A 72,089-nucleotide genomic window follows, 5' to 3' on the forward strand; every position below is an offset into this window, starting at 1 on the left:
ACACTTTTACATTGCTTCATATTTGATTTTTTCCAAGAGTTACAAAAGCAAAGTTTCATTTTTACAAAATATATTTTCATGTTGAGCACATTTTGGTGCCTTTATTTACACAAATTCCATGGTCATCAGTTGGCTATCAACTCACTATCAAGGATCTCTTTGAATTTCTTTGTTGCATGATTATCCAACTTCCCTTTGCTATAGTCAATGGAACCCACTTGTCTTGATCATCGAGCATATTGTAAGTGAGTATGGACTAAATTTGGAAGCACTAGGTCTTATGGATCAGAAGACATTTTCATGACATAGGAAGAAGGTGAGTAGAAACTTTGGTGGAGTGGAGGAAAAACAAAGGGGAACTCCAAAGGGTATGGAGTGGAGGGAAGATATAAGTAAATGGACACTCGAGGATTTCAAATAAGAAGAAGTTTGGGACATCTTTCTTTCCTTGATAAGAGAAGGAGATAAAAAGCGATAGGAAAATTTTACTATTGGAAAACGGTAAATACCTTAAGAAGACTAGCAATTAATCCACTTTACTATTAGAAAATGACGATCATTTCAAAAATTTCAATAAAACTAAGTATTTGAAAAATACCAAAATATTTTCTTAAAAATATCAAAATGATTTTTGAAAAAATTATTTTGTAATGGAAACCATCTTCTCATTGGTGTGGAGAGCACTCTTTCTTTAGATACTAAAAGGCCAAAAAGTGACCTCAAACTCTTGCTAATGCCAATTTAGCCCCAAATATGCTTGTTTTTTTCCTTGCACTAGACATTGAAAGATCAACCCAAGATTGCATGTTTGTAATGTCACTATAACTATCTTTGTGTCTCATGATAGTTCTCATCATACTAATGTTCTATGGAATAATACTTTGTAAAGGGGCGGAGAAAGATGTATTGTTGCTGCATGCAAAACTTCTCACTAACTTATGTGACTTATCCAAAAGGCATCATGGATTCATAGTTAATAATCCATCATATATTGTAGCTCTATATACATGAGTCATCCATAATATAGCTCAAGTCTGGCCTTGTGATGGCAATATAGATCAAACTCCCTCCTTTTTTCATGAACATAGTAGGGTCTTCTATCTCATCCCCAACATTAGTGCTCAACTTTACATTTTGCTTCAATGGCACTGAAAGTGGCTTACATGTTATCATACCATACTTATATAGCATATCCAAGCCCATATAGCCCCAACCATATACCATGACCATATCTAATCACCTCAATACCAATGAAGTATCTCAACTTACCCAGATCCTTCATTTCAAACTTTTGTTTCAAAGGCCCTTGACATTAGCAATCCATTATTTCATCTTAATGAGCATGACGAGTATCTTCCTTTAAACAAGTGGACTCAACATCTTCAACTAACTTTATCATATAAGCATAATGATGTGTTGCATAACCCTCAAAACCAGATCTTCTTACATGGTATCTCACCCTACTAGACCTCTGTAGCACTCGATCACTCAATGGAGCCTTTATATCACAATATGCTCTTTGTACACCTAGTGTCCTAATTGAAGGAATACCAAGCTTATCATGCAAAATTTTTGAGCCACTAAAGTCTCCATCAAGAACTACATGACTAGTACATGCATTGTTACTATTTGACACTTTCTTTTACCCTTCGTCATTATCTAAAACACTAGTAGATGCACCTAAAGATATAGGGCTACTCCTTAGTCTCCCAACTAGCTATAGATCTACTACCAAATGATGTCTCTGGTCCACTAAGAGTTTGTGATTCTTGCTTGTTTGTCTACACATGATTATTATAATCATCAACATTATGCAATGCATCTCCACTAGATGCATACCAACTATTGATCTCATAAAAGATAACATCCTTGCTCACCCAAAACTCACCAATTATAGGGTTATAATAACGATATCCTTTCTCCTTACAATAGATTTTTTCAACCTTTATGCTGCAATTTCTTCCTTAGCTACCAAACACTTTCAAGCATAATACATCTGAATTTTTGCGTGTAAAACATTCTTTAGAAGTCATACCATGAACTATATCTATGAAATACTTATTCATAATATAGACAGTAGTATGAACAACCTTAGACCAATTATTATTGGACATACTCTTTTCAACCACCATCAATGCCCGTCCGACTTTTGCATATTGTTGTTTTTCCTTCCTGTAAATCCATTTTGTGAGGGTATACCTACATGTAAATTATCACTTTATCCTATCAAATCTCAAAAAATCATTGAACTCATTAGAGAGGTATTCTCTCCCTCCATTTGATCTTAAGCACTTAACTTTTAAGCCTACTTACAACAACCTTGAAAGTTTTGAAGTACTAAAACACTTCACTCTTTTTTTTCATAAAATATACCTAGAGTTTCCTAGAGCAATCACCAATGAGTGTAATAAAATACTTACTACCACTAAGAGATACATTTTGGTAGGCCCCCAAACATCTATATGTATAACATCAAGTATATTCTTGCTTACATATCTACCATGTGAAAAAAATTTCATTGCCTTCTTTCCAAACTAACATGAGTCACAAACTTTATATAATTCTACAACTTTGAAGGTAGGAAAACTTATAACCAAACATTTTGATTGCATTAATGTTAGCCTTTGTAGATTTACATGTCCAATATGTTTGTGTCATATTTCAATGTCTACAAATGCAACTTTGTATTTAGCATACATAAGCATACATAGTGAGAATTCAAGTATCCAAAGTAAATATTAGCCAACTTTGCCTCCTTTTGCAACCAACTAGCATTTAGGATTGAATTTTTCAACCAAAATAGTCCTTCCCATTAAATCTAACCTGCAACCCTTGCTTTACCATTTGATCAATAGAGAATAAATTTATTGTGATGGATGACTTAGGTAAAACATATTATAAATACTTTGTTTGACCATCACACAAGGACAAAAGAACTTTTTCAATATGTGAAATTAGATGACACAAATCATTACCCCTTTCTACATAACTTGAACTTTGTAAATCATGCATTTCTTTGAATAATTCAGCATGGCTAGTCACATGGTTAGATGCACTTGAATTAACATACCATACATCATCACATGCTCCCTTTCCTATAACAACATTCATCATATATTGCATGACTAATAAATCCTCATTTTGGTTATCTTTCTATCTTGAAATTGATTATAATTTCCTTGTTGTAAGTTGCATGCCAATGTCATCCTTCTTATCAAAACAATGGGCTACAATATGACTTCTTCCACAATAATGGCAGGCAATACCAAAACTTCTAGAACCTTTATTTTACCATCCACCTCTTCCTCCAGAGCTCCCCTCGCCTCTAGAATTACCATGGTCTCTTGAAATCTACATGTGACCAAGCTGTTGATTTAACTTATTTTGCTAGTTACCACCAGTATAACCCATACCATAGCCTCTCGAAGAGGATCCTCCACGTTCCCTTCCTAAACTTGAGCAAAATTCTTGGACACATTCATTACTTTTTCTTTCAGATGACTCACCCTACATATTGATCTCTTTAGTGACCACGAGAGAGAACAACTCATCAAAATTTGGAAATGGCTTTCGTATATACACAAAAGTAACAAAATATGATCACCCCTTCTCATTATCAAGGCCAACAAAAGTAGACGAAACCTATTCACATTGTCAAGCATTGTATCAACAATTTGGTAAGGCATAAGCAATACTCTCACCTTCAAAACATACTTGTTTACAAAAATCTTCCCTTTCTTTAAAGTATTCAACTCCCACTTGAGTTTAATTTTTTGTGCCTTTTTATTTACTAAAAATATATTCTTGAAGTTTATCCAAGTTGGATCTGAATTTTCTACAATTTTAATATGTCCCAACATAGTGCTATCAATGTTTGTAGACAACCAATACATTTCCTTTTTGTCTTTTGCATTCTATTGTTTCCATGCCTTTAATTCTTTTTAGTTGTAGGACAAAGCTTGTAGGTCTTGTGGGATAGAAAAATATTGATAAAAAATAAAAGAAAGGTTAAGGAGCATAAATTTCTATGCTATGGGGGCATGTGTAACTCTATGTACTCATGAGTTAGGGAAGATTCTTGCCAGTATGTATGTGATCCTTCTTATAAAATAAATGGGCTATTATATGATCTATTCTTCCACAATAATGGCATACAATATCAGATTTGCTAGAACCTTTTGTTTTGCCATCCACCTCTTCCTTTAGAGCTCCCCTTGCCTCTAGAATTACCATAGCCTCCCGAAGTCTGCCTGTCACCAAAATATATACTTAACATGTTTTGTTGGTTACCACTAGCATGATCTATACCACAACCTCTTGAAGAGGATTTTCCATGTCCCCTTCGTAATTTTAAGTAAAATGCTTGGACTTGTTCACCACCTTTTTTTAACGATTTACCCTAAATGTTGATCTGTTTAATGATCATGAGAGAGACCAACTCATCAAAATCAGAAAATGGCTTCTATATATATGCAAAAGTAATAAAATATTTGTAGGCCTTCTCATTATTAAGATCACCCAAAGTAGATGAACCAAAAAATTATCATCAAGCATTACATCAATATAGCTGATAATGCATTGCAATCCTTCTCACCTTCAAAACATACTTATTTACACACATCTTCTCTTTCTTCAAAGTATTCAACTCTCACTTGATTTGAATCTTCTATGCCTTTGTATTTATTGAAAACATATTCTCGAATGTTGTCCAAGCTACATGTGAAATTTTTACATTTTTGATATGTCCCATCATAGTGTTATCAATGATAGCCAAGACATTATCTTTTTGTCTTTAATGATCAATAGGTTCCAATAATGAAAGCTTATAGCTAGGAGGTTCAAAGTCTAAGAACTACATTTGGTTTTTAAAATAAGTCAACAAGACATGGACTACACCTCATTAAGGAAGAGAATAGAGCAAATGGCTATAGGAAGCATTGTGCAAGGAAAAGGCAATGAGTGCTATTATGGAAGCATCCCATCAATGTGGACAAGAAGAAGAAAGCTGTAATAGGTCACAAGAGACAAAGAAAGAAGGCAATGAGTGCTATTATGGAAGCATCCCATCAATGTGGACAAGAAGAAGAAAGCTGTAATAGGTCACAAGGGACAAAGAAAGAAGGTGTACTATATAAGTTTGGGTAGCTCTACTCACAAGTAGTGAGGAACATCATGAGTAGCACACTTGGCGTGAGGAAGAGAAGAGATACATGACAAGAAGGTGAACAAGCAGATTTACCTACATGAGCCTTATGGCCTTCCCAAGAGGATATGGGATGGCTCGAGTTCAACTGTGACACATTGATTAGTTTACTAAGTGAAGAGCCCAAAACTCCAAAAGGACTAGCACAAGCTTCGCAACGATATCAACCCATGCACTTGTTTGTAGAAACTCTTTGACCTCCTTAGGTTCAAAGGCATCGAATACTAGTACAAATGATGATGTGCAATAGTGCAACCCCCAAGGATGTTGAGACATATATCCACCACTATGCCTAGAAAATAAGGCATAAGATAGGGAACTTGATAGGAGAGAATACGAGCAGAGACATAGACATCTCTCACAGTAGAAGCAATAGTATTGCTAAACTTGATAGCTTCCTTGAGTAGAGGTGATTAAAGGATTTGTGGGTGAAGGATAACTAGACAAGAACACAAAGACCTAATAAACTTTCTAAATGCAAGCTTGAGTATTGAGTCTAGACCACGACTATTTGGCATAGGTAGTTGGCTATAGGGTCCTTAAAATGCCTTGAAGGAAGAGGCAAAGTAGTAGCCACCAGCATGTGGAATGACAATTGCTACCACTGTAATGAAACAACAAAAACAAGCCTGATGACTTGCAACAATAGGTGGATAGATTGAAGTTGGAAGAAGCTTAAGATGGCAGCACCTAGAGCGATGAAGTTGACAAGGAGATAGACGATGAAGAAGAAAAAGACACGTGGTATTATCATTAAAAAGGGGAATCAACAAAGCAAAGACTTGTTCACAACAAAGAAACTATATGAATGCCTTCATGTGATATGATATTTATATTGTGCATCACCACACTTGAGCTTGAGAGCTCAAAATAAAAAAGTGTATTTCATCCACGATATGAGGATACTCTACCCAAGCTCACCTAGAGGGGTTCTCTATCTGAGACTAAGATCTCAAAAGGACTTTATAAGTGTGTGGTGAGTGAGAATGTGCATATGTTAGATGCACTAATGGGTTTTTCATGCATTTCTTGAATGATCCAATAGCTAAAAAAGGATGAGGTGGATTCACCCGAGCAACTAGTGCTTAAAGGCACATTGTACACGCACAATGACATACATACGAATTACTACATGTGTCTAGCTATGTAAACACTCCAATATATCATTGAGGGGGAGTATTGAGAGGTATTGATTGCAGTTGTGCAATGCCACATTGGATGGGTGACAAGGCAAAGCTGACACCTTGCTTAAGAGGGGGTGTTGAGAATGTGAGCTCAATGTTTGTGTGTGTGTGTATGTGTGATAGCACCCCAAAGGTGCAAGGTGAGTGGATAAGTATTAATAGTGGAAAAGTCAAGCAGAAATTTGGGATGGACTTGGGTGAGTTGAAGTCCCATTGAAGTCCTTTCTTGGAATGGATATGATTAGATGTGTTGAAGATATATGGTTATCCCAAAGGTAGTATGGTGTGGATATGCTATCCAATTATGGTATCATAGCATGTAAGCCTCTTTCAATGCCATTGGAGCAAAATGTATCATTGAGTGCTAAGATTGGAGATGAAATATAAGACTCTACAAGAGGATAGTAGGGAATTTGATTTAAATGACCATCACAAGGCCAAACTTGAGCTATGCTATTGGACTTGTGAGAAAACTTTCATGATGCAAGGCTCCTCTTGCATCCTTCAAAGGTAACCTTCACAACTATTTCAATTAGTCTCTTGAATTTGTAAACCAACCACAAACTTGAACAATGGTAGCTCCATAAAATTTCATCTCCTTCGAAGTCATGAACCATCAGTAATAATGTGTGCACAAGATTTTTAAGGAAAGAATGGCTAAAACATATAAGGCTAAATCTAATAAAGGACATACAATGATATCTAGATATCCAAATACACCATGATCAAGAGCCCTAACCATGGCTATGATACCATGTTAACAATCACAATGTGGGGTTAATCATGGTGTGTTAGATGGATAGCACATAGATAATCATGGAGGATTTAAATAGACTAAGAAAGACATGATTACAAACTAATTGTACACTCAACAATGATAAATCATATTCCACACCTTACAATGCTACAATACAAGGTTTCTTTAATAGATATCGGTTTTCCCTTTCACTCATACAAGTAACCATCTTAGGTGGCATCCTTATCTAGACTTTTCCATATTCAATACTTATCCACTCAGCTGGTACCTGTGGGGTGTTCACACACACACACACACACACACACACACACACACACACACACACACACACACACACACACACACACACACACACACACACACACACACACACACACACACACACACACACACACACACACACACACACACACACACACACACACACACACACACACACACACACACACACACACACACACACACACACACACACACACACACACACACACACACACACACACACACACACACACACACACACACACACACACACACACACACACACACACCCCGCGAGCTTACATTCTCAATAGTAGAGGTGTCAATTGTGACTACTTTTGAAATTCACGATTTCTTTTCCTGCCTCACAAAGATTGGTTAACTTTTCAACAAGATTTTCACTTAATTTCCTTTAGATTCATAAATTAGTATGAGTTTTGAAGCAGACACTTGGCACCTAAAAACATCACTTGCTGCATGCCAGCCAGGTGCCTACATGGAAGGCCCTCTATCTCTCTCTCCACACATATGAGACATGGCACTGAAAACCTTCTTTATAGCAAACTTGTCTCACACTCAAACTAGACCAAGCTATTTCTCACAATTTAACTCTTGTTGTGTGTAAGATTTGCCATCTTTCTCTTTGCACTGTTGTTTGTATGTGTTATCCATACCTACTCTTTCTCGAAGACACAATAGCATTGTTTTCTCTTAGTGTTGGATATTTTATGCGATGGTCTATAATGCTCATAATTGCATTGTCTCATTTTATTTGCTGGGTTTTTCTGTGTGGATTTCTTGCTATAACCACCACATTAGAGTTGCTCAGGCATCTTTTAACAACATGCAGCTTTCACAATCCAAGCTAGAGAATGCAATCCATCCTTGCTTACACAACAAGTGATGCACTTTGCCTGCTTTCTGCTTTGCCCTCACAAATCCTATTTGATTCATACTTACGACCAAGTCACGTACTCTTTTTTCTTAAAATGATACAAGTTGTATTAGCTAATATGAATATTTACATCAGGAGTAACCAATAGCAACTTAGTCTTGGCCCAAGGGAAATTACATGCTCTTGCTACTAAAGAAAAAGTTCCTTAATTCAAGACATGATAACCTTGCTTTGTGCAACTTTTTCTTGACAAACTTGGTTCCATGCTCCATGACAATTAACCTCACTATCCACATATAATCTTAACATGGTTTCATGTCTGTTTCATGTTTCATGATCCACACACTACATCCCACAAACACGTATAACATCCCGCAATCACTCGATACGCATCCCACATTGACCTTGTATACTCTAACTTAGATTTACATTTAGTCTTAGACTTATGTATGATGAACTATACTCTACAAGCTTACACACATATTGAAAATAAGAGTTGCTCAATCCAAGGTAGGCACTGTGTACTACTTTGAGTAGCCTTCTTTAGTAACACATAGTACACACGCACGCACGCACGCACGCACGCACGCACGCACACACACACACACACACACACACACACACACACACACACACACACACACACACACACACACACACAGAGTATCAACTATCATGAATAATTGGAGCAAGAAAACCACATGTAATAAACAATAAAAGCAATAAAACATGAGCTTACCTTCTAGGTGGCTTGCTTGTTGTGGTTTTTGTGGCATTATTGTTGTGAGTCTAAGAAGATGGTGGATCCTAGTTGATGCAGCTCCAAACATCTATTTCACAAGGGGCGATGAGGATTTTACAAAAATTTTAAGCGTTATGTTGGCTAGATTAAAAAACAAAAAGCACATCAAGCTTTGAAATGTGCATGCGAAACATCAATTCTAGGGCTTTGGAGGTAATGCTATATATGAAGGCCAAATGTAGGCATCCTTTTATCCTTAGTGTTCTGTTTCTAGGCCAATTGGATGATCAAAATCAACCATAAGTTTTTAATGTGCCTATGATGACACCTAGAGGTGGATTGGATCTTTTGAATAGAATGAGGCTAGGAGGAAATCTAGAACAAATGTAAGTTTGTTTTGATCATGTTCATAGGGTTTTGGGATGGCCAACATTGTCCCCTCGTGTATGATCCTTGTGTGTGTGGAATATTGGAAATTTCAACTTATGAGTTTAGGGTGGAGGATAAATATACTCGGACTGAGTTTTGGAAGATGCTAAATGATGTAGTGCAAAGGCATGGATTCCCAAATCTTGAATCTAGAGGATTTATGGTTGACAAGGCTAATTCCAATTGGATAATTGCAATTTGTACACAATGCATTTGGGAATGGAAGAAAGAGAAATCCAAAGAAGAAAAGGTATTGTGCCTTTCATTGGGAGTAGAGCATGGTTCATCACATAATCTAATGTATACACCCTTCATTCTAGTAGAGTCTTGGCACTCAGGACATACATTCAAAATTGGAAGCCTTCATTAGAAACTTGACTAGCTTGGTGGGATGCAATAGCACCATGTTGGGGTGCTTGTTTATTTCCTGAGACTTGAGTATTTTTATGCTGATGAAAAACTTGTGAGACTAAAAATACATGGTAGTAGCAGTGGGTTTCAAATATGAATGAACTATTGTGGACATAGCCCTTGTAAATATGTGGATCGTGAGATATAATGCTTACCTCAAAAGCATGTGCACAATGACAAGACCGTGCATTCAAGAGCTAGGTAACCAATGTTATGCAAAGGGAGTAACAATTTCATCATGAAGAAGTTGGTGGACCTAGAAACCTCTTTGCTAGATAAAATGGCTCTAGATAGTCCATAATTGAATTGTGTCAATGTATGTGCACGTAAGAGACAACCCATTTTGGATGATCATAATGAAACATTAGAAGAGGATACTCATAGGTCGAAATTTGTGAGTGTCACACTAATTGATTGCAAACTACAACATTGGGGCTTTTGATGCTACAATGGACTTTAAGCTAACCAATTTTATGCAAAGGGAGTAACAATTTCATCATGAAGAAGTTGGTGGATCTAGAAACATATGCTAGATAAAATGGATCTAGATGCAATTGAATTGTGCCAATCTATATGCACATAGTGTACATAAGAAACAACCCATTTTGATTGATCCTAATGAAACATTAGAAGAGATAGTCATAGGCCAGAATTTGTGAGTGTCACACTAATTGATTGCAAACTACAACATTGGGGCTCTTGATGCTACAATGAACTTTAAGATTTTGCCCTAAGAAAAAAAGTACAAAAACAATGTGGGCCTTTCCTTGAATGGAAGTGGAAAGAAAACTATCTACTTTTGAAAAATCGCAGAGTATGATGAAAGATATGGTTGTCATGTTAATAAGGGTGAGAAAAGTATTGAAATTAGGGTGCATGCACTGAGCTTCTCTGACCATTGAAAGTACTATATTGAAATCAAGGTAAAATTGACAAAGACATTTTAAACAAATATAGGGATGGGTAGAACAATGAATGCAAAATTCAAATGTGAGATGATTGTGATCATTGATCTAAACACAAAGATGGGAAGATTGTGAAGTAAAGATCAAAATTGACCAAGGAGAAGTTGCACAAAAATATAGGGAAGGGTAGAACATTGGATTCATAAATCCAAACTGAGAAGATTATGGCATCCAATGAGTCTCACATATTTTGTGTTAACACATAAAGATCAATTACAAATGGTTAACACATAAAGATCAATGTTGTTGTGTCACTCCAAAAGAGGTCAAAAATAGATTTACAATTTTTCTTTTTGGCCTTTTTGATGGGCCTTGTTTGAATTTTGGTCATCGCTTAAAAATTGTTGCTCAATGTCTGGAAAACTTCCTTTTTAAGTCTTTCATTAACTCTTTGACATTTGGATATCTCAAATCAAAATTTTCTTGTGATTGAAGGATCCTCAAAATGTCCTTTTATTCATGATCTCTTTTAAAAGCTTGATTCTCTCCTTGTTCTCTTGGATATTAATGCACTATATATTAAAGACATATCTCTTTGCAAGATTTAGTCTTCTTTTTTTTACCCATTTACATAAGTTTGTTATATTTATGTAAGTTTATACTTGTGTGTGTATGTACTTTTGTTAGTTGAAGATGTATTGTTAAACATTTTAGTGGAATAGAATCAACCAGTTGTGATAATATCACAAAGAAGAACAATGAGTGTAAAAAAGAGAATGGCATAAGAAATGAACATGGAGGAACAAACTAATGTGTTTTGGTACAAATATACAAAAGCAAAGTTTCATTTTTACAAAATATATTTTCATGTTGAGCACATTTTGGTACCTTTATTTGCACAAATTTTGTGGTTATCATTCCTCCCGCACCTAAGTGTGAAGTATCCCCGCCACCGCAAACAAATTTGGAGAAGAACCACAATCAACTCTTGAACAAAAGTCTTCGATTGCTTCTTTGATCTTTGTCTTCTTGATTGCCTTTAGAAGGGAAAAGAGAAAAATAACACATAAAAGAAAGATGCAAAACTAGGACGTTGAGCCTAGGTCATGAGCATACCAAAGAAAACCTCAATTAAGACACAATAGATAGGGCTCTTAACCAACTTGCACACAATAGCAACTTCACATTTTGGACAAAAAGCAAAAACAACCACATCATGAAGCTCATTAAAAAAAAAAAACCCAATGAAGATATCATCATGAAGCATTCCCTCACAAGAGATATGGAAATGAGGTACTCCACCCTATAATTTTGAAAGGGAAAGAGAGGTAGGTTCAAAAAGAAAAGACAAATTGAACTGAATCCTAGTGTGTTTTGAAAGGCAGTCTTGGCAAAGAAGGGCATTTTGAGGTAATCATTGTATATGAATGGTTATTATAGGGATTAAAGTGTTTAAATCTTGGTTTTTCCATTTTGAAAGTTTAAGGATTCAAAATTATGTGAACTAGAAGATGTGAAAAGAGAGAGGATAAGATCGAATAACTGTTCATGTTGTGTGGATGAGATAAAGAAAGAAAATGATGAAGCTTGCCACCACCAGACTGATGCCTTATGGACAATGGAGAGCAAGGCAAGGGTGAGGACGCTCATTGTTGTGATTGTCATACTGCCAATGTAGAATAGGTATAGGAGTGTTGTGAGGTTTTTGCAAGTGGTGGTTTGCTACAGATGGTAGGTGGATGACGGATTGGCGGGCAAGGATGGGGGTTAGATGATGATTATGGTGAGAAGATGGTAAAGTTCAAGAGGCATGGAGATTAAGAGGAGGCCAATAGCATTCCCCAGAGTATAGGCGGATAGGGAAATGGCACAGAGTAGCCACCATATTACATGGAAGATGGAGGATCTACGCTAAGGAGCTGGCTGGTAGCGAAGAAGGGTGTTGTCTTTGGAGGAGAGGTGGCACAAAGAGGAGACAAAGAGGTTGAGGGGACAAATGCAAGGTGATGTTAGATGATGGGGAAAGTTGTAGATGGTGTACTAGTGCATGTAGAGTTCATGCTTTGAGGGTAGACATGGCATCAAACACAGCAGGATCAGAAGGGAATAAAGAGAAACTATGATACGGGGGACTGGTTTTTGATGATGAGGAAATGAAGGATGTGGAGGGGATTGCTAAAAAAGCATGGGCTACGGCATCATCTTCTTCCATTAAAGCTCTTCTCTTACTCTTACATCTTCCTCTTTCTTGATACCATCTTGCATTTTGAAGAGCTTAAAGTCTTATGAAACCATTGAACCATTATAACTAAGGCTATGAGCAGGTTTGTCATGAAATCTTCCTTTGAGAATGTAGCTCTTGTTATCAAAGCTCTTCACTCAAAATGTGCCTTCTTGGAGATTTCATAGCCACCTCTTTCCTAGCCAATGCACCAAATGAAGAGCACCATGCCACGGCACATCAAGAAGCTCGAACCGGCCAAGAGAGACTGCAAATATGCTTACTGGACATGAAACCCTACAAGAAAACACTCCTTCTCACCAAGAACCATCTCTCAAAACACATAAGAGAGAACAAGGCACACAAAAGATTTGTCCTTATCACCATCCTCACTCTCACTCTCTCCTTCCATGGAAGAGATAAAGCAAGAAAGCACAAGAGAGAAAGACCAAGAGTTGTGCCAAATGAGAGGAGGAAATGAAGTGTGAAAGAAGAAGATAAAGGAAGAGAGAGGTTGTAACCACCTCAACCTCCCACCTCCCCAAATCACCTGACAAGCGTCTTCATTTTCCTTTCTTGAATTGAAATATTAAAATTGCATACGTTTTGCTAAGGTCTAAAGAACGTTTATTTTTGGAATGGGAGAAAAGGTGTTTGACCATCCCTTTTTCTTTCACATCTCAAATTGTGATCATTTAGACCCACACTTTTACATTGCTTCATATTTGATTTTTTCCAAGAGTTACAAAAGCAAAGTTTCATTTTTACAAAAGATGTTTTCATGTTGAGCACATTTTAGTGCCTTTATTTACACAAATTCCATGGTTATCAGTTGGCTATCAACTCGCTATCAATGATCTCTTTGAATTTCTTTGCTGCATAATTATCCAACTTCCCTTTGCTATAGTTAATGGAACCCACTTGTCTTGATCATCGAGTATATTGTAAGTGAGTATGGATTGAATTTGGAAGCACTAGGTCTTATGGATCATAAGACATTTTCATGACATAGGAAGACAGTGAGTAGAAATTTTGGTGGAGTGGAGGAAAAACAAAGGGGAACTCCAAAGGGTATGGAGTGGAGGGAAGATATAAGTAAATGGACACTCGAGGATTTCAAATAAGAAGAATTTTGGGATATCTTTCTTTCCTTGATAAGAGAAGGAGATCAAAAGCGATAGGAAAAGTTTACTATTGGAAAATGGTAAATACCTTAAGAAGACTAGCAATTAATCCACTTTACTATTAGAAAATGATGATCATTTCAAAAATTTCAATTAAACTAAGTATTTGAAAAATACCGAAATAATTTTTTAAAAATATCAAAATGATTTTTGAAAAAAATGTTCCCTAATGGAAACCATCTTCTCATTGGTGTGGAGAGCACTCTCTCTTTAGATACTAAAAGGCCAAAAAGTGACCTCAAACTCTTGCTAATGCCAATTTAGCCCCAAATATGCTTGTTTTTTTCCTTGCACTAGACATTGAAAGATCAACCCAAGATTGCATGTTTGTAATGTCACCATAACTATCTTTGTGTCTCATGATAGTTCTCATCATACTAATGTTCAATGGAATAATAATTTGTAAAGGGGTGAAGAAATATGTGTTGTTGCTACATGCAAAACTTCTCACTAACTTATGTGACTTATCCAAAAGGCAACATGGATTCATAGTTAATAATCCATCATATAGTGTAGTTCTATATACATGAGTCATCCATAGTATAGCTCAAGTTTGGCCTTGTGATGGCAATATAGATCAAAATACCTCCTTTTTTCATGAACATAGTAGGGCCTTTTATCTCATCCCCAACATTAGTGCTCAACTTTACATTTTGCTTCAATGGCACTGAAAGTGGCTTACATGTTATCATACCATACTTATATAGTATATCCAAGCCCATATAGCCCCAACCATATACCATGAACATATCTAATCACCTCAATACCAAGAAAGTATCTCAACTTACCCAGATCCTTCATTTTAAACTTTTGTTTCAAAGGCCCTTGACATTAGCAATCCATTATTTCATCTTAATGAGCATGACGAATATCTTCCTCAAAACAAGTGGACTCAACATCTTCAACTACCTTTATCATATAAGCATAATGATGTGTTGCATAACCCTCAAAACTAGATATTCTTATGTGGTATCTCACCCTACTAGACCTCTGTAGCACTGGATCACTCAATGGAGCCTTTATATTACAATATGCTCTTTGTACACCTAGTGTCCTAATTGAAGGAATACCAAGCTTATAATCCAAATTTTTTGACCCACTAAAGTCTCCATCAAGAACTACATGACTAGTACATGCATTGTTACTATTTGACACTTTCTTCCACCCTTCGTCATTATCTATAACACTAGTAGATGCACCTAAAGATATGGGGCTACTCCTTAGTTTCCCAACTAGCTATAGATCTACTACCAAATGATGTCTCTGGTCCACTAAGAGTTTGTGATTCTTGCTAGTTTGTCTACACATGATTATTATAATAATCAACATTATGCAATGCATCTCCACTAGATGCATACCAACTATTGATCTCATAAAAGATAACATCCTCTTTCACCCAAAACTCACCAATTATAGGGTTATAATAATGATATCCTTTCTCCTTAAAATAGATTTTTTCAACCTTTATGTTGCAATTTCTTCCTTAGCTACCAAACACTTTCAAGCATAATATATCAAAATTTTTGCTTGTAAAACATTCTTTAGAAGTCATACCATGAACTATATCTATGAAAGACTTATTCATAATATAGACAGTAGTATGAACAACCTTAGACCAATTATTATTGGACATACTCTTTTCAACCACCATCAATGCCCGTCCGACTTTTGCATACGTTTGTTTTTCCTTTTTGTAAATCCATATTGTGTGGGTATACCTACATGTAAATTATCACTTTATCCTATCAAATCTCAAAAAATCATTGAACTCATTAGAGAGGTATTCTCTCCCTCCATTTGATCTCAAGCACTTAACTTTTAAGCCTACTTACCACAACCTTGAAAGTTTTGAAGTACTAAAATACTTCACTCTTTTTTTTCATAAAATATACCCAGAGTTTCCTAGAGCAATCACCAAAGAGTGTAATAAAATACTTACTACCCCTAAGCGATACATTTTGGTAGGCCCCCAAACATCTATATGTATAACATCAAGTATATTCTTGCTTACATATCTACCATGTGAAAACAATTTTCTTGCCTTCTTTCCAAACTAACATGAGTCACAAACTTTATATAATTCTACAATTTTGAAGGTAGGAAAACTTGTAACCAAACCTTTTGATTGCATTAATATTAGCCTTTGTAGATTTACATGTCCAATATGTTTGTGCCATATTTCAATGTCTACAGATGCAACTTTGTGTTTAGCATACATAAGCATACATAGTGAGAATTCAAGTATCCAAAGTAAATATTAGCCAACTTTGCCTCCTTTTGCAACCAACTTGCATTTAGGACCGAATTCTTCAACCAAAATAGTCATTCCCATTAAATCTAACTTGCAACCCTTGCTTTACCATTTGATCAATAGAGAATAAATTTATTGTGATAGATGACTTAGGTAAAACATATTATAAATACTTTGTTTGACCATCACACAAGGACAAAAAAACTTTTTCAATATGTGAAATTAGATGACACAAATCATTACCCCTTTCTACATAACTTGAACTTTGTAAATCATGCATTTCTTTGAATAATTCAGCATGGCTGATCATATGGTTAGATGCATTTGAATTAACATACCATACATCATCACATGCTCCCTTTCCTATAACAACATTCATCATATATTGCATGACTAATAAATCCTCATTTTGGTTATCTTTCTATCTTGAACTTGATTATAATTTCCTTGTTGTAAGTTGCATGCGAATGCCATCTTTCTTATCAAAACAATGGGCTACAATATGACTTCTTCCACAATAATGGCAGACAATACCAAAATTGCTAGAACCTTTATTTTACCATCCGAACTCCCCTTGCCTCTAGAATTACCATGGTCTCTTGAAATCTACATGTGACCAAGCTGTTGATTTAACTTATTTTTCTAGTTACCACCAGTATAACCCATACCATAGCCTCTCGAAGAAGATCCTTCACGTTCCCTTCCTAAACTTAAGCAAAATTCTTGGACACATTCATTACTTTTTCTTTCAGATGACTCACCCTACATGTTGATCACTTTAGTGATCATGAGAGAGACCAACTCATCAAAATTTGGAAATGGCTTTTGTATATATACCACCCCTTCTCATTATCAAGGCCAACAAAAGTAGACGAAACCAATTCACATTGTCAAGCATTGTATCAACAGTTTGTTAAGGCATAAGCAATACTCTCACCTTCAAAACATACTTGTTTACAAATATCTTCCCTTTCTTTAAAGTATTCAACTCTCACTTGAGTTTAATTTTTTGTGCCTTTTTATTTACTAAAAATATTCTTGAAGTTTATCCAAGTTGGATGTGAATTTCCTACAATTTTAATATGTCCCAACATAGTGCTATCAATGTCTGTAGACAACCAATACATTTCCTTTTTGTCTTTTGCATTCTATTGTTTCCATGCCTTTAATTCTTTTCAGTTGTAGGATAGAGCTTGTAGGTCTTGTGGGATAGAAAAATATTGATAAAAAATAAAAGAAAGGTTAAGGAGCATAAATTTCTATGCTATGAGCATGTGTAACTCTATGTACTCATGAGTTAGGGAAGATTCTTGCTAATGATCAATAGGTTCCAATAATGAAAGCTTTTAGCTAGGAGGTTCAAAGTCTAAGAACTACATTTGGTTTTTAAAATAAGTCAACGAGACATGGACTGCACCTCATTAAGGAAGAGAATAGAGCAAGTGGCTATAGGAAGCATTGTGCAAGGAAAAGGCAATGAGTGCTATTATGGAAGCATCCCATCAATGTGGACAAGAAGAAGAAAGCTGTAGTAGGTCATAAGGGACAAAGAAAGAAGGTGTACTATATAAGTTTGGGTAGCTCTACTCACAAGTAGTGAGCAACATCATGAGTAGCACACTTGGCGTGAGGAAGAGAAGAGATACATGACAAGAAGGTGAACAAGCAGATTTACCTACATGAGCCTTATGGCCTTCCCAAGAGGATATAGGATGGCTCGAGTTCAACTGTGACACATTGATTAGTTAACTGAGTGAAGAGCCCAAAACTTAAAAGGACTAGCACAAGCTTGGCAAGGATATCAACCCATGCACTTGTTTGTAGCAACTCTTTGACCTCCTTAGGTTAAAAGGCATCGAATACTAGTACAAATGATGACATGCAATAGTGCGACCCCCAAGGATGTTGAGACATATATCCACCACTATGCCTAGAAAATAAGGCATAAGATAGGGAGCTTGATAGGAGAGAATACGAGCAAAGACATAAACATATCTCACAATAGAAGCAATAGTATTGCTGAACTTGATAGCTTCCTTGAGTAGAGATGATTAAAGGATTTGTGGGTGAAGGATAACTAGACAAGCACACATTGACCTAATAGACTTTCTAAATGCAAGCTTGAGTATTGAATCTAGACCACAACTATTTGGCACAGGTAGTTGGTTATAGGGTCCTTAAAATGCCTTGAAGGAAGAGGCAAAGTAGTAGCCACCAGCATGTGGAATGACAATTGCTACCACTGTAATGAAAGAACAAAAACAAGCTTGATGACTTTCAACAATAGGTGGATAGATTGAAGTTGGAAGAAGCTTAAGATGGCAGCACCTAGAGCGATGAAGTTGACAAGGAGATAGACGATGAAGAAGAAAAAGACACGTTGTTATGCGAGCGGTGATCGAGAGCAAGCCTCACTCACAACCCGATAACGAGGCGTTAAGGAGTGCCGGTTGGGGTAATTGAGTTTGTCGAATGCACAACACAACTTGAAAATTTTTAAATATTCAACAATACACCACGAACCACACACGAAAACAAGATAACACACAATGCCTCTTGAAGCTCAAAACAACTAAAAACCCAAATGTGGGTAGAGCATCACACAACCACAACACAACGAAAATACTAACAATTCGAAAATAAACCAAGTGATATATATTTTCGTACCTTAACAACCTTGAGCCGATGCTCGGCGCTTTGACACCCAAAAGCTTCAACTTCCAAATTGGCATGATAAGAGCTCACTCTAGCATGCGACCCTCCACTCTCCTCTCTCACAAAATACAATTGTAATCAAGGGGGAAGGCCCTTAACTCTCCATTCTCATCTCCTTATATAGTTTTCTATCCACACTCACACACATTAGGCTTTTTGCTTTCAGCTTTTGGCTTTTGCTTTTCTACTACTTTTCATTATTTTCATTTTTTCTGCTTTATGCTTGTTTGCAACTTGTTTGGATCATAACTTCGTCATTTGAACTCCGAATATAGTTGTTCGAGCACTCAAAACAATCGGAATGCATTTGGTCGACAAGCCCGCTCGGGCAGAATTACCAAAATCTATCAAAAATGGGAAAAAATACTGATTTTCGTAAATCGCATCATTTTTCTCTATCTTTTATCTTGGACGACTTATTCCTTTCCTTGGTACATACTTTCAGCACACATGTCCACTTTTTCTTTAAGAAATACTCGCTGATGATGTAAAATGTACGACATTTTTCTTTAATCCTTGAGTCTTCAAAATATTCTCTGGATATGAACCTATTTTTTATGCAGTGTGCCCTAGTCGGAATATGGTTTTTTGAAATAAACTCCGTGCCCAATCATTCATGATTTGAAAAAATATGCAATGTTGGATCCATGATATGCAACCAATCAATCCATGCTCACACAAAAATAATGTACGCATTTGAAGAATTGTGCCTAGCCTATCTAGATGTGATCGTGCGTCATGCAAAATGCAAACAAAAGTTCCTTGATTATTTAAATCTTTATCCTCACCTCTCAACTCTCTTCAAAAAATATAACATACTCCGCTCCTCCCACCCAATTCTCACAATCACTCAAGAAATGATGGTCCTCAAGATGTTGACCAGATATGAACAACCCATCTCACAATTGACGGCATCCTTCACGACCCTCTAACTCACCCAACCTCCTTACACACTCAACCAGAGGTTCCTAACTTTGTGATGAGCATTTCAAATATCGTGCGTACAAGAAATGTGCGTGCTTAATGACAGGTGCTCTCTCATGGGTGTGTGTATCTAAAATTTACTGCATATAGCTGCAATGGACCTCATGCCATGCTAGGACTCAATGATGGTGCAAAACGTGCATAATCCCAAACCATGGCATGGAAGTATTTGATAAGAATAGGAGATGACCCCCAAGTGCAGTGCATCAACAAGTGCAACGTGAAGTGCTCGTGAACCCATTATCCCCGTGATGTGCAAAAGTCTCGACAAGAAAACATACCTTGCTCCTCAATGTTCGGTAGCTATTGACAAACACAAGAAATCCAACTACGAAACAACAAAACAAATTGTCACGCAAACAACTAAGCTAGCAAAAATCAAACCTAACTACAATTTGACTAGGGCTTTTCAGTTTAAAAAAAAATGCTTGACAACGTGGTATTATCATTAAAAAGGGGAATCAACAAAGCAAAGACTTGTTCACAACAAAGAAACTATATGAATGCCTTCATGTGATATGATATTTATATTGTGCATCACCATACTTGAGCTTGAGAGCTCAAAATAAAAAAGTGTATTTCATCCACGGTATGAGGATACTCTACCTAAGCTCACCTAGAGGGGTTCTCTATCTGAGACTAAGATCTCAAAAGGACTTTATAAGTACGTGGTGAGTGAGAATGTGCATATGTTAGATGCACTAATGGGTTTGTCATGCCTTTTTTGAATGATGCAATAGCTAAAAAAGGATGGGGTGGATTCACCCGAGCAACTGGTGCTTAAAGGCACATTGTACATGCACAATGACATACATACGAATGACTACATGTGTCTAGCTATGTAAACACTCCAATATATCATTGAGGGGGAGTATTGAGAGGTATTGATTGCAGTTGTGCAATGCCACATTGGATGGGTGACAAGGCAAAGCAGACACCTTGCTTAAGAGGGGGTGTTGAGAATGTAAGCTCAATGTTTGTGGGTGTGTGTATGTGTGATACCACCCCAAAGGTGCAAGGTGAGTGGGTAAGTATTGATAGTGGAAAAGTCAAGTAGAAGTTTGGGATGGACTTGGGTGAGTTGAAGTCCCATTGAAGTCCTTTCTTGGAATGGATATGATTAGATGTGTTGAAGGTATATGGTTATCCCAAAGGTAGTATGGTGTGGATATGCTATCCAATTATGGTATGATAGCATGTAAGCCTCTTTCAATGCCATTGGAGCAAAATGTATCATTGAGTGCTAAGATTGGAGATGAGATAGAAGACTCTACAAGAGGATAGTAGGGAATTTGATTTAAATGACCATCACAAGGCCAAACTTGAGCTATGCTATTGGACTTGTGAGAAAACTTTCATGATGCAAGGCTCCTCTTGCATCCTTCAAAGGTAACCTTCACAACTATTTCGATTAGTCTTTTGAATTTGTAAACCAACCACAAACTTGAACAATGGTAGCTCCATAAAATTTCATCTCCTTCGAAGTCATGAACCATCAGTAATAATGTGTGCACAAGATTTTTAAGGAAAGAAAGGCTAAAACATATAAGGCTAAATCTAATAGAGGACATACAATGATATCTAGATATCCAAATACACCATGATCAAGAGCCCTAACCATGGCTATGATACCATGTTAACAATCACAATGTGGGGTTAATCATGGTGTGTTAGATGGATAGCACATAGATAATCAAGGGGGATTTAAATAGACTAAGAAAGACATGATTACAAACTAATTGTACACTCAACAATGATAAATCATATTCCACACCTTACAATGCTACAATACAAGGCTTCTTTAATAGATAGCGGTTTTCCCTTTCACTCATACAAGTAACCATCTTAGGTGGAATCCTTGTCTAGACTTTTCCATATTCAATACTTATCCACTCACCTGGTACCTATGGGGTGTTCACACACACACACACACACACACACACACACACACACACACACACACACACACACACACACACACACACACACACACACACACACACACACACACACACACACACACACACACACACACACACACACACACACACACACACACACACACACACACACACACACACACACACACACACACACACACACACACACACACACACACACACACACCGAGCTTACATTCTCAATAGTAGAGGTGTCAATTGTGACTACTTTTGAAATTCACGATTTCTCTTTCTCTTCTCTCAAGATTTCACATAGTTTTCATGGAGGAAATTAGTAAAGATCTTCTTCTCCCTGCCAAGCCCTAGCCCACAAAGATTGGTTAACTTTTCAACAAGATTTTCACTTAATTTCCTTTAGATTCATAAATTAGTATGAGTTTTGAAGCAGGCACTTGGCACCCAAAAACATCGCTAAAAATTATGGTCCAATTTTTGGATTGATTCCTAGCTATAGTGGACAACAAGAAACTCTAAATCATCTATGGAATAGTCATTCTAATCTTTAACAATAGTAGCGACCATTTCAAGAAACAGTATGAGCACTTCTTCTCTCTTTCAAGCTCTTGAAACCCTAGCTATGGTGACCATGGAAGCTTGGTTTTGCATGCTTTGAATCTCCATTGATTTTCTTGAGAAAAACACTACATTTTTGCTCAAGAATTCATCTTCAACAAGAATTCTTTATATTTGTTGAAGAAATTGAAAACATTGGAGCAAAATTGTCAAGATTGCAATAATGGATTATTCTATGGAATGAAGAATCGGAAAAAATGGTCATAATGATTCAATCTCTTATCTCTGATGCTTGGAGATTTGTTGAAGGCTATTAAGGAGTGAAGATTGCTTATCTTTCAAGCTCCAATGGCTATATTGAGAAGGATTATGAATAATTTCAAGCATTTAAGTCTTTATCAACTTTTTGAAAGAGGTATTCATTTTCAATTATTAATCTCTCCCCCTCATTCTATTGCTAAGCTTCATCCACTTACTTAGATGGATTAAAGAATTGGATTTCCCATCAAATTTCACTACAATTCATTGTTAGAATGAATATTTTGTCCAAAACAAAGAATTATAAGCCTCGTATTTACATAGTTCAATTGCATTTGAGCTTGAATCATAATCAAAAGGGCTTAATCAAGAGTGAATTCATGTTTGCAAAATTTCTTTCTAACCCTAAACCCATTCTTGGTTTCAATATTGATAAATTCTATGAAAGAGAGTAAGTATATTGCATGATTAGTGAATCATTGATCGAGGAATACTCTTTAACTTGATTCTTTTCTTCATTTGATTGATCTTTTCATTCTAATTGCAATTTTGCACTCTCAAGAAATGATGACTAGAAGATATACTTTGCCATTTTATATTTGGAGGATTGTTCCCATACATGGTGGCGGTACATCAAAAGGGAAATTAGCTTATAGAGAAAGCTAGGAAAGCTTGAACCACATAAAGAATATAGCAAAACATTTCATAAAGAGAGATTATTTTTATAAAATTATATTTTAAATATATTATTTATATTAAATAAAATATTTTAAAAATAAAAACTAATTATTCATCTAAAATTATCACTAAAGAAGCTTAAATTTATAATTTAAAAATAAACTAATGATTTTAATAATACATAATATCATGTACATACTTATTATTATACATTATGTCTACTATATAGATTCACATAAAGATTATTTATACAATAATTTGCTTAGCACATCACAAAGAACATTAGTATCCTTCCATCTATCTACCATGCATAATGTGATCAGTGTCACACATGCGCATTTGTGCAACAAGTCACAAGTCATACAGCAAATAGATGAAATTCACAATAAAATAAAATGAATATTATTTCTATAGTGAATTTTGATAAAATACCGTGATTATCATAATGCCATAATAGGGAGAGATTCTTGGCATTGCCAAGAGAGAGTTCCACAAGGAAATCATTGATATAATCAAGAGAAAGCAACAGTTTGCTAGGAAACCAATAAATGCTATAAGATTATCAGGATAAAGTAACCATTTGTTGGGGAGTTGACATATGCTATGATGTAGGGTAAAGAAGAGCCAAGATTATACGGTATTCATGTAGTCCATGATAATGATGCAACTATTGTAATAGAATTTACTAATGTTAAAAATATCAACTTATGATGAAAAACCACTTGTTATGGCTGAAAAAGTAGTGGTTTGCAACAATACATCAAAGGGAGTGTGAGAGATGCACTATAGTGATAAAGAGGCTCTACTTATGATACCTAGGAGTCATTATACACATGATCATTAGGCTCATGCAACTACAAAGATAATTGTCAAGGTTGCAAAACTTGAAACTCATTGTATTGCTCTTATTGACCATGGTTCAAAAATCAATATCATGGTTAGAAATTTGTATGAGAACAACATATTGTTGGTGGATGTAGATCATGAATGGAGGATCTTGGCTACCAACAATTGAGATTTGTATGTATATATAGCTTGCACGAATGTCAAGCTTACTATTGGAGATGTCCAAGTTTAGTATTACTTTTTTCTTTAAGATTCCTCTTTCCATCCTATTTTCCTTGGACAATCGTACATCATTCTTGTATATATGAGTACAAGCTTTAGATAATGAAATAAGGCATGGATGTATCAAGAGTCAAGATGGTAAATGGGATGCAAATTCTTTTATTGTTTTTGTTAATCATACTAGGAACTGAGACACAATGAGGAATTATCCATTGTTAGAAAATGTAAAAGAATTTAGAGAGTTGGGTTTCCGTGAGTGCCATTGCAAAGCAGAACTATGATGGTGCTAGATATGGAAAAAATTTTCACCTCATATAGCAAGCTCATGCACTTTTTCTACAGGATCTGTTGGATCTTCAACATGAAGTTCCATATGCTTTTGGAGGGTTGAGACTATAAATAAAGATAAAAAGCAATCTATTTTTTATTATAAAAAAGATATGAAAGGACATGGATTATTGAAAGTTGGTGAATGCATATTTGACATGTATGATGGATTATCTTATATGAGCATATTAGTTGAAATTACAACTATGTTGAAATCTGAGTGAAAATATGAAGATAGTATGATAAATGTATGTTCTTTGAACATGTACCAAGCGATAGCAAATTTTGTGATGTAGGAAGGTCTCTATGCTCAGATGGCAAGGCTGAAGCTAAGGTTGATATGAAGTCTCAGACTATGGATAAAAAAGTAAAATGAGTTACATAGACATTGCCTCTAAATAGTAAGGAGATGATTGAGTTGGGTTCTTGTTAGCCAAATTTGAGATATCCAAAGAAAATTGGTCACAAATTTACTAGGATTCTCTCAAAGAGTAAAAAATTAGATGTGATGAGTTCCTTTCACTTGTTGAGGAGCAATGTTTTGAGGAGATGCTATCTAGGCATGGCATTGCTTAGCATTTCAACCACATGAGATTGGTTGTGTGGATCCAAGTATTATTGCACCTATGGTTATTTTAACTATTCCACACATACCATGGAACTTGCAACCACTTTAGCTTTACCATAGGCTCATTTGTAGAAGTTGATTGATCTCTTCAATGAAAAGTTTAAGATGAAGATCTAGAGCATTCCTAAGCTCCTTACAAAAATAGGTGGTTGATAGTGCCCACTTCTTAATTTTGATACATGCTCTACAATTGAATTCTTGTATTCATGATGCAAACTATAGAAATCCATCTTTAGATACATCTCCTAATTTTTTGCATTTGCACCAAAAACTTTATTTAACTCCTTCCATGCTTCCTTTGTTGTTTCTTTAATGTTGATGTGGTGGATAAGGCTTGGAGATAGATGTGAACAAATTAAAGCAAGTACGTGTTCATCCTTTTCTACCCATTCTTCAATCATTTGTGATGTTGCACTATCTCAGATTATCATCTATAAATTTTTATATGCATGAGTAGAAAAGAGGTATTGTTGGGTTATTTCCCATGGTAGTGTCTAACTCTAATTACAATACAAGATTTCCAAAAGGCTAGATGCGTAAAGTACATGAGTTAATAAACCATCTTCATATGAATGTAATTTACATAGGTTAGGCCAGTTTGGGACAACAAAAAATATAAACCATACTAAAAATAAACTAGTTTGAATGAGTGCAGTGTGAACATGGGATTTTGCTAACTTGTTCAATTGGAAAGATGTGAATGAGGCTCAAGAATAACTAATTTACAATTGGCTAAGTGTGAAAGGAACCTTTTTTAGGCCAATGTTTTTAAGACAGATTAATAGAATTAAAAAAAAAAGGAGATAATGTCATGAAGTAGGCCATTGCTGAATAGCAATGAATCGTGCTAGGCCTTGTACGTATTGTGGATTTTACAATTTGGTGCCATACGTCCTCAAGGATTAGATGATGCAGTTTTGAGGGCTTTAAGCACTATGACTGGTCTCCCTTTTCTCTTATCCTCTCCTTCTCTCTGCCTCTCACATTGAAGCAAACACTAAGCTTGTCTTTAAGCTACCCATGTGCTTTTGATGGAATTAGGCCCCTTCTAAAGCTTAGCTTGAGCTTAAGCAAGCCTCTTGCTTATTGACAAGCTATCCCCTTGTGCCCAAGCCACTTGCTTGCAGGTAATAATAGCCACCTTATTTGAACCAAACAATATAATGGATAAATAAATAAGATTTATCTTACACCTATCATAAATGATAGCCCTTTCAATTGCTTAAGAGCTCCATGTTCCTTTGCAAGTCTTCAATCTCCAAGCTTTGAGCCTCTCGAACAATAGCAACACCACTAATGGGACTCCTGAGCCTTGAATCATGACTTTGAAAACTCACACAACCCATAGAGTATCTAGGAAGGCGGCTCTAATACCAACTAAAAGAAAAAGAGATTCATGGAAGCTCATAGACAAAGTAGGCCATAAGTTTGAGAAGCTAAGAAAATCACACACTTCATTGCATGTAGCTTGCCTCTTTAAATAGGCTCATTAGTACATTGGATACATTGCATTGGGTCTAGTTTGACTTACTAGCTTAGATCCTTATTCCAACTCGTCATCGTCATCTCTTCACACTCTAAATACTAGTTCATATTACATTTGCATATAAAGAACGCACCACCCATACATATGTTCAAACAAATGTTTCAACATCTTTGGATCAACATCATCTTGTAGCTCCTTTAAAAAAGATATGTTACTTCAAGGATTTATATTAAATGTTAAAGATAAATGTTAAATTAATGCAAAAATGATAAAAAATAACAATTGTTCAAAAGAGTCATTACAAGAGTCAAAAAGTGTGAAGAAATACTAACAACGTTTTAGGATGCCTAAAAGCATCAAATTTACAAGCTAGTAAAATAGTAACACTCATAAATAATAACCACTTTTTAAAAAAATTCATGGCCAATAACTAAACATAGCAAGCATGGATGAGAGTGAGGCCTAGAACAATGACAAAGCAAATTTTCAAGATACTTAAGGCATTGATGTCTCTTAAAATTATATCTTGTGTTATACTCACAACATGTGCAAATTAGTCATTTCTAAGCATCATACTCACTATTGTGCAAACTATAAGAACATATTGGTAAAAACTAAAAATCTAACACACATGTATGTACAAAAAAAATTCATTTCTAAGCCTTGCACTCACTACTGTGCAAACTATAAGAACATGTGGGTAAAACTAAAAATCTAACACACACACACACACACACACACACACACACACACACACACACACACACACACACACACACACACACACACACACACACACACACACACACACACACACACACACACACACACACACACACACACACACACACACACACACACACACACACACACACACACACACACACACACACACACACACACACACACACACACACACACACACACACACACACACACACACACACACACACACACACACACACACACACACACACACACACACACACACACACACACACACACACACACACACACACACACACACACACACACACACAAAATGCACAAGCTAACTAAAATAACTCTATGCATGTATTTCAATATCTTGCAGGTAAGCCGTAAAAGGCCTAATCAAGCATTGAAGAGAAGAACCAAAGGGTTAAGGGTGCCTATCGAAAAGGAAACCCTATGTATGTGATGTGTGAAAATGAATAGAGAGATGATTCTTATGTGCACACACTATTGAGAATCTCTTCTTTTCTATATTTTCTATCTTCTTGCTTGCTTCACCATAGCTTGAGGATGAGGAAAGGAGAATCGAAGAGAGTGAAAAACTCAAGAAAGAGAAGCTACTCAACATTCTTGCTCTTCTTATATTATCCATCTTGCTATTTGATAAGGTGAGAGCATGAGAGTGAGGGATCTAGTGAGGAAGAGAGTGAAAGATATTGAGAGTTAGGGACCCATTAAGAGAAACTCCATTCTCCATCCTCTCTCCTTTCCTATTCTCCTCTTGTAAATGGAGCATGAATAATAGACAGATTGAAGTAGGGAGTGACAACAGATGGAGAGGAGCTACATTGAATTGTGATGCTTATCAAAATCGTGTAGGATTATGGAGTACAATAATGCTCACTATGCTAGTTCTTGAATTGTTCGACTATTTTTTCATTGGATTAAGAGAAAAGAACTATAAGTTTGGAGCAAAGATTATGAACTAGCTAGATGAGATATAGCTCGAGCAAGAGAGAGAGAAAATATATGAAAGGATGTGTCCATCAAAGTTTCCTTATTGAGATTCTAGTAGGTCAAACATTTTGCTATCATTATTAGGACATGGATGAAATCCACTCTCTTGAGCTATTCTTAAACTTATACTAGTGTATTGAGTAGAGGGTCTCATTGAAAAGTCACAGAGCAACGGAATAGAAGGCGTCATGGAGAATCACATACAATTAGAATAGGATAATGCTTTCAAATAAGTCAAGGAGTTGTTAGATAAGCATGTCACACACACACACACGTGCGCGCGCACGCACACACACACACACACACACACACACACACACAAGAGATAGTTGATACTCATTTTGAAGTACCTCCAAGGATGTGCGCCAATATGGCATATGCATCAAACTGTGGTGCAAAGAATGAGTTGAGTTAATAGTAGATTAGATTATTCATTTTCTCAAAGAATTGGAAACATTTATAAATGGAATTATCTACAATCTTGTATAAGCAATGGCTATACATTCTATTTAATAGCTACTTACATAGATTGGTTGTGCGCATCACATACTCCCTTGAGAGCATCCACAAAAGAATTGATTTTTTTTTCATCTCATTTCATTGTGGAAATTCCATTATAGTAATCGAAAGAGCATAGAAAAGTTTTTAAGTTGTATTTGTTTCTTCCATGATTTCAAGAAATAAAGTTGTCAATAGGCTTGGCTTATACACACCCAGTTGGACATCCTTGAGCAATTCATTCAAGGCCTTTATACTCCTATTGGCATATGGTGGCCTCTCATTAGCTCATGCTTTCTTCTAGAGAGTGGGGCATACTCCTTGGGTGGCTTTGTTTATCGACAAAATTAATCAACAATGGTACTCTTCCTATTACCCTTAGATCCATTTCATTCTTCTTTAGCCTTCCACTACATCCCAGATTTAACAAAGGATGTTAGTACTCATTAGTGTCATGTACTATCTCTTATCTTCATGTAAATTAGATAAGGATATTTAAACCTCTGACAATGTAATGATCTTGCATTTCATTTTTTTGAGTAGCATGTTCTTCCTTGTCCTAGACTCCTAAGCATGTGGTAAGGTGGACATTGTATTGGGTATATGCATCATTTTAGTGCATTTTATATTGAACTTTGGGGCAGTATTTATTGGTTTGACTTGCATGCAAGTTTTATTATTATCCCCTATTTATTGTTGTCATCCAACTCCATTAGTCCATCAATTAGTGAAGCTTCTATGCCAGCCCTCCTCCTCATCATCTTCATCTCTTGTCTCTATCTAGCACCCATACTAATGCTCCAAGATACATGTTAGGTTGCAATCATGGATCATTCAATCTTTTGTCAATTTTGTTTCTTTGTTCTATTTCTTTTCTTGTCTCTAATCACTCACACTCACTTTCCTTTCTACTATGTACTCTCATAGTACTATCATCCCATCCAATGAAGGCTCAACATGTTAGCCTACCTTATTTTGTCAATCTGCCCTATCAAATGATTTCCAATTCCCCAAGGTGAAGACTGTAAATTTTTCCCAACTATAGAAGGGCCATGTCAATATTTTTACGCATTAAATGTAGTGGACTAGCATCAATATGCTAGTTTTTGAGTTTTTTGGCTATATATAGCAGACACAATCAATGGGTAAATCATTCACGTTTTTGTCTTCCAAGTTCTCCATCAGGTGGCTATAGTCTTCATCTCTGTCATTATGGACAACAGGCTACACACTCTCTATCTCCATCCCTATCAAAGGTATTGCCATCATTATTCAACCTAATCTGGTGCCTTCATTGATGCCTTGGGAGGCATGTAGAGAAGACTAATAAGTCCTTATTGTATTCAACCTTCTTTTTTTAGTGCAAATAAATTTTCTATTCCTACTTTCTCATTTTCTCTCATTTTCTTTCTATGTTTGTGAAACTCTTCCATTGCATACTCACACATGCTATCATCGCCTACATGAGAACACGAAGTTTCCATCCAAAGAGGAGACCATATTGTTGACGAAAACTCAAATTTCAGCCTTAAAGCATGACAAGTGTTGGTAGAAGTATCCCCATTTGAAGCCTAAGGAGGGGTCTGAGGATTCAAAGGCTACTCCAATTACCATTGAGCCCACCATCTTTGCACATGTGTTCAAGGAGGAAAATCTTGGCTCATGGACACTGGAACTTCTCACATGACCTATCAATAGGATTAGCTTCAACATACGAGATCGAGAGAGGGATCCATCACTATTAGTGACAATTCTTCCGTACCTGTTTGTGGAGTGGGGACCATTTCCCTATTACTAGATTGAGAACATTCTTCAACCAAAGTTCGTTATGTACCAAATCTAGGTTTTAACCTATTGTTTGTTCATGATATTACATAGCTAGGTACCCATATTGTGTTCACACAAGATATAGTGACTATGGAGGATGCTTCTATAGGAGCAGTTCTTTGGACAAGTACCCAGGAGGGTGGGCTTTATACATTCATAGCCCTTGCTATGAGGATTTTCCATGAGCTAGGACTACTTTGGCATGCAAAATATGGGTACCTCAACTTTAATGCTTATTAGACAAGCTTCTTCGAACAAGATAGTTGAGATACTTCACAATTTTCTTCCCATTCACACTTTTTACCCTAGCTACTCGAGAGGCAAGTAGCATATGCAACCCCATCCATGGCTTGCCACTCGTAGGGCTTAGGGCTTTTGCATAACTAGAATTGGTCCACACTGACCTATATAGTCTCATGGGCACAACTTCCCTTGGGAAGGCCAAGTATTTGATGCTTGTCATTGACAACTTCAACCATTATGTGTGGCCTTATTTTTTTTAGTACAAGAGCAAGACATACTCTAACTTTTGCAATTGGAAGGTGTTTGTAGAGACACAAATATCTTTCAAAGTTCGAGGTGTTCAATCAAACCACAATAGTGAGTTTTTTTCAAATCTTTTTAAGTTTTCAAGGGGTAATGGTATTTAGATAGAGTTCTCCCATCTAAACACACCATCCAAGAATGGTGTGGTGGAGCATACCAATCATACCATATTGGAGATGGCATGATTGATGCTTGAACATAGGGGTTTTCCTCACTCCCTCTAGGTGAGGTGATGGCTATTGCAATTCACATCCAGAACTAGTCTCCTATCTTTGCATTACAGGATATTACTCCCTATCAGGATTTCGTTGGAAAGAAGCCTTCCATTTCCCACTTTCTTATATTTGGATGGGATATGTTCGCCCATGTGGAGAACAAGAAAAGAGGGAGCAAACTTGAATCCAAGTCAAATAAGCTTATCTTTGTGGGCTATAGTAGGACCACTAAGAGCTATTGACTCTACAACACGATGAAATGAAAGATTGAGGTTAGCAAGGGAATAATCTTTGATGAGGCTTCAACATGTGATAATCCTATTGATGGTTCTTCTATAGGTGGTTCTCCCCTCCCCTTCCTTCCAAGTTACCTATTCATCACTTCTTCTTCAGTTGTGACTCCTCCCCCTCCTCGTCCCTCTCCACCTACTTCCCTTCCTCCTTTGACGGCTCCTTCTTCTTCTACTACTTCGTCTTCGAGTATTTTTACTCCATCCCCATCACCTCAAGTATCTTCTAGGGGTATTGAGCTACGAAAAGGGGAGCCTTCCTCTTCAAATGAGGGAGCCTTCACCTAGTGAGGGGGAGTCCCTATCCCAGACAAGTGCTTTATAGGTATCAAAGGCTACTTGGTCTCCTTTGCAGTAGCATGAGCCTAACACGATTTCACAATGGTATCAACAACTTATGTAAGGCTCGAGTATTTCATATTTTCCTACTACTTCTATCGGCCCACGTAGATTAGCCAGATTATATGCCCATCAAGGTAGTCCATTGTGTGTGAACTATACCCTTATGTCACAGATTCTTCAAAATCATGAGTCTAGTACGATTGATGAACCTCTTGCACAAGATATTTGGCATTATGCTATGCGAGAGAAACTTGATTCTATCGAGTGCAACCACACTAGGAAGTTGGTTTTGCATCCAAGAAAGTGAAAGATGATTGGTGTGAAGTGGGTCTATAAGACCAAGTACCTTGCAAATGTATCCTTGGACAAGCATAAGCAATGGCTTGCTAATGAATTTTCCTAGAGAGAAGGATTGGATTACTTAGAGACGTTTGCACCCATGGCTTGAATGTCTTCTATTCAAGCTATCTCGGCTCTTACAACTCATCATGACTCATTTTCTAGACAGACATAAAGTTTACCTTTCTAAATGGTGTCTTAGAGGAGGAGATTTATGCCATTGTCTCCTCATTTTCTTGTGTAGGGTAAAAGGATAAGTGGCACTTTACAAGCACACATGGTTACACACATTAATTGATTGGTTTGTAGTTAATACATACTTAAATTTTTTCATTTTTCTCGAGTACTATGACAATGGTTGATACGTAATCTCATGGATGAATTCTACCTTCTACAACATTTCTAACTCTTTTTAAACATGACGTACAGAGTGAGGAGTGAGGATTCATGGGATAAGGTCATTATTTGATTAGCTTAGTGTCCATATAAAGCACTTAGGCATAATTAATTCATATGTATCAAAATACACTTTCTGAAAATATTCATTTCACATAACTCTATCCAATAATATGATCACCACAACAAAAATCACATCATTATCCTTGCATCTACTACTAAGCATAATGCAACCAGTGTCACATGTGTACATTCGTGCAACAAGTCATACATCATGCAACAAATAGGAAAAATCCACAATACATATATACAATTTTGATCTTTTGTATAACAAACAACCCTTTTGATCTTCTATATGAGTTAGTCACTCCCTTCAAAAGGATTATCATGTTTTATATCTCTATTTAAGTTATAATATATTTCTACCTTCCTGACAACATTGATATCACATCTTATTTAGAAATGGTCTAATTTGTATTCTTGCTTATGATGTTGTGTTTGGTTCTATCATTGTCACCCACAATTGCAGTCGTAATCATGTGAGGCTGCCGTTCTATTGAGGTTATATCGATGTCATTCTCAAATGAGTACATTTGTCTTAGGACTACAAGCATGTGTAGAGAATGTGAGGATTCTAGACGAACTACTTGATGTTGTATGTGGTGTTGAGGTTGTAGTAGAAAAGGATTTTACCCTTTGATTTTTGTATTGTGTTGCTATATTGTAAATGGGTTGCCTTGATGCTCTCCCTTGTAACAAACCATGATGGAAAAGAAGCATAGTGTCATGTGACTATAAGTCTAAAGAATCTACATAGAAGGTTTATTTACACTAGTATTTCATTAGTATGCATATGGAACACTAATCACCTGTCTTCATGAGATGTTTAGTCACTTTGGTAACATATTAGGGAGTCTTTGTAGGATTTTCTAGGAATAGAATCGGACTTTGAAATAGATTGAATACCCAAGTTTTAGATCTAATGACTTAATGAGAACTTTGGATAAATCTAAATACGTAAAATGACTCATCTTAAGTGGTAGAAGTCTTTCAAGTTGAAAAATATTGAAAAGTTGACGAGTTAACAAAAAAGTAGCATTTATGACATTCTAGGAGGATTTTTGTACATTTACCCATGTTACCCTATTGATCAAGTTTGTTCACTTTGTTTTGAGAGTCATGAACTTTGGTTGCTGCTTGTCTTTCTTAGAAGGCTTTAGTTTCTTGTTCTTTGAGCATTCCTTTTCAATTTGAGTGGCACAATGTGAATGGAAACTTACTCCTTCTTTTGAAGTTGATGGCTCGTTAGCTATTATAAATCTCTCCTTGGATTTGGCAACATCATCAAGTAGTTGTGCTTTAGTTATAGTGAGTGAAGTTTCCTTTTTCTGATAGGTAAAGTTTGGCTTTTTGGTTTTTGTCTTAGTTGGCTCAATTTCTCTCGTGGTTTTTGTCTTAGACCTAGAGCTTCATTTGGGTCTTCTCCTACATTTCCTTGCATTGGGTGAGATCTTGGCATTGGTTGATAGAGGTGGTGACATAAGGAGTTTGGGTAACCAAATCCATTGGTTTCTTACATAATATCATTGAGCACATATTAACACTTTGGGTACCCATTGTGGCATTATGCTAACTCTTGGATAACATTTGTAGTGGTTTCCCGAATATCATTGCCTCTTTTTTTGTGGTCTTTTCTTGGTAGTATTACGAGCTGCATTGGAGCTGTTAGATACTTGGATTTTCTCATTAGGACTTTCGGACTTTGCAACGATGGGTATTTTCTTTTAGTCTTGTGCTTTTAGTAGTTCTCTAAGAACTTCATGACTTTCTCTTTTAAGTGTCATTCTCACTCAAAATTAGGTTGCCTGAGAGTGCATGTGAGAAGCAAGCTTTTAGAGTGAGCTTTTTTTGGCAACTTGGAGTTTTATTTCACATAGTCCACTTAGTCCTCTTTTTCTTTTGGGCATATATCAAGCACCAATGCTACTCATTCATTGCCACCACTACCTCCACCACCACCACCACTAGCATTGCTGCGACTACCATGGCATCTTACTCTCCCCTTCCCCTCATTAGAACCACAACCAATTCTCCTCTCTCTCTCTCTCTCTCTCTCTCTCTCTCTCTCTCTCTCTCTCCTCATATGTCGGGGACCAATAACTGACATCTCACTCCCCTAAAAAACATTACCACAACTAGCACTACCACTACACCACCACATCTTACTCTCCTCCTCCTCATCAGAATCACAACCGATTCTCCTCTCTCTCGCTCTCTCTCTCTCATATCTTGAAGACCCACAACATGCATCTCCCTCTCCTCTTCTCCCTCAATAACACCCTCGCTCTATCTCTATCTCTGTCTCTCTTCTCTTTTTTACCCCCAACTCTCTCATCACACACATATACACAAATATTATCACAATGTTATTAGTTGAATTACACACTCTCACAAGTTCTCTCTCCATAATTGCTCTACATCACTACATTAAGCTTATGTGTTTATTTTTTATAATATTATCACAATGTTAGTAGTTGAATTACACATACACAAGTGACATCATACTTTGTATACATTCACATTTCTCTCTCTCAATTATTTGCATATATGTTATAATTACATCATGATGTATTAGTACTTCAATTGTGTGCACATGAGCAAAACCGGATACACTTACACATTCCTCTCTCTCTATATATATATATATATGTGTGTGTGTGTGTGTGTGTGTGTGTGTGTGCATATTATGTTGGGGATCCATGACATGCACTTCCCTATAATAACCTCTTTCACTCACTCACTCACTCACTCACTCACTCATTGCCTTTTTTACCCCCAACTCTATCATTTATCATCTCTCTCTCTCTCTCTCTCTCTCTCTCTCTCTCTCTCTCTCTCTCTCTCTCTCTCTCTCTCTCTCTCTCTCTCTCTCTAACAATGCATTAGTAGTTCTCTCGCCTTAACTTATTTACATTACTAGATTAAGCTTATGTGATTATCTTTGATAATATTATCACAATGTTAATAGTTCAATTATGCATACATATGAGATATCACACTACATATACATTCACATCCCCTGGCTCTCGTTATTTGCATGTATTTTATAATTACATCTTGATGTGTTAGTATTTTAATTATGTACACATGAGCAAACTACAAACATATCCACTTATATGCTTGCATATTGATTTCTCTCTTCCTCATTTGATTAGACTTACACATGGATTGAAGTTATGCATTCGTTTACAATAGACCCTTGCAAGCAATTACTTTAGAATCTTTGTAAAATTTAGCTCCACATCGCTTTATTACTTGTAGTTGTTATTCCTTTTAGGAATTCATCATTTTAAATTCCAAACTTTAATAATAAAATATTTTAATATAGTGATATATTTCACATTCTATTGCATGAACTTACTATAAAAACTATAAAAAAATACTAAATCCATCGATGCATTTGTAAGTTAGTGAACTACTATGTGCAAAGAAAATGAACATATTTATTGAAAATATTAAATATCAATCCAGTTGTCCATTGCTGGAGGGTGAAATGGGTGTTCTCTAACAAATTCCTAGACTACCCCGTAAAAACCTACTAGCTCAGAGTCAAACATAGAAGCATGTATTCTAAGAGGATAGAATTGAATAGATTTTTCTCAATCAAATAAGAAAGCATGTGTTTGAAGAGGATGGTATCTATGGGATTTTCTTGAAATGTAAATGGATATGTAAATGACTTAGGTGGGTTACATTACATCTTCTTTATGCTATCATCCACAAATAGTATCATTGTAGAGCTAAAGTATGACCAATCAATATCATCAAATCATTTTAGAAATTGTGGCTTCATCGCAACTCCTCATCGAAGAATGAGTTACAAGAACAAGTGCACTAGAGGTATCACTTTTCTACGATCAGCCATATTCTCTTTAGAAAAAGACATAAAAGTGTGACATATTCTCAAGAATACATGTGGAATTACTTACTAGGAATCTAGATCCTTATGTCTTTTTCACCTTTTTTTCTTCGAGTATTTTTGGTATAATGAATTACTATTGGAGGGGAATTCACCTTTAGGTGGTCAAGAAAGATAGAAGATCTCTAGTACACCTCCTCATTCCATTGTTGCTCAATTGAATGATCCTTATATATGAGCTATACCTCCTTCAAGTGCACCTAATCTATGCATTTCCTGGCAAAGTTTGCAACATCCCCTTCTCCAATTGCCCACACATGAACCTATCATTCATAGTTTTATTACATATAGAGAATGCATCGACAAGATACCATTACAAATATACTTCTATAAAAGGATACCAAGTTATGCTTGTAGAGAAGTCTCCATGCTGTTAACTTGCATGACTTTTGAGACTCAATATCATCATCTGGTTTGAAATATTCTTTATCTCCTATGTGAACTAGAAGAAAAAATCTTTATCCACTTGAATGTTTAGTAGTTTCCTCATTGATTTGTCAAGATTGTGGGAGAGAAGGAAGGAGTCTCACTTGTAGCTTTCTTGCTTGCACAATGGGGGAATACACACAAGGGTGGAGGCTGAAAACAGTTTTCCTCTTCTTAGTTGTGGAAGCCAAAAGAACTCAAGTACAAAGAAAATAGAAGAACCTTAGATATGGGTCTCAAAACCAAACTCAACTAACTAAGGTGGCATACTAACTGAGCCACGAACTAGAGTAGATAAGGATAGCTATCATGTAGCTATTATTCAGGGGCGGTGTACCAACCGCATCTGCAACTTACAAGTCGGTGACATAAATACACAACGGTCACCCTGGCGTATCACGAGTGTAGCTCGATATCTCAACACTCCCCCTCGAGCTCAATCCCAATTCCTGCATACCAAGCAGGTCTCTGAACTTGCGCAGCTTCTCTGTGCCCAATGCCTTCGTGAATATGTCAGCTACCTGATCCTCTGTGCTGACATAAACTAGATCAATAAGACCTAGTAAAACCCTCTCTCGCACATAGTGATAATGCACCTCAATGTGCTTTGTTCTAGCATGATAGACTGGGTTATTTGCCAAGTGTATACTACTCATGTTGTCACAATAAATGACAACTGGCCCATCTGTAGACTGATGCATATCATAAAGTAGCTTATGCAACCAAGCTACCTCACATGCAGCCATTGCTGCACCCCTGTACTCAGCCTCTGTGCTCGACAAGGCAACTGTAGGCTGTTTCTTGCTGCTCCAAGTGACTGCAGCACTCCCAAAAGAGAACACATATCCACTGGTAGAATGTCTATCAGAAATACTACCAGCCCAATCAGCATCAGTGTATCCATGCAACTGTATCTGAACCCCAATCTCATAAAATAGTCCATACTGCAATGTGGACTTCACATACTTGAGTATGCGTCTAGCCGCATCCAAATGTGGTTTCCTTGGAGCCTGCATAAACTGACTTACCAATCCAACAACATAGCTCAAATCTGGCCTGGTAATAGTCATATAAATCAAACTTCCTACTATGCGTATGTACATAGTAGGGTCTTCTAGAAGCTCACCTGCATCTGTGCTCAGCTTCACATTCTGCTCCAAAGGAACTGAAATAGGCTTACAGCCTGTCATCCCATATTTGGACAGCATGTCCAATCCATACTGCCTCTGCAAGAGCTGTATTCCACTTGGTGATCTAATCACCTCAATGCCCAAGAAATAACGCAGCTCTCCCAAATCCTTCATCTCAAACTTTTGCTTCAATAGCATTTTCACATGAAGGATATCTTCATCACTGTCACCTGTCATAATCAAATCATCAACATAAATGACAAGTAGCATAATACCTTTCTCTGTTTTTCTCACATAAAGTGAGAAATCTGCCTTGGAAATCTGAAAGCCAATAGTGACAAGATACTGTCCTATCTTGTTAGATCATGCTCTAGGTGCTTGTTTCAAGCCATACAAGGCTTTCTTCAACCTGCAAACAAACTCAGGATGAATAGCATGCACATAACCTGGTGGCTGCTCCATATAGACCTCTTCTTGCAAATCACCATGCAAGAAGGCATTCTTTACATCCATCTGATGTAAAGACCATCCCTTTGATGCAGCCATAGCAATGACTGCTCTTACGGTTGCCATCCTTGCAACCGGACTGAATGTTTCTTCATAGTCAATGCCATATGTTTGTGCATACCCCTTGACTACTAATCTTGCCTTGTATCTGTTCACAGAACCATCTGCATTGTGCTTCACCTTATAAACCCACTTACAGCCAATTGCATTTTTACCTTTAGGCAAAGGTACCAATTCCCATGTAGCATTTGCTTCCAAGGCATCCATTTCTTCATCCATGGCTTTCTCCCATTTTTCTTTTCTCATGGCTTGCTCAAAAGAAGTGGGTTCTGGTTCCTGTATCACTTTGACCATATATGCATAGTGAATGGCTGTAAATCCATCATATTTCAGCCTATCCACAGGATATCTAGCTCTCGTAGACCTGCGCAAAGTAGGTTCACTCCCAGGTGCTCTCAAAACATCCCTGGTCTTCCTTACTCCAGGTGTAACAATAGAAGGATTACCCAACTCATCATCAATGCTCTGCTATGAGCCACTGGATTCACCATCCACATAAGAGTGACCTGCATTCACATCAAACATGGGCTGATCAACCTTCTCTTTTCCTTTTCGTGATACCTGCATACCACTATCTGCATTGCTTTGAGAAGATTCTCCTGATCTCAATCTGCTTGTCCATGGCAAAGAATGTGAACCACTGCTAGAGGACGCTCCAAGTCCACTAATATTTTGTGACAGCTGCTGTGAATTCTGTGCAGCATTACCATTTTGTGCATCTACATTATCAATCACATTTATTGGTTTATACCAGCTACTCATCTCATAAAAAACAACATCTCTGCTCACTGTAAACTTACGAGTAGAAGGGTTATAGCATCTATACCCTTTTTGCTGCAGAGAGTAACCAATAAAGATGCACTTCTCAGCTTTTGGATCCAACTTGGATCTCAGCTCATCTGGCACATGTACATAGGCAATGCAACCAAAAATTTTCAAATGAGAAATATTTGGTTTCCTACCAGTATACCTCTCCTCTGGAGTCATTCCATGTATTGCTGCAGTGGGAGTCCTGTTCATTATGTAGACTGCTGTAGCAACTGCTTCAGCCTAATAAAAATCTGGCAAGTCTTTTTCATTGAGCATGGCACGAGATACCTCTCCAATATACCTGTTTTTCCTTTCTGCAATTCCATTTTGTTGTGGGGTATAACTGCATGAATATTGCTGCTTTATGCCATGCTCCTGCAAGAACTTTGCAAACTCATTTGAGAGGTACTCTCCCCCTCCATCTGACCTTAGGCATTTTATTTGCAGACCTGTTTCTTTTTCAGCCATAGCTTTAAGGGTTTTGAAATGCCCAAAAACTTCACTTTTTTTTTTCATAAAATACACCCAAACTTTTCTGCTATAGTCATCAATAAAAGTGACAAAATAATGACAGCCTCCAAGAGATGCAGCTTTAGTAGTCCACACATCAGAGTGGATTAGTTCCAATGGCTTCTCACTCTCTTGAACATGTCTAGGAAATGGTTTCCTTGCCTGTTTTCCAAACTGACAGGCTTCACATACCTTATGCATTTCTGCAACCTTGAATTTTGGCAATCCTGCAACAATATTTTGGGCCTGCATTGATTTAAGTCGCTGTACATTAACATGACCAATGCGTTTATGCCAGATATCAATATCTGCAACTACATCGGTCCCATGTGCAAACATTGTTGCACTCAATTCAGACATGTCTGCATCCAATGTAAACATTCTGCCCTTCTTCTTTCCTTTTGCTATCAAGTGACCTTTATTTTTCATATCCTCAACAAAGCATCCATGAGGATTAAATCTGACCTGCAAGCCCTGCTCAACCATTTGACCGACAGAAACCAGATTCTTGGTGATATTCGGGACATGAAATACATCGGACATGTATTTCTTTTTCCCATCCTGCATAGACAAGGGAATTTTTCCAATCTGCACAATAGGATGTGCAGTATCATCACCAGTCTCCACAAATCCTGGTTTTTCCATTTTCCTTGCATCCTCCATCCATTCTGCATGACCTGTCATGTGGTTTGATGCACCTGAGTCAACATACCATACATTATTGCTTTCTTCTGCACTTGTCACAGAATTGTTCATGTGCTGCACCATGAACAAATGCTCATTTCTGTCATCACCCTGTCTGCTAGAAGATGCATAATTCCCTTGTTGCAGTTTTCCATTCATGATGTCATTCTGCTTTTTATAGCAGTCTTTAGCCATATGACCCATTTTACCACAGTAGTAGCATTCAACATTACTGTTTGCATTTTGACCTCTTTGCCATCCACCACGACCTCTTTGGCTCCCCCTGCCTCTAGAGTTACCACGTCCTCCTCCATAGGACTGGTTTTCTTGAGTTTGCTGCATATTCTGATTTCTACCATGGCCTCCAAATCGGCCTCCTCTACTTCTGCCTCTACCTCTTCCAGCATTTGAGTAGAAGACAGCTTCTTTTGAAGTTCCTCCTGAAGAAAATGCACCACCATTTCTCTGTTCCTCAGAAATTAGAAGAGCAATCAACTCCTCAAAATCAGGAAATCTTTCACGAACTGAAATGGATGTCCGAAACTGTGCATAATCCTTTCCTAGACCATTCATGGTCACAGAAACTAAATCATCATCTTCCACTGGTGATCCAATGGAAGCAAGTGCATCTGCAATCTTCTTCACCTTCATGTGGTAGTCGTTGATGCTCATATTTTCTCTTTGCACATTGTGCAACTCTTGCTTGAGCTGCATTTTCCTGGCTTGCGTATTTGTGCTATACATTTTTGACAAAGTATCCCATGCCTCCTTTGGCGTACTTGCATCCTGAATATGCACAATTATAGAGTCTGAAATGCTGATAGACAGCCAATACATAACTTTCCTGGCTCTCTCATGCCATGCTTTAAATGCCTGCATTTGCTGTTGATTGGGAACATCAGGAAGAACTGGTTCTTCTTCATTTCCTGCAACAAATTTCCAATATCCTTTTCCCATAAGGAAATTCGTCATTCTAAACTTCCATGCTTGGAAGTTGTTCTTGTCAAGCTTTTCAGTGACAATCTGTGAAAGAGAATCAGATGCCATTACAGAAGACTGCAAAAAATTCTGTCACTGCAAAAACCATAGCTTCACCCTCACAAGGGAAAATCTGCAAAACTGGCGAAAGTGGTATATGACCACACAGTCACTTCCTAGTGACGATTTTGCATCAACAGGCAACAGGGATGATTCTGTAACTCCCAATGTCTCTGCGCACAAGCATACAATGTAATTTTTACAGTAACTATTCACCGACCTGTAGAACAGTGGCTGCACAGCATAAAACTGGGCCTTTTCCTGAGTGCGTGCAGAAAACTTCCGCCTCCAAAACAGGCCCCGAAATGGCCTCAAATAAAAAAAACAAGGTCGCCAAGGGCTAAAGCCCTCCCCCGCAACATATACTGCCCTCTTACTTCACCGCGAAGGGCGTCTCAACCTGAGACAATGCACTCCTGCACTTTCCGGCTGTGCTACCTGCAGAGATCTGCTCCCAAAACAGAAAATGAAAGCAACACTGCTCCTCTTACCAGAACACCGCGAGCTTGGCTTGCTTTCTTGAGCTCCTTACCACGAACCTGGCTCTGATACCATGTCAAGATTGTGGGAGAGAAGGAAGGAGTCTCACTTGTAGCTTTCTTGCTTGCACAATGGGGGAATACACACAAGGGTGGAGGCTGAAAACAGTTTTCCTATTCTTAGTTGTGGAAGCCAAAAGAACTCAAGTACAAAGAAAATAGAAGAACCCTAGATATGGGTCTCAAAACCAAACTCAACTAACTAAGGTGGCATACTAACTGAGCCACGAACTAGAGTAGATAAGGATAGCTATCATGTAGCTATTATTCAGGGGCGGTGTACCAACCGCATCTGCACTGACAAGTCGGTGACATAAATACACAACGGTCACCCTGGCGTATCACGAGTGTAGCTCGATATCTCAACATGATTGATTGATTGAGAGAGAGAGAAAGAAAGTTATATTAATGTCTTCTAAAGACCAAAACTGGCCTATGAGACAAACTGTGATACAACTGATGAGGTCCAGCTATCCAAAATAAAAGTGCTGAATGAAAAGCTAAAAACTGAAAACTGAAAATACGGTGCTGAGAGAGAGAGAGAGAGAGAGAGAGAGAGAGAGAGAGAGAGAGAGAGAGAGAGAGAGAGAGAGAGAGAGAGAGAGAGAGAGAGAGAGATTTGAATTACAACTCCCCTCCAACATCTCTCTAAGGGGACATGAAATTCTTTGTTGCCAAACAAGGCTAGTTGTCAACATCTTCTCAGTGAAAAAAATTCACAAGTTACCTCCATCTCTCTGAGGGGGACTTATGATTTTTTTTTTTTTGAGAAGGGATTGTTGAAAGCTCCATGCTTAGTGAAAAAAAAATAGGACTTGTGAAATTTTTTATGCTGAGAAGGGATTGCCAACAACCCCATGTTGTTTGGCAAATTTTTTTTACAAGTCCCCTCAAAGAAATAATGGAGGAGATTGGTGAAAAAAAAAAATCTCAAGAAGGGGTTGCAAGCAACCCTCTTCTCAAAAAGTTGCTAGCAACCCCCTTCTTGACAAAAAAAAGTCAAAGCAAGTCTCTCTCTCTCTCTCTCTCTCTCTCTCTCTCTCTCTCTCTCGTTTATCTTGCCTTCTCATTCATCTCTGTCTCTCCCCCTCTCTTTATATTTCTATTTAGTAAATAACTAAAAATAATTAGTAATTAAATTATTAAATAAGCAATAAATTAAGCAGTGCATGTGTGTATGCGTCTCTCTCTCTCTCTCTCTCCATGTGTATGTGTATGTATGTATATGTATTTGTGCATGGTCCTTATCTTCATTTCTCACTATGTGTATCGCTTACAACTCTCTCTCTCTCTCTCTCTCTCTCTCTCTCTCTCTCTCTCTCTCTCTCTAGAGTCATTAGGATTTAATAGAGTCAGTAGAGAAAGAGAGAAGAGAGAGAGATATATGTATATAAAAATAATTTTTTATGAGAGAGAAGAGGAGAGGGAAGCTTTAAAATAATGTTTGATGAGAGAGAGGAGATAAAAAATAATTACTAGCTAGGAAGATCAAATTATGTGTATATTTGTGATATGTTTTAATATGAGACATAGTAGATTGAGACTTTTTGAATGAACTATATTGAAATGTTTGGACCTTATGAACAAAAAATAGTCCTCTCTTTTAGGATACTTTTTTCTCCTAATATAGAAAACTAATAATTAACATAATGTATAATGGCTATTATTGTCTTTTATATTATGCATTTGGAAAAATAAAGACTTATCAAAGATTTTAAAAAGTTTTATAATATTGAAATTATAATCAAAATGTGACTTTTTAGTCTAACTGTACTTGGGCCAAAAACTTTAAAATAGAGAAATTTGATCGAGAGAGAGAGAGAGAGAGAGAGAGAGAGAGAGTATGTGTGTGTGTGTGTGTGTGCATTTTGATAAAGGTCCAAAGTTATTAATGTAAGAGAAGCCCAAAGGTAGTATTGTAGTATTATAAGAGAGAGTTGTATAATTGTTTACACACATACACAAACACACACATAGTGTGTGTGTATATGTGTGTGTGTGTGTGTGTGTGTGTGTGTGTGTGTGTGTGTGTGTTGATAAGGATTCAAAGCTATTAATGTGTAGAAAAGACCCAAATGTAGTATTGTAAGAGAAAGTTAAAATAAAATTTTAAGGCCACACACAAACAGAGAGTGTTTTGATAAAGGTCCAAAGCTATTATACAAGAGAAGTCCAAACGTAGTATTGTGGTATTATAGGAGAGGGTTGCTAGAAATTTTTAAAGCCTAGAGAGAGAGAGAGAGAGAGAGAGAGAGAGAGTGTGTGTGTGTGTGTGTGTGTGTGTATGTATGTTTTGATAAAAATTCAAAGCTATTAATATGTAAGAAATTCCTAAAGATAATATTGTAGTAGAGAGAGAGAGAGAGAGAGAGAGAGAGAGAGAGAGAGAGGCTAATAATGTAGGAGAGGGTCTAAGGTAGTATTATAGGGGAGAGTGCTAGACATTTTTAAAGCCAAAGAAGTGGGCGCTAGGCCCACTTCTTTGGCTTCAAAAATGTCTAGCACTCTCCCCTATAATACTACAATACTACTTTTAGGCCTCTCCTATATTAATTTGAAAAAGGTACTTCTCTATCTAAAGTACTTTTTACATTTCTTTCTCTTCTCTCTCATTAATGATTTTTAAAAATACACATATTTCTTGTCTCTCATCAATAATTGTATTTATCTCCTCTCTCTCTCTCTCATCCAAAAGTTAATTTTATCTATCTCTCTCCTACCTCTCTTCTCCATTGAGTCCTAATACCCTTCCAATTGAAATTCTTTTATCTAGAATATATTTTTGATTTTAAAGACTAGGCAACCATTGATGAATTACTTAGTCAAGTTGGATTAGAGTTTGTATGAGCAGTAATTTTTAAAGCTATGTCTTTAGTTTTCTCATATACACTAGACAAATCTACCTTGATTTGTCTCTCTATGTGTAAGCTATGTCTTTAGTTTTCTCATATACACTAGACAAATCTACCTTGATTTGTCTCTCTATGTGTATGTGCGTATGCATGTATGTTTGTGTGTATGTGTCTCATTAAGAACTTGTTTCTATATCTCTCTCTTGTTTAGAAACTATTATCACTAAAAAAACTCTCTTTTTCTCCCTCTCTCTTATTAATATATGTGTATATATGTGTGTGTGTGTGTGTGTATTGAAAGTCTTAGCATGTGCACACACACATGTACACACATATGATGAGTTCAAAGAAGTATAACTATAATTTATAGCCTATGAATATTAATATTACAACAACATGATGTCAAGTTAGCAAAGACACTCACAATGAGAGATCAAGATAATGGTCCCTGCATTAAGCATATTGATTGAGCATTGATTTTATACTTATTTTCACCAATCAATATCCCTTCTTGCCACCACAACAAATAATCCACCAATGTGTAAGCTTTAATAATGAGTTTTTATTTTTTAACCAATGTTTAATGAGGTTGTTAAAGCCATGTATGAAGAAAAATGTTTAGTGAGTATTTGGAATGGATGCAAATGTAGACATGTTTATATACCAACCCATGCTTACCAAAGAGATCTTACATCTCATATTTGGAAAGAGAAGAACTTTCCCAACATCACCCATAGTGTGACCAACAAAGCAAACACTTTGCTCATGCTTAGAGAAAATACATTTTATTTTATTGAGAAAATACATACATACCTCACTTGGTTAGCTATGATAAAATTTATAATAATCTTTTACTATTATTGTCTGTTAGTGTGTGGAACAAGATTACACTTGCCAAAGGTCAATGTAATACAGATCTAGAATCAGATTGCTTGTAGAAAAAAAAATTAAAAAAAATAAAAATAAATAAATAAATAAATAAATAAATAAATAAATAAATAAATAAATATATAGAGAGAAAGAGAACTATTTACAAGTAAAGAGTGAACTATTTGTTGCAACACATGTCATAACCCAATGTAGAATAACTTCTATCAAACCTAGAGTACTCACACGAATACTTTTGTATTACGAGAGAGAGAGAACTATTTACAAGTAAAGAGTGAACTATTTGTTGCAACACATGTCACAACCCAATGTAGAATAAGTTCTATCAAACCTAGAGTACTCACACGAATACTTTTGTATTAGGAGAGAGAGAGAGAGAGAGAGAGAGAGAGAGAGAGAGAGAGAGAGAGAGAGAGAGAGCTATATATTAGTATAGAGAGAACTATTCATTACAACACCTATCATAATCCAATGTAATACAAGTTTTATCAATTTGGAGTGCTTATACAAATGTTCCCATATTGCAAACATGAGAGAGAGAGAGAGAGAGAGAGAGAGAGAGAGAGAGAGAGAGAGAGAGAGATTGTACATTGTGTGAGAGGAGAGAAAGAGAGAATGAACTACTTACATGCACAAAGAGAGAGAGAGAGAGAGAGAGAGAGAGAGAGAGAGAGAGAGAGAGAGAGTGTGTGTGTGTGTGAGTGAGTGAGTGAGTGAGTGAGTGTGTGTGTGCGTGTGTGTGTGTGAGTGAGTGAGTGAGTGAGTGAGTGAGAGTGAGTCTGTATGTGTGTGTGTGTGAAGGTGGTGGTGAAGGCAATGATGTTTGTGGTAGTGGTAGAGCTAGCGGCATCAACGGCGAGGGCAGGGCAATGGTGGAAGTGGAAGTGGAGGTGGGTATATCTACGACTTGAATAAGTGAACTAGGTGGAATGAGAATAGAGGGGTTGCCAAAATAAAACTCGATGAAAAAACTCACTTTTTGCCCTTCCTCGATTGCTTAGACTTTTGCACATTGACAAGTTTTCTTTTGCAAAAAATCATGATTATTTTGACACTAGGTAGAGTCAAGTATATTTGATGTGCTCTATAGTCCACCTTGTACTCTGTGGCATGCTTGAAAGGTATTCTAAGTAGAATTTCCTTTCTAATGTCCTCTCTATTGGGAAGCACATAGAACATAGTTAGCAAACTCTTAATCTCAAGGGTCATAAAAGTTTTTCATTTGCCTAATAAGAGTATGGTGATCCTCTATAAGGATTGATTGTAGCATCAGTAGACACAAGCTCGGGTTGTCCTATGCAAGTCCAAGCATCATAGGTGAGGATATTGTAGTTAGATCCTTTGTCAATGAGAGCTTTAGTGATGTGCTCTCAATTTGTAATTAATGTGACCCTAAGGTAGTTAGGTGGGATTAGCTCATCATCTTTTAGGTCAATGATGGTGATAGTCTTAGCCATGTGGAGATAGAAGGCCTAGCATGCATGCAAGAATTGCTATTGGTAGGTACCTTGTGTTTAGGACAATTGTGATGCATATGAGTGGATTTGCATTCAATGCATAGAGGGTCGTTTGCAACGGATCATGGCCTAATTGATAGCAATTTTGTGACAAGTTTTAGGCTGAAAAAGCATGGGAGGGGTGACTTGTGGGGTAAGTTGTGAGATGATTCAGTGGCATCGTATTATGACCCTAAATCGACCACATACATTTTGCATTTTGCATTGTAGTTAGGTTGTCTTTTTGTGGAGTTGGAGAAGTTTGGAATTTCTAAACATGTGTATCATGTTATGCCTCTACAGAGACATAACAGAAACACATGACACACTGGTCTGCCAGAACAGTCCTATTGCTGCAAGAAACTTCTTGAACGAATTCATAGCCATTAAACACACATAATAATTAGGAGAAATACATAGACATGAGATACATATCATATTCATTAGCATAGAATTATTGTCTTGAAAGATACCACACATGTTTACACCACCGCAATCATTCCCAATCAAATAACTTGAAGTAGACTGCACCAATATCCAGGAAACAAGCATATATTATCAGAATTAGACATCAACCAACAAGAATTTGGTGCTGTCTTGACATACCCACGTTTTTGCACTATACAGGGTTTCAAAAGACACAACTGCCTGACGTTTTTTACATGTGCCTTGACTTTCAGGTGAAACATCATATGAAAGATAAAGGCTACTTTACATATGCTGAACCTTCAAGCCTACATGCATACAAATACTAAGATATAAAATATCAAATATATGGTGGAATGCAAGCCCTAACACCTGGCATAGCCCGATGGATAACTAGGACAGAGTCATGACTCGAACCCACAAGCATGCAACTAATGACACAAAATATAAACAAGTGACTATGATGAAGACTAACTTAAAGAACACAATTATACCTTGCTAGAGGCCTTGCACCTCTTAACAATCCACATTGAGCTACCATGAGTAGAGCCCCTCTAGGATACTCATAGTCCTCTTGTGCAGTTGCATAATTGGTCTTAAGTGTCAAGATATGTTAGGGAATGAGCATAATAAATTAGTTCAAGACTCAAGAATAGGTTATCCTAAAAATAAACTCAATAGGAAACCTGAAAATCAGCATTCTACAAATTCTAAGCAGATGGATAACTTTGATATGCAAGAAGATGAAGGACATAAGGTTATTCTTCAAGTTGAGCAGAGATATGAGCACACTATGAGAGGATCTATAGGAGTAGTTGAAGATGAAGTTCGGAAGGTTAACCTAAATGAGCAGGAAGAAGGCAAGCCTATTACAATGAGTATTTATGAGAAGGATTTTTTTCTTCAAGAAAACTTATCCATAGTGCCACTATTTGGAATGGATGTGGATATCATGATTCAGACGTATTAGGAGTAGCCCAACATGGCTAAAAATGAAGTTCCTACACAGCAAATTGCTCTTTCTACAATTTATGATGATTCAGGACAACATCCTCAAGACTTTTTGGTTAAGCAAGAGTTGTTTGAATTTCAGGGAAGTTTAGGGACTAAATTGGATAAATTGTTTCAGAATTTTGGATCTATACAACTTTATCCTGAGCAGCAAGCAAAATCTCCAGATCAAGATATGGAAGCATCTCAGTCTATAGTGAACAATGTAGATGTGAATGATCAGGATAATGATCAGGTTGTTGATATCTTAGTTCAGTCTGATATTTTTCAAGTTTTTGAGTATTCTAATCGGTTTGGAGATGAGGTTGAAGTGAGTAGAGTCATGCAAGTACCTACAGTAGTTGATATCTATGCAGTTGATGCTATAGAAGGAATGGTTGATATGGGTCATATTAATCGGTTTTTGAGCATGGCTACGAGGATATTGGATGAGTTAGATGTCAGTTTTCAAAGTATATTGTGGTTTTTGCCATCAGGAAGTGTGCTCAAATCCTTTACCTACAAGATTGTTTTTCAGGTTTGCTAAAATTTTTAGGTTTACAGCAGATTTCAGCAACTCAAGATTGTTTAGGTTTGGTGGTAATGGCAGAATTTCAATATGGATTGCAGATACCTGAATCCCTGCAACCTGAATTTTTGCAACTTGAGTTCCTACACCAGCAACCTGATTTCCTACAGCAAGAAATGGTATGCCAGTAGCCTAAAAAGCAGGAAATGTAGCAAGAAGTATTGCAGCACGCTGGAAAACAACAAGTACAGCAACAACCTGAAGATCAACTTTTTCAGAAACTTGAAAATTGACTTGAGAGTCAAGAGATATATGATATATCAGTTAGGATTGATCCAAAGTGATATTGTTCAGATGATATGGTGTACATTGAAGCTTTGAATGAGTATGATGAAGATGTAGTTCTATTTTGTTTTCTTTTACAGGTTTTCTTGGATTATCTTGCATATTTCTTTGGAGATGCAATTTCATGTTTGAGATTTACGTGGTGTGGTATATTTCCATATATTTCTTATGATGTAGATGCTGGAGTGTCATTGACATGTTTCTTGATTATTGTTTCTACTCTTCACCATTGGAGTAGTGATTTACTGATTCAATCATGGTTCCATATCAGACTGCTTCTGATCTTCAGACAACACTGTTGTCCTAACAGGTTTTTGACTGCAGAATGAACATGAACACTTTGCTATTCCAAAACTGCATTTCCTTCAATTATGGGAAAACACTGATTCTCCTGAATGATGCCCTCATCATCTATCTCCAAGATAGGGACTAGATAAAGATTTTCTTGAATGCATAATTCTTCCTCATCGTGTTCCAATTCATCAATCATATTAACTGTTTGTGCATACAGATCCTCAAGAATAACATCTTGACTCGGAATACGGTAATAAGCCAATTGAGTATGCAAGTTAGCAATTTCGTTATCTTTCAGCAAAACAACTTTCTCAAGAGCATCAATAACCTCTGAACAATGAGAAACTTGCAAATCCATTGCATTCTTGGCATGAGAAACCTCTTGTTGAAGCAATGCTTTCTCTTCTTGAAGCTGATTAATGACAGATAATGCTTCAACTACTTCAATTTCAACTGCATTCCTCTCCTTTTCCAACTCAGAAGAAAGCCATTGAATCATCTCATTTGAAGATTGATTCATAAAGCATAACTCATGCAAATCTTCATGAAAACCACATGAATGGACTGATTTTTGCAATTCCTGACTTTCAACCTACTGTTGTAAACCTGGACATTACTGAAAATTGTTCATTTGCTGCCCGGAAACTTGCTGTCCTGAAAACTGATCATAAATGTAATTAACTTGAGAGTTTACAACAATAGTAACTTGCTGAATTTCTTCAAGCTAAATAGTGATATAACCTAGAATAGTATTCAACATGTTGTAAATATATGTATCCTGCAAAAATACATCCTGAAATAATGGATTCTGTACTATAGGTAGTGGCATTTCAAGTACTTGTAAAGCCTCTTCAGTGAAATCTTACTCCTTGGCTGCATAATCTTCCTCAAAACTAGTAAGAGAACCAAGAAAATCATCCACAATAGCATCCTCATTGAGAAAAACATTAGCCTCATGCTTGTCATCCATGACAACATCATCTTCTTGAATATGCAACAGATCTTCTTGATTAGTAGACTGATCACCAAACTGATCAAGTTCCTTGATGAGAACTTCATCACTTCTTTCTTCTTCAGGAAAGCTAATTTGAGATTGATTATGGCAGCATGCTAAAGACCAAAATATGGAAAATACCTTCAAGTTGTCAGTGCAAAGTGTGCGATGCTCCACTCTCCCATTGGTAAGCTCTTGTGTTGGGTTTGGGGCACTGGAGGATCCATGGCTGCTTTGGCTCTTGTCCTCTCTGACTCCCTTAGCCTCAATCTTTGGCAAATCCATAGGTAAAGGATAGCAATCATCATCATCACTTGAACTTGAATCTTGATCCAAATCCAAAACATCATAATACTACTCCTTGAGCTTCTCAACTACTTTAAGTAATCTTTGAACCTGCTTCAAATTTGAGTAAGACTTCACCTTTTGGCCTTCATGGACATAATGCCATTCATAAGCATAATCAAGTACAGTCTCAAAAGAAGTCGGCTTTTCCCATGCTCTATCCAATCTAGAATTGGAACCCTTATTTGTTGCTGAAGAGAACTTATCGCGGATACCATTGAGCTACTGACATAGATCAAACATGTAGAAATATTTGTAGGACTTCCCGCTTTCACAAGATTCATGGACATATGGACAGCATTTGGAACTATGCCATGCTCAAAGCAAACTTTGCATCTCTTTTCCTTCTTCTTGGATTTACCCATAATGAAGCATATTTTAAAGTTTTAAAAAGAATCCGCTTTGCTGTGATCCAACATCCTTCTACAATGATGGAGTAATAGGTCTTCAGCCTATAATACTCAGGGTACTTTTGCAATTCTAGCAGTTCAAGCTGCTTGAAATACTCCTTTATAGGTACTGCTTGAAAATTCCTGAAAACTCCTTTATTGACCAGACTTCTCAAGTTTATCAAGTTATCTCCAATATTTGTTGCAATTCAGGTTATGCCTATCATTTTTATAGCCCTCTCTCACTGTTGCACTTTAGGTTATACCTCAAACTCCTGCAATTCAAGTAATCAGGCTGAAAATTCTGGCAATTTAAGTGATTGCCTGAAATTCTTGCAATTCAAGTAATTGCCTGAAACTTCTGCAGTTCAGGTTACTGCTTGAAACTCCTTGCAATTCTGGTTATACCAAAAAATTCAAGACATCTTGAGATTTCTCCATTCTTGCACTCACAAGTCTGAGTCTGAGGACTCTTGAAATATCCATAATATAGCATACTACTCTTTGAATAAAAGAACAACCATAAACTACATATAATTTTGAGGAATGCCATTTATACTTACAGTAGACATCATAATTGGCTATAGCCATGCACTCTCATGAATATTATAGCCCATTTAGGTACAAAGCATAATTGTCCATAACAATATGCTGTCCTAAAAATTGTAGATTAGTATTTCCTATCTTTGAACTTCATAACCTTCTTTCTCTATGAATATATCGTCATGACATCTTGATATGATGACTCCATCTTGAAACTCCCAAAATAATCACAGATCTAAAATTTTAGCCTGAATTGAAAACAAGATCTTCAAGAAGAAAGATAAAACGTGAATAATTTTCCTCGAATCCACAGCATTGAGAACTTTTCAAGAGATTGAATTCTTCAAGAACAAGAACTTCAAGATATCCTCCTTTAAACAATTTGACTACAGGATATTTCTTATGCAGGGATATCCTAGTACCTGCAACTTGTAGAAGTGCAGAAAAATGGCTGAAAATGCAAAAACGCCTTGAATTCTTGAAAGATCTTGAAACTTTCGTTATGAAAAAATTGGTTCCAGGCCTGATGCCTAAATCATGAGAATTTTGCCCATGAAACTAGTAGGATTGCCAAAGTGTTATGCCTCCACAGAGACATAATAGAAACACAGGATACACCGGTTTGCCAAAACAGTCCTATTGCTATAGGAAACTTGAACAAATTCACAACCATTAAACACACATAATATTCAAGAGAAATATATAGACATGAGATATATATCATATTCATCAGCGCGGAATTGCTGTCTTGAAAGATACCACACAGATTTACACCATCACAGCCATTCCCAATCAAATAACTTGAAGTAGACTGCACCAATATCCAGGAAACAAGCATATATTATCATAATCAGATATCAACGACAAGAATCTGGTGTTGTCTTGACATATCCACGTTTTTGTTGTTGGAGGTAAAGGTGCCTCCGCCTAGCCGCCCGTGTATTACTACATTGACAGTCACCACCACTACACATTGCAAGTGGCGGGTGCTCATCACCGTCACTTTATTCTTTATTCTTTTAGTGACAGTTTGAATAAAGGAAGGCCCGATCACACATTGTGACTGTTGGAGTTCCCATTTCTTGTCTCTCTCTTTCTTGCTCTTGCTCTCCCGCCATAGCTCTCGAGTGCAAGCTTCAATCCTTCTCACCTTTTAACTGGTATCAGATCTCGGCTTCCTGACTCTTGAGCTTGGCTTGTGGCATTCTCAGCTTCCCATCGACTCCCCACTCGCATTGGGTCTCCTTCCCCGCAGCCATAGCTCATTCTCTTGAGCTCTCGTCACTCCCCGGCTTCCCGAGCTTCTTCCCGGCCTATTCAGGCACCATCAGGGCATTGACATTGAGGTATTGCTTCATTATTTCAAAGATTTATCTCAGTCCACAGGTCTAGGTAAATAGGGTTTTCACAAGTTGTGGGCAGCCATATCTCACATCTCTTGGAGCTTCCTTCACTTGGATCTTGCTTCCAGCCTATCAAAGCTTGCTAAGGCTTGGTGTAGGCCTTCTTTGGCCCCCATTTGTGTCCCCTTTGGGCCCCATTGTTGACACGTGGGACAGCAGACCCCCCCAGCTAGCTCACGTTTTTTTTGCACCTGTTTCAACATCTGACCCAAAAATCACTCTTTTTGTCATATCTTGGGCATTCGAAACCCGATTCAGGCAAGGTAAGAGTCTAAGTTGGGGTTTTGGCATGCTCCGGGCGTGATGGTGATATCGGATTTGCCAAATTCTAATGACAGAATATTTTGCAATAGATTTTAGGTATGAGACATCATGTATTTGTATACCTATGGCTTATGTGATGCTTCTACTGATGTCTATTGATATCGGATCACTTGTGGATGTTATGTCTCTTATGTGAGATGCATTTGGAGTTGATTTAGCTCAGCCATTGACTATTTTGAACAATCCCAGATCTACCAAAAATGGGGCAGCCACCTGTTACTTCAATTTTATGCTTACAGATCTTGGCATTTGATACCCGATTATGCCCGATTGGTGCTTATACATACGGGAATGTATACCTATGGTTTGCCTATGGATTTGAGCTTGGATTGAGCACTGATTTGCTCAGTTTATAGAGGTTATATGCTGCTGCTGGAAACTTCAGGGCTAAAGCTATTTATGCTACAGTTTGGTTATGCCTATTGGTCACGGGGTGCTCTCGGCTACTCGATATGATGTCGTGATGTATTTGGCCTATGCCACATGTCTTGTTTGTGCTCTAGAATGATTTTGAGCTGAGGTTAGAGCTCGATTTGGGTTTGACTGTCACTTCTTTGCAGCTAGCATTTCATCTATGACATGGTTTATGCCTAGGCTACCCAATACGGGTTATGATGTCTTGGTGAATGCTTTATGCTTTGGCTGTGGATGACAGTTGTTTGAGCTCGTCTCGACATTCATTTGAATATTCCCTTGAGCAATTGGACATTGACTTGGATTTTTCCGTTACAACTTGGCTTTTTCCATTACGACCTTGGATGCTATTGAGGCATTGTCTTGGTTACTTGTCTTTGGTACTCTGACTTGGTTTGATTGAGCTCTTGAGCTCGTTTATCCGCCTTTTGTGCCAGTGGGAGCATCTTGTATGCTTGACCGACATTGAGCGGGAGGTTTATGCTATTTGAGCATTTTGCACATACTTGAGACTTTGGGATCTCTTACACTTACATGTTGCATGGTTCATGCACTGATATCTTGGAATTGCTTTTGACCTGAGCTTGGGCTTTGCTTCAGTATACACCTACTGGTGTCAGGTCTTGCTAGTGTTATGTATACTTTGCCCTATTGTCCAGGAGGTATGTCTACTCACTAATGGATGCTTTGGTGACATGTTTGGGTGTTTGCTTAGGGTCTTGATGACTGTTTGGTGCTGATTTATGCCCGTTTATGGCTGGTCATGTCTTGGCTATTATTTATTGACTTGGTGCATTGATTTGGTTAGCAATTGCCTCTCATAGTACCTTGCTGTCATTTATTACAGCAAGCATATAACTCCAGACTGACATGGATTTTTTATGCTGAAATATTCTGAAATTATGTACTTTCACTAGTACTTGGTGGGCAGCAGATTTGGTTACATTTTTCTCGCCATTTTCTCTCGATTTTGGTGATTTTTTGGTCATTTTCAGTAAACAAGCAGTTTTGAACTGTCTACAGTCTTCCAGCTTGCATTATGGCAAGTTCGTCCACTGATCATGCTATTTTCAACATCACTAAGCTTGATGGTACGAATTACTCTTATTGGAAGAGCCATATTTGGCAGGTGTTGGTGCAGAAATCGCTGAACAAACCATTGAGGTTGAGCAGGCATTCCCCTGCAATTATGCCAGATGAGGAATAGCTTGAGCTTGATGAGTTATGCAAGTCCACTATTGTATTATCTCTCACAAAACAGGTTCATTACAATGTATTTGAGGAAGAACAGAGTGCATAGCAGTTGTGGGATAAAATCAAGAATCTCTATGACAAGAAAAGTCCAGCGAGTCAGATGTATTGGCTGAAGCAGCTTATGGATCTGCGCATGAAGGAGAACGTGACTATGTCTGCTCACTTGAGCCAGTTACATGCTATACTCAAGAACTTGACTTCATAGGACATTACTTTTACAGAGGATGTCACTTCTCTTTTATTTCTTGGTAATCTTAATGAGTCATGGGATGTATTCCGCACTGCATTATGTGCCTCTACTGCTACCTTGAAATTATCTGATGTTGAGAGTGCTCTTCTGCAAGAAGAGGTTAATCGTAAGAATTTGGATGCCTCTCGTGTGTCGCATGCTATGACAGTTAGAGGCAGGAATGATGGGTATGAAAAGCATGGCAATGGCAGTGGCCATGGATGGGATTCTCAGAAATCTTGGTCCAAGTCTCGTGGGAAGTCACGTAGCAAATCCCGTGGTAGGAATGCAGATGTTACTTATCACCATTGTGGGAAAAAGAGCCATATTAGGCTACAATGCCATGAACTGCGCAATGAAAGGCGCAAAGATAAGAGGAAAGAAAAAGTGCAAGATAAGTCTTCTGATCGTAGCAGCATAGTGCCTGCAAAGTCCAATGTTAAAATTAAAGAGATCAATGTTATGCAGCTTAAGGATGTTGATGATGATGATTATATCCTTGCAGCTTCTTCTAGTGCTTCGCAGATGACAGAGATACACTCTATGTATGCACAGTGTTGGCTTTTGGACTCAGGTGTGTCCTTTCATGTGACACCTTGCCGAGAGTGGTTTCATTCATATCGTACTGTTTCGGGTTTTGTGTGCCAGGGTGATGATAGCTCTCTTGATATTGTGGGCATTGGTGATGTTAGACTGCAATTTCCTTCTGATAGTAGTTTTGTTATGTAGGATGTACATCATGTACCTGCTTTGACACGCAGTCTCATGTCAGCTGGACAGCTTGATGATGCAAGTTATCATCTATCTTTTGGAGACTCTGCATGGAAGATCACTCATGGTAGACTTGTGATTGCGAGAGGTGCCAAGGCTGGCAGCCTCTACCCTTGATTGTATTTGCTTCTTCCCTTGATCATGTTCTGTCTGTGGGTTCTATCCCACATGTATCTCTTTGGCATGCCCGTTTGGGCCATATGTCTTTGAAGGGAATGAAAATGCTTTCTGGTTTGCAGTACTTACCGCCCCTTGATTATGCATGTTTTGATTCATGTGAGCATTGCCTTTATGGTAGGCAGACTAGGTCTACACATAAGAAGTCTAGTAGGCCACGCATGAGTGAGCCCTTGGCATTGGTACATTTGGATGTCTATGGGCCAATGCCTTGTCAGTCTATGGGTGGTGCAAAGTATTTTGTTACGTTCATAGATGATTTTTCACGAAAAGTTTGGGCTTATCCCATTAAGCTAAAATCCGATGTCTTGGCTGTGTTTCAGAGATGGCTTGCATTGGTTGAGAACTAGTCTGGATATAGGCTAAAATGCCTAAGAACAGATAATGGGGGGTGAGTATGCCTCATGTGCTTTTGAGCAGTTATGTGATGAGAGGGGTATTAAGCGTCAATTGACCGCCCCCTACACCCCCTAGAATGGTTTGGTTGAGCGGATGAATAGAACCATTCAGGAGCGTGTACGTAGTATACTTAGCCATGCAAGCCTATCACAGAGCTTTTGGGCTTAGGCAGTTAGTACAGCTGTGCATATCATAAACAGATCACCTTCTAGTGGTTTGGATTTCTAGGTTGTAGAGGAGGTATGTCCTGGAAAACCTCCCTCTTATGCGCATCTCCGTGTCTTTAGATGTGAGGCATTTTGCCATGTGCCCAGGGACAAGAGAAGTAAGCTGGATCCTAAGAGTGTCAAATGCATTTTCCTTGGTTATGGGGATGCAAGCGAGATGAGAGTCATCCGCAATCATGATGTAATCTTCCATGAAGACAAGATGCATAGGCAACCTGAGAGAGTTGTTGAGATCCGTGGGGTCATATTTCAGGAGGAGTCTAGAGCTCCCGCACAGCCAGTTGGACAGCCTACAGCTGCAACAGAAGCTCATGGTCAGGGTGTTGGATAGGCAGCTGGGCAGGCAGCAGAGCTTGCTGTGAGATGATCTACTAGAGACAGACGTCCACCTGATAGATTTCAGCCCTCGATGCATTATGTCTTAGTTATAGATGTAGGAGAGCCTTTCACTTATGATGAGGCTATGCGCAGGGGTGATAGTCACTCCTGGGAGAGGGCTATGTAGTCTGAGATAGACTCCTTGCATAAGAATGAGACTTGGGATTTGGTTTCCTTGCCTAAGGGCAAGAAGGCTTTGCCATGCAAGTGGGTGTACAAGGTGAAAAGTACCCCTGGACACCCCAAGCTGGCATACAAGGCTAGATTGGTAGCAAAGGGTCTTAAGCAGGAGCATGGTGTGGACTTTGATGAGGTCTTTTCTGGTGTGGTTGAGATGACCACTCTGCGCTTAGTCTTGGCTTTGATTGCTCAGCTTGACTTGGATTTATACCAGATGGATGTCAAGACGGCTTTCTTACATGGGGACTTGCATGATGAGATTTATATGGAGCAACCTAAGGGCTTTGCAAAACCTGGCAGGGAGCACCTAATGTGCAAATTGAAGAAAAGTCTTTATGGCTTGAAGCAGGCACCTAGGGAGTGGTATCATAAGTTTGATGCCTTTATGCAGTCACAGGGCTATAGCAGGAGTGCTATGGATTCGTGTCTTTACACGAAGAAAGCCCGTGATGGCTCTTTATTGATTTTGGTACTCTATGTGGATGATATGCTGATAGCAGGGAAAGCTCATGATGAGCTAGATGTTCTTAAGGCTCAGCTCAAGAAGAGCTTTGAGATGAAAGATTTGGGACAAGGCGCTCACATACTTGGTATGTGCATTAGACGCGACAGGCATCAGGGAATCCTCTACTTTTCACAGAGGGAGTACATTCATAAAGTCCTTGAGCGCTTCTGCATGCATGACGTAAAGCCTATTGGCTGTCCATTGCCTTCTTATGTGAAGGTATCACAGGTTGATTGTCTGCAAACAGATGAGCAGAGGGCCAAGATGGCCAAGATTCCCTATGCATCCATAGTGGGCAGTCCTATGTATGCCATGATTGCCACTCGTCCAGATATTTCCTTTGCAATTGGTGTTGTGGCACACTATATGGCTACACCCGGCAAGAAGCATTGGGATGCCATGAAGGGTATCATGAGGTACCGGAAGGGCACTGCAGATATGTGCATATACGATAGCAGCCAAGCTACAGGAGTCGTGGGGTACACTGACTCTGATTATACAGGACATGCAAATAGTAGGAAGTCCACTTCCGACTACGTATTCAACTATGTTGGAGGTGCTGTTTCTTGGATGTCCAGGGTGTAGAAATGCACGGCCCTTTCTACTACAGAGGTCGAGTATGTTGTAGCCATTGAGGCTTGCAAGGAGATCATTTGGTTGGGTCGTTTGGTTGCTAACCTTGGTATTGATGCTACCCCTACACTGCATTCGGATTCTATGAGTGCTATTCAATTAGCCAAGAATCTGGTCTTCCATGTGAAGATGAAACACATTGAGGTGAGTTATCACTTCATACGTGGGGTCATTGAGGACAAGTCTGTAGATCTTGTCAAGATCTCGACTAACTCGAATCCTACAGATCTACTCACAAAAAGCCTCTCTACAGAGCGCTTTGCCTTCCTCAAGAGGTTGATGGGCGTGGGATGAGATGACGTCTTTCCTCATCCTGTTGTACATGTGTACAGGTTGTACTATCTTTTTTCTTTTTCTTTTCACTCCTCACTAGGGCAGATTCGCCTTTAAGTGGGAGGTTGTTGGGGGTAAAGGCGCCTCTGCCTAGCCGCCCGTGTATTACTACATTGACAACTGCCATTGCACACTACAAGTGGCGGGCGCTCGTCACTGTCACTTTATTCTTTATTCTTTTAGTGACAGTTTGAATAAAGGAAGTCCTGATCACACATTGTGATTGTTGGAGTTCCCATTTCTTGTCTCTCTCTTTCTTGCTCTTGCTCTCCTACCATAGCTCTCGAGTGCAAGCTTCGATCCTTCTCACCTTTCATTTGCACTATGCAGGGTTTCAAAAGACACAAATACATGACGTTTACTTGTATGGGGTGTGGCTTTATATGGCATGAGCAAGATTTAATCTGTACACTTCATCATGGCATGTTCGTAACAATTCTCAGCCCCCTCACAAATGAGTCCTTGATGCCTTGAGGCCTATTCCACGGTGTACTCCATGAGACCATGGTAGATTTCGTGAGGTTTTTATTCCACGGTGGATTTCGTGAGGTTTTGCAATGGATTCTGTAAAACTATATTTATTTTTCGGGGCTCATACACAAAGTGGATTCCTTGTGTGAGAAGTTGATGGGGATGCTTGTCCATTTCGGGCGGTAGATTAATTTAAAATGCATGTGGGCGATTCTGTAAAATACATATTAAATTAATGGACATTTATGATTTTAGAGTGTACTCATATTAAATTAAGGTTAGGATAGAGTTCCAATCTATTTATTTATTTTGTAGCTAAAGATTACTAGGTATTCACTTTTGTCGATTTAATTTTATTATTTTCTAACAATTGTGAATGCTTCAGTTGATGTGTAAAGCAGGCAGCAGTGGCATGTATTCAGATTACCTAGAAGAAATGATCATTTTTTATGGATTCACGCCTTATCATTAAAGGTGTGGCACTAATATTTATTTAGGTGTGCTTATTCATTAAAGCGCTTGACAAACATTTATTATTTTGTATGTGCATAGGTATGATTGGACATTGTGTTTGAGCACAGCCCGAAATACTAAGGTATAAAATATCAAATATATGGTGGAATCTGAGCCCTAACATTTCCTTTCCAAGTTTCGGTCATCTAAAGAGCACTCAATTTGCTCTCTTTCCATGATATCTATTGGTCAGTTTGTACTATGGTCATTTAGCTTTATGAATTTTGGGGTCATTGTGGAGAGGTCTAATTTCATAGTGTTTCGAGAAGAATTCACGATTGCTAGGAAATTGTTCAATACTTTTTGCTAGCATAGGGGTTTCTATTCTTGATGGGGAGAAAAATAGAAGAAGAAAGTTGGAAGTCCTAGGTTTTGGTCATATGTTGACTATTATAAGCAAATATTGCACCTTTTCTTGATTCCAATTACATGTAAGTACATATTGTGTAAGTAGGCTTTCCTTATTTGCAAACACTTATGAATACTTAAATTTTTTTTCAACACTTTAAATAAGATAACTATAAGTAAAAAATGATGTCAATGATTGTAGTACCTTTGGCTTTTCTTGGCTCTTGAGCTTTCAATCTCTCAGGCTCCTTGTATTTTGGCATCTACTTTCCTCGGATCCTTGTATTCATGCTTCTAGTTTAGGGTACATGCCTTAAAATTCCACCTACACAACAAACTCTATATGTGCAATGGTGCTATGTAACCTATATGCCCTAGACCTATATGTGTGCGGATGTGGGGTACAAGGTGAATGTGTAGGTACATGGATCCTAGGATGGACATGTGGGTTAGCATGTGTGTGTGTCTAGCTATAATTTCTTGAGTGTGCTGACCAAGTTATACATCTATGTGTGATGATAGTGCATTAAGGAGTTGCTGACATGTGCAAGAATGTGTGCCTATATATGACATATGCGAAAGGAGAAGGTGGTGCATTAATGCACAAGGCATATGCAATGGACTAGTGTGCTACTCTAGTGTATGTTTTCCTTGGACATTGCATACTCGTGTTGTGTACCTACACACTAAGGTAATACCTTAAGTAGTTGCATGGGTGAACTGAAAGATATTTTAGGGTTGGGGACATGTGCCCTAGAAGTTAAATGCAAGTTACTTGTGATGGTCGTGGGGTATAATGGGTGAATGGTAGTGTATGCGCTAGGTGTGAGTACATGGATAGTGCAATAAGTGCACTAATTATGTGTTCATCATCTCTATGCAACATGAGATACATGTAACTACAAGAGCTTGTGCACATAGAGTGCAAATGCATGATGCATTGCATGGTAGGTTTAACCCAATAGTGGAATAGGTGTATGTGAGTGCAACACTTATGTGCACAAAGATATGGTTGTATATGTATGTGTGCCTATGATGGAAGAGAACTTAAGATAGTGCAACACGCATGCCCTTAATTTATGTGCACCCTAGGTGCACTAAGCAATTAGGTTTTCTATGAAAGTGCATGTATCGGCAATGGTATAATGCACTCTAAGGGGAAAATGTGTGCTAACTTAAGGTGCAAGGGTAAGGTGTTTAGTATGTGGGTGCACTATGTGCCCTAAGATGTGCCTAAATGTCAATGAACTTGTGTCTATCCTATGTGTACTAATGTGGATGTGCTTAAGTGTGTACATGGTTAGTTATGAACACACATGTGCACCATCAAGGGGATGTTGGTGCATGTAAGTGTAGTATTCATGGTGCTGTCGTGCACGTGTGTGCTCATGAGCTCCTAAAGTGTACTGAACTAATGCACCAATGTATGTGAGTGTGAACAACCATGCAAGCATAGTGTATTCTAATGCATTCATGAGGGCGCTAGTGTGTCCTAATGTGCAGTGTGCCTCAATAGGTATATTTAATGAGGTGTAAATGTTCATGTGCAAGGTATAATGCATAAGGTGCACTTAGGTGGGCCTATAGTGCACAAGCATACTATGTGAGTGCATGTGAATGGGTCCTATGTGCAAGGAGGTATACTAGCGTGTAGTGTGCAAGTGCACTTGAATGCACACAAGTATCCTTGTGTCTGTATGAATATGCCTAAGGGTAGAGTGAGTGAACTAAGTCTAGTGTGCTTGGTTAGGGCTTAGACACACATGTGATGAGAGAGTACGAGGATTTTTTAGCAGTAATATGATGTAAAGGCACTTGTGTGTGTAACTAGGGTGAAATGGTGGGTGTAGGGGTGTTGTGTGTGTGCATACATGTGCACGTGTGCATGAGGCCGATGTGCAATGATGTGTGGGTGCATGTGTACGTGCAGTGTGTGCTATACACATGTGCATGTAAACTTCCTTATGTGTGGAGTTGTTGGCTTTGCAATGGTCCACTTGCATGTGTATGCATAGGTCTATGTGTGTGGATGTGTGCATGCACATATATATGCATGCATGCGTGCATGAATGTGTACACATGCATGTGTTTTTATGGATGTGTGCATGTGCAATGGTCCACATACATGTGTATGCATGGGTCTATGCTGTCAAGATTGTGGGAGAGAAGGAAGGAGTCTCACTTGTAGCTTTCTTGCTTGCACAATGGGGGATTACACACAGAGGTGGAGGCTGAAAATAGTTTTCCTCTTCTTAGTTGTGTAAGCCAAAAAGAACTCAAGTACATAGAAATAGAAGAACCCTATATATGGGTCTCAAACCAAACTCAACTAACTAAGGTGGCATACTAACTGAGCCACGAACTAGAGTAGATTAGGATAGCTGTCATCTAGCTATTATTCATGGGCGGTGTACCAACCATATCTGCAACTGACAAGTCGGTGACATAAATGCACAACGGTCACCCTGGCATATCACGAGTGGAGCTCGATATCTCAACACTCCCCCTCGAGCTCAATCCCAATTCCTGCACATCAAGCAAGTCTCTGAACTTGCGCAACTTCTCTGCGCCCAATGCCTTCGTGAATATGTCATCTACCTGATCCTCTGTGCTGACATAAACTAGATCAATAAGACCTAGTAAAACCCTCTCCCGCACATAGTGATAATGCACCTCAATGTGCTTTGTTCTAGCATGATAGACTGGGTTATTTGCCAAGTGTATACTACTCATGTTGTCACAATAAATGACAACTGGCCCATCTGTAGGCTGATGCATATCATAAAGTAGCTTATGCAACCAAGCTACCTCACATGCAGCCATTGTTGCGCCCTTATACTTAGCCTCTGTGCTCGACAAGGCAACTGTAGGCTGTTTCTTGCTGCTCCAAGTGACTGCAGCACTCCCAAAAGAGAACACATATCCACTTGTAGATCGTCTATCAGAAATACTACTAGCCCAATCAGCATCAGTGTATCCATGCAACTGTATCTGAACCCCAGTCTCATAAAATAGTCCATACTGCAATGTGGACTTCACATATTTGAGTATGCGTCTAGCCGCATCCAAATGTGGTTTCCTTGGAGCCTGCATAAATTGACTTACCAATCCAACAGCATAGCTCAAATCTGGCCTGGTAATAGTCATATAAATCAAACTTCCTACTATGCGTCTGTACATAGTAGGGTCTTCCAAAAGCTCACCTGCATCTGCGCTCAGCTTCACATTCTGCTCTAAAGGAACTGAAATAGGCTTACAGCCTGTCATCCCATATTTGGATAGCATGTCCAATCCATACTGCCTCTACAAGAGCCATATCCCACTTGGTGATCTAATCACCTCAATGCCCAAGAAATAACGCAGCTCTCCCAAATCCTTCATCTCAAACTTTTGCTTCAATAGCATTTTCACATGAAGGATATCTTCATCACTATCACATGTGATAATCAAATCATCAACATAAATGACAAGCAGCATAATACATTTCTCTATTTTTCTCACATAAAGTGAGAAATCTGCCTTGGAAATCTGAAAGCCAATAGTGACAAGATATTGTCCTATCTTGTCATACCATGCTCTAGGTGCTTGCTTCAAGCCATACAAGGCTTTCTTCAACCTGCAAACAAACTGAGGATGAATAGCATAAACATAACCTCGTGGCTGCTCCATATAGACCTCTTCTTGCAAATCACTATGCAAGAAGGCATTCTTTACATCCATCTGATGTAAAGACCATCCCTTTGATGCAGCCATAGCAATGACTGCTCTGACGGTTGCCATCCTTGCAACCGGACTGAATGTTTCTTCATAGTCAATGCCATATGTTTGTGCATACCCCTTGACTACTAATCTTGCCTTGTATCTATTCACAGAACCATCTGCGTTGTGCTCCACCTTGTAAACCCACTTACAGCCAATTGCATTCTTATCTTTAGGCAAAGGTACCAACTCCCATGTAGCATTTGCTTCCAAGGCATCCATTTCTTCATCCATGGCTTTCTCCCATTTTTCTTTTCCCATGGCTTTCTCAAAAGAAGTGGGTTCTGGTTCCTATATCACTTTGACTATATATGCATAGTGAATGGCTGTAAATCCATTATATTTCAACCTATCCACAGGATACCTAGCTCTGGTAGACCTACGCAAAGTAGGCTCACTTCCAGGTACTCTCAAAACATCCCTGGTCTTCCTTACTCCAGGTGTAACAATAGAAGGAATACCCAACTCATCATCAATGCTCTGTTCTGAGCCACTGGATTCACCATCCACATAAGAGTGACCTGCATTCACATCAAACATGGGCTGATCTACCTTCTCTTTTCCTTTTCGTGATACCTGCGTACCACTATCTGCATTGCTTTGAGAAGATTCTGCTGATCTCAATCTGCCTGTCCATGGCAAAGAATGTGAACCACTGCTAGAGGACACTCCGGGTCCACTAATATCTTGTGACTGCTGCTGTGAATTCTGTGCAGTATTACCATTTTGTGCATCTACATTATTAATCACATTTACTGGTTTATACCAGCTACTCATCTCATCAAAAACAACATCTCTGCTCACTGTAAACTTACGAGTAGAAGGGTTATAACATCTATACCCTTTCTGCTCTGCAGAGAGTAACCAATAAAGATACACTTCTCAGCTTTTGGATCTAACTTGGATCTCAACTCATCTGGCACATGAACATAGGCAATGCAACCAAAATTTTTCAAATGAGAAATATCTGGTTTCCTACCAGTATACCTCTCCTTTGGAGTCATCCCATGTATTGCTGCAGTGGGAGTCCTGTTCATTATGTAAACTGCTATAGCAACTGCTTCAGCCCAATAAAAATCTGGCAAGTCTTTTTCATTGAGCATAGCACGAGATGCCTCTCCAATATGCCTGTTTTTCCTTTCTGCAATTCCATTTTGTTTTGGGATATGACTGCATGAATATTGCTGCTTTATGCCATGCTCCTGCAGGAACCTTGCAAACTCATTTGAGAGGTACTCTTCTCCTCCATTTGACCTTAGGCATTTTATTTGCAAGCTTGTTTCTTTTTCAACCATAGCTTTAAGAGTTTTGAAATGCCCAAACACTTCACTTTTCTTTTTCATAAAATACACCCAAAATTTTCTGCTATAGTCATCAATAAAAGTGACAAAATAATGACAGCCTCCAAGAGATGCAGCTTTAGTAGTCTACACATTAGAGTGGATTAATTCCAATGGCTTCTTACTCTCTTGAACATGTCTAGGAAATGGTTTCCTTGCCTGTTTTCCAAACTGACAGGCTTCACATACTTTATGCATTTCTGCAACCTTGAATTTAGGCAACCCTGCAACAATATTTTGGTCCTGCATTGATTTAAGTCACTGTACATTAACATGACCAATGCGTTTATGCCAGATATCAATATCTGCAACTACACCGGTCCCATGTGCAAACATTTCTACACTCAATTCAGGCATGTCTGCATCCAACGTAAACATTCTGCCCTTCTTCTTTCCTTTTGCTATCAAGCGACCTTTATTTTTCATATCCTCAACAAAGCATCCATGAGGATTAAATCTGACCTGCAAGCCTTGCTCAACCATTTGACCAACAGAAACCAGATTCTTTGTGATATTCAGGACATGAAATACATCTGATAGGTATTTCTTTTTCCCATCCTGCATAGACAAATGAATTTTTCCAATCTACACAATAGGATGTGCAGTATCATCACCAGTCTCCACAAATCCTGGTTTTTCCATTTTCCTTGCATCCTGCATCCATTCTGCATGACCTGTCATGTGGTTTGATGCACTTGAGTCAACATACCATACTTCGTTGCTTTCTTCTACACTTGTCACATAATTGTTCATGTACTGCACCATAAACAAATGCTCATTTTTTTCATCACCTTGTCTACTAGAAGATGCATAATTCCCTTGTTGCAAATTTCCATTCATGATGTCATTCTACTTTTTATAGCAGTCTTTAGCCATATGACCCATTTTACCACAGTAGTAGCATTCAACATTGCTGTTTGCATTTTGGCCTCTTTGCCATCCACCACGACCTCTTTAGCTCCCCCTGCCTCTAGAGTTACCACGTCCTCCTCCATAGGACTGGCTTTCTTGAGTTTGCTGCATATTCTGATTTCTACCACGGCCTCCAGATTGGCCTCCTCTACCTCTGCCTCTGCCTCTTCCAGCATTTGAGTAGAAGATAACTTCTTTTGAAGTTCCTCCTGAAGAAGATGCACCACCATTTCTCTGCTCCTCAGAAATTAGAAGAGCAATCAACTCCTCAAAATCAGGAAATCTTTCACGGGCGGAAATAGATGTTCGGAACTGTGCATAATCTTTTCCTAGACCATTCAAGGTCACAGAAACTAAATCATCATCTTCCACTAGCGACCCAATGGAAGCAAGTGCATCTGCAATCTTCTTCACCTTCATGTGGTAGTCATTGATGCTCATACTTTCTCTTTGCACATTGTGCAACTCTTGCTTGAGCTACATTTTCCTGGCTTGCGTATTTGTGCTATACATTTTTGACAAAGTATCCCATGCCTCCTTTGGCGTACTTGTATCTTGAATATGCACAATCATAGAGTCTGAAATGCTGATAGACAGCCAGTACATAACTTTCCTGGCTCTCTCATACCATGCTTTAAATGCCTGCATTTGCTGTTGATTGGGAACATCAGGAAGAACTGGTTCTTCTTCATTTCCTGCAACAAATTCCCAATATCCTTTTCCCATAAGGAAATTCGTCATTCTAAACTTCCATGCTTGTTCTTGTCAAGCTTTTCAGTGACAATCTGTGAAAGAGAATCAGATGCCATTATAGAACACTGCAAAAAATTCTGTCACTGCAAAGAACACAGCTTCAGCCTCACAAGGGCAAATCTGCAAAACTGGCGAAAGTGGTATTTGACCACACAGTCACTTCCTAGTGACGATTTTGCATCAATAGGCAACAAGGACGATTTTGTAACTCCCAATGTCTCTGCGCACAGGCATACGATGCAATTTCTATAGTAACTTTTCACCGACCTGTAGAACAATGGTCGCACAGCATAAAACTGGGCCTTTTCCTGAGTGCGTGCAGAAAACTTCCGCCTCCAAAACAGGCCCCGAAATGGCCTCAAATCAAAAAAATAGAGCAACCAAGGGCTAAAGGCCTCTCCCGCAGCATATACTGTCCTCCTGCTACACTGCGAAGGGCGTCTCAATCTGAGACAATGCACTCTTGCACTTTCCGGCTGTGCTATCTACAGAGACTTGCTCCCAAAACAGAAAAATGAAAGCAACACTGGTCCTCTTACCAGAATACCGCGAACTTGGCTTGCTTTCTTGAGCTCCTTACCACGAACAAGGCTCTGATACCATGTCAAGATTGTGGGAGAGAAGGAAGGAGTCTCACTTGTAGCTTTCTTGCTTGCACAATGGGGGAATACACACAGAGGTGGAGGCTGAAAACAGTTTTCCTCTTCTTAGTTGTGTAAGCCAAAAAGAACTCAAGTACATAGAAATAGAAGAACCCTATATATGGGTCTCAAACCAAATTCAACTAACTAAGGTAGCATACTAACTAAGCCACGAACTAGAGTAGATAAGGATAGCTGTCATCTAGCTATTATTCATGGGCGGTTTACCAACCACATCTGCAACTAACAAGTCGGTGACATAAATGCACAACAGTTACCCTGGCATATCACGAGTGGAGCTCCATATCTCAACATATGCATGTAGATGTGTGTGTGTAGTTAGGGTGCAAGTCTACGTGTGTGTGTGTGGTTAGAAGTGTCTTTGTGTGTGTTTAATATGAGGTATGTGTGAAAAATGTGAGGTGTTGGTGTATATGTGCATGTGATTGGCACATGGAATGTGTGTGTGTGTAGTGTGTAGTCACCTTAAGTGTATGGGTGTGTGTGGAACATTTATGGGTGTGCAAATGGTTTATGAGGGGGTGTGTGACATGTGTATACCTAGAGCATGGGGAGAGGTACATGTGCACTAGTTCATAGTGGAGGAGAGGGACACGGTGTTCAGTGCAAGGCAACGGCGGCTATGGGTGGTGGCCAAGCCTCTAGAGGCATTGTGGCAGTACCATATATGACCACAGGTGGTGGCCTACTAGAAGCATTGGTGCGGTTGTTGGAGGTGGAGCTTGCAGTGATAAGCAGCCTATGGGCAAGGCTAGAGCCCTTAGAGGTAGGGTGCATGGACACAAGTGCAATAGAGCTTGTGGGGTGGCTGACTTGGGCAGAGGAGGAGCCTTTGGAGGCAACGTGATTGGAGCTAGCAGCAACATGCATGGTGGCATTGATAGGGGCTAGGTAGTGGGGTTGGCTCGCTAGCCTATGGGCAAGTGGTAGCATGCACCAGTGCAGGGCTTGCGGGTGAGAAGGGGAGGTAGAAGAGATGGCCAAGGAGAGGGGTACAAGAAAGGAGGTAGTGGAGATGGAGGACATGGGGGGACCATAACCACTCGGAGGAGGGTGGGTACATGGCATAAATAAGCTAGAGGAGAAGGGGGCATAGGCACAAAGGAGATAAAAGAGAGGTGGGGAGAACCCAAAAAGCTAGGGTTTCCCCAAACTTTTCTTCTTCCCTCCCTTCTTCTTCTTCATCTTCTTCCTCTCTTTTTTCCTTGTTTTCCTTCTTTTTTTCTTATCCCTCCTCTCTTTTTCTTCTTCTCCTTCTTCTCTTCTTATTTTCTTCTGCTTCTTCTTTTTCCTTCTTTCTTTTTTCTTTCTTCTTCTTCTTCCTCTTTTTTTCTTCTTTTTTTTCTTCTCCTTCTTCTCTTCTTCTCTTCTTCTTCTTTTTCTTCTTCTCCTTCTTCTCTTCTTCTTCTTCTTCTTCTTCTTCTTCTTTTTCCTCCTTTCTTTCTTCTTTCTTCTTCTCCTTCTTATTCCTTCTTTCTTTCTTCTTCTCCTTATTTTTTTCTTATTTATCTTCCTTTTCATTCTCCTCATATTCAAACAAAAATAATCTTTTTTAAAATCTTTAAATAAGTATGAATAAGTGGAAAAATGGGATTGTATTCCTCCAAGAATGTGTAAAGTAAGCTTCTTAATATTATCTCGTAAATCCAATAAAAACATCAAATCCTAACTACTTACAAAAGCATTTCAGGGTTAGTGTCACGATGTCTCCTATTCCACATTGCAATGTGTCTGAGCTTTTATGTAATTGATGTGTTCTTGGTCTTATCAATGGAACCAAAATATTGGGCATTACGTGCTCAATGTCTTGGGACCATTGGACACACTTCTATTCATTCAGGAGCTTGGACACTCCAAATCCTTGGACTGGCTCTCACCTAGCCACTCGCACGTGGATTGAGATCCATTGTATCAAGTGTTTCAAAGTATACCTCTCCAACCATGAAGATCTCACATGCAAGATCCACGACTCAAGCAAGTGCTCCTTCGCTTCTCAACCCTCCATAACCTTAGTCATGCAATGGAGAAAGCATGGGCAAGGCATGTGAGAGTACTTGAGAGGAGGAAAGAGGCTTCATTCCCTTGATCCCTTACCTCATCCTCGATCTCACACTCTTCATCACACACACACACATAAGGACAAAAGCAAGAGAGCAGGTACTAGAAGTTTGTACACACCTGAATAGCTTTTTCTATTCATTCTCATCATTTTTATACACTTTTTTAGGGTTAGGGTTTCCTCATCCCTGTTGGGCATCTAGCCCATCTTTTGGGTAAAAAAATCAATAATCTCTTATTGCATGCTTTTGTTATGGTGAGAATATAATAGAACCTTTATGGTTTTGATATGTGAGCCTATTTTAATATTATAATTTACACGTGGTTTACAAATTTGCATGACAAATTAATATAGTTGATGTAACCACTACATGCACATTGTGTTGTGAACAATAATGCAAAAATTAGGCTTCTTCTTCATGCTTTTCTTGCACATTACACGTTGTTTACTTCTTGTAGGACCACTAGAAATCCTTATTTCTTTAAGGATTTTAACCTATGAAGTGTATGACTATCTCCTACGAAGCCTGCTCACATGCTACACAGATCTATGACTAGATACAATTAGAGAACACGCTTACCAATACTCACAACATTATAGTCATTGCATCAAAAGACAAGTCCTTGATCCACATGCATGCTCCTTTGTCTCCTATCTTGCTTTCATTAGTGCCAAAAATGAGAGAAGATGCCAACAAAGAGCTTGAGGAGATGAAGAGAAGAAGAAAGCTTCACACATCACATCCCTCACTCTTAACTCACACCCTCTTGCTCACAATTATAACTCACCAAAGAGCATTAGGGGAGTTTTGAGGTCTCGAAAATGCCTTTTAGGATGTGGAGAGAGAGTGCTCTAGACCAATAAGAGCAAAGCCTCCGTAACGGAACTTCTAATTAAAAAAATTAAAAAATCATTTTACAAAAATATATAAATATGATAATATTACGAATTTGTATTTTTATTATGTATTTTTAGTCTCTTATATTCGTGATTATGACATATTTTGCATTAATGGCATAGAGTCTC

Source organism: Lygodium microphyllum, chromosome 23 (assembly GCF_053477565.2).
Source record: "Lygodium microphyllum isolate KBCC chromosome 23, Lygodium_microphyllum_v1.1.10, whole genome shotgun sequence".
NCBI lineage: Eukaryota > Viridiplantae > Streptophyta > Polypodiopsida > Schizaeales > Lygodiaceae > Lygodium > Lygodium microphyllum.